General features: G+C 32.7%; 3 protein-coding genes, 1 non-coding gene and 1 pseudogene across 7 annotated transcripts; 2 read left to right on the top strand and 3 right to left on the bottom strand.

The window, feature by feature from the left end:
* The first annotated feature begins 778 nt into the window (after positions 1-778).
* LOC105762417 (ethylene-responsive transcription factor 2) lies at positions 779-1,498 on the top strand. Its single transcript, XM_012580225.2, has one exon. It carries the CDS (start codon positions 825-827, stop codon positions 1,440-1,442), a length of 618 nt encoding a protein of 205 aa, XP_012435679.1. The 5' UTR covers positions 779-824; the 3' UTR covers positions 1,443-1,498.
* Positions 1,499-16,612: 15,114 nt separating this feature from the next.
* LOC105763742 (COP9 signalosome complex subunit 7) lies at positions 16,613-21,097 on the bottom strand. 4 transcript variants are annotated; one of them, XM_012582077.2, is made up of 9 exons: positions 20,637-21,097; positions 19,931-20,006; positions 19,183-19,271; positions 18,796-18,885; positions 18,537-18,581; positions 18,390-18,460; positions 18,043-18,181; positions 17,703-17,791; positions 16,613-16,922 (listed from the first exon to the last, which is right to left on the bottom strand). In XM_012582077.2, exons 1-9 carry the CDS (start codon positions 20,793-20,795, stop codon positions 16,901-16,903), a joined length of 780 nt encoding a protein of 259 aa, XP_012437531.1. In that variant the 5' UTR covers positions 20,796-21,097; the 3' UTR covers positions 16,613-16,900. The 4 variants fall into 4 exon arrangements, with proteins under 4 accessions (XP_012437531.1, XP_052481652.1, XP_012437532.1 ...); XM_052625692.1 differs by having other exon boundaries at positions 17,703-17,808; XM_012582078.2 differs by having other exon boundaries at positions 17,703-17,811.
* A 9,284-nt stretch (positions 21,098-30,381) lies between these two features.
* On the top strand, positions 30,382-38,005 carry LOC105763743 (protein VASCULAR ASSOCIATED DEATH 1, chloroplastic-like; annotated as a pseudogene).
* Positions 38,006-57,177: 19,172 nt separating this feature from the next.
* Positions 57,178-58,573, bottom strand: LOC105762133 (phospholipase A(1) DAD1, chloroplastic). The gene has a single exon (XM_012580040.2). The coding sequence runs from the start codon at positions 58,541-58,543 to the stop codon at positions 57,254-57,256; it is 1,290 nt and encodes a 429-aa protein (XP_012435494.1). The 5' UTR covers positions 58,544-58,573; the 3' UTR covers positions 57,178-57,253.
* Positions 58,574-71,397: 12,824 nt separating this feature from the next.
* On the bottom strand, positions 71,398-71,505 carry LOC128035768 (small nucleolar RNA R71). The gene has a single exon (XR_008192317.1). It is a non-coding gene; the product is annotated as a small nucleolar RNA R71 (small nucleolar RNA).
* Positions 71,506-72,089: the final 584 nt, after the last annotated feature.

Raw genomic sequence — 72,089 nt, forward strand, 5'->3', positions numbered from 1 at the left:
GTTCAAAGACCAAATGTTGCTTTAGCCCAAAATCCTAACATGAAAGTAATTTAAAATAATAGGTGAACTGTCATTAAACTATTAGCAAAGCTTACATTTTGATTAATCAACTTTAAAAAATTAAAAAAAATAGTCATTGAGTTATTTAAAAGTTTTCATTTAAGTCACAGGATTGTTAAAAGTATTGTTGCATGACTTTCTCTGTTCGCACTACCTGCACTAATAAAAAACTCTCATTTCCCTTCTCTTCTACAATTCAGTTTCTTTTTCATGAAACAACTTTAAATGTTATAAGTTTACAAACCAAAATCCAAACAAAATTTTTTTTAAAATTTCGACACTGATCATCAAATCAACTTGGATATAATATATGTTCTTCTACTTGCCGATGGGTATTAATCCACTGTACTGATCGCCAAATCAACTCTTGGACCTCACAATCTAGGGACTTAAATAAAAAATCTCAAATAATGTAATGACATTTAAAAATAATTTAGTGTGGGAATTATTTAGTAGAGTAAGTGGGGGATTTTTGGTTGAGAAATATTTGGAAGAAGTGGATAATAATTCAAAAACGTGATCAAATTACATATTAATTGTTTAGTACAAAAGCAAAGGTTTAAACAAACATTAAAGAGGCAAATCAAAAACGTGATCAAATTACATATAATTTTCAAAGCCTCAACCCCCTGAGAGTGAAACTTCCCAGAAATAGGATCATCATTGAAATAAAAGGAAAATCCAGTTATATATATGATCAAAGTGGACTCAAAAAAATTCAAACCTACGCGTCCCAGTCTCAGGTGTCAACGTCAAACAGGAAAATGTATGGAGAAAGTGTCGATATCGGCCTTCTGGAGTCTATTGGTCGGTATCTTTTGGAAGATGATTTTGAAACTCAATGTCCGGCGACTGATGATACTATTAATGTTGATCAATGGATAACCTTTGATCAGTTTTTGGATGATTTCGCCGTCGCTGGAGAATTAAATGTCTCCTTTCCGACCAGAGAAGTGAATGCTGATTCCGAAGTGGTGGAAACTAAACCCCACGCGCTGCCGAAGAAGGCGCATTATAAGGGTGTGAGGAGGAGGCCGTGGGGGACATACGCGGCGGAGATAAGGGATCCGAAGAGGAAAGGTGCGAGGATCTGGTTGGGTACTTACGAGACGCCCGAGGATGCAGCGTTGGCTTATGATAGAGCGGCTTTCGAAATGCGCGGCGCGAAAGCCAAGCTGAATTTCCCTCACCTTGTTGGGTCGGATCAGGTGGAGCCGGTAAGAGTGAGCAATAACAAGCGGCGGTCTCCGGAGCCTGCTTCGTCTTCGGCTTGGTTATCATCGGCTTCGTCCACGTCGGATAACGGAACTCCCACGTCGAAACGGAGGATGAATGAGATTAACTCAGTTGTTAAATCTGAGTTTGAACTAAACATGTATTAAATCAGTTGATCCTGACAGTTATCTGATAAATGGAAAAATTAGTGATTTACTACTAATTTTATTCTATTTTTAGCAAAACAATAGTTTTGGGCTTTTTTAATTAAAAATTCGACATTCAATTTTTTTTCGCTTTTTTTATTTAATTTCTCGTTATTGAATATAACAATAACGTGAAATTTCATAATTTTTAAAACCTTTGCAAGATACATTTTATACATAAATTATAATCATTCTTAAAATTTTAATTAATTTTTTTTATAGAATCAAAATAGATTTTGTATTGAACCCCACGTGATGATTTGATAGTCAAAAGTGTTCACCGCCTTAGAAGTAACCTGAGTTTGAGTCGTACTAATCTCGTTTATTATTCAGATTTTATCTTAATATTGTAATTCACAAAAATAAATAAATTTTATATTCATTTTAAAGATTATTCTTTTGAGATTTGTGATTATCCTTTTTAATAAAACATGCCTTTGAATATTCCTTTCCAACTAACGAAAGCAAAGAAATTAAAATATATTAATTAATTATTTGTGTAAATAATTCTCACGTGAGATGTTATCATTTTGTCGTATAAAGAAAATTACTTGAAAGTTGGTAGCCTGCCTACATTAGTACGGTGTAAAGGACTAAGCTAAGATCAATGGTGAACATCTTCAACAATCAAAGCATTTCATAAAAAAAGGATTTCTATTTCATGCACGTCCGAATTAAATCAATTTGAAAAATTATCAAATTAAATCATAATCAATTTTTCTTTAGGGTATTGTATCAACTTAATAATATTTGATATTTTTTTTATTAAAGTTAAATAAAGTATTATATTTTTATTATTAAATTAAAGTTCAGTTCAAATCTTTTCAAAGATTAAATTATTTGTGTTACGGGGTTAGAATTTTAGTCTCACAATCCGTGTGACCTTAGATAATTTCTTGTGCTCAAATTCGTCTAAGTCAACCTAACTCTTGCAAAGTGAGAATTCTTTATAGAAATTCCCCAATGCACCAAAAATAAAGCGAAAGCAGCTCAAGCCAAAATAGCAACGAAAGAACAAAAAATGCCACAAGAAAGCAAAGCACGCCAAGTGTTTGACTAAATGTTCTCAAAGTATTCTATTACTCCAGAAGGAGTACAAAGAATGAGATGATTACAAATGAAGGGGAAGACCTCTATTTATAGTTGAACTCCCTCAAAATCAATGGTACAGATTGGGTTACATCAACAATCGAGATTAAAGACTATCCACAATTGAAACTCTTAAGGGATTGACTCGGTCCTTTAAGATTACAAAATCAAATCTTACCAGATTACATATCTTCAAATATTACTTTCCATATTTACCAAGGTAGTCCTAACTTTCCATAAGTGTTTCACTGGGCCAGTTCAAATGGGTTAAATGAGCCCCACTTAATAAATTGACCTCCATGATACGTTTTTTGTGTAATGGTTACGGGTTTTGAATCGTGGTTCGTGACATTCTCCCTTACCCTTCTCGCAATGCCCTCGTTACGTCTTCGGAATGGAACTGGACTCACTATCGAACTTTCTCGATGCTTTGGCTATTTCTCAACTAGTCTCACTATCAAGTAGTCTCGCCCCTCGAAACCTTTGCCTCAGTTTCCATCATCTCCTAGCTCGAACCTTTCCACTCATTGGTACATTTAGTTCATAAGAGCCCACCACTCTTACTTGCCTTGATCGAGATCCCCTTGATCCTCACAAATAGGCTTCGATACACCCACATTGAACACGAGGTTAATCGTGAGTATTCCCACCAATTTTGATTTGTCAGCCCCTCGACTTACCCGCTTCAGAACTCTGAAAGGGCTATTGTGTCATTACCAAGCTAATGGTAAGCTAAAATGAAAAACACTAAGAATGTGTTTGAGATGTACCTCGCTCACATCATTTATTCATCTCAACTATCCAGTCTGCATCACCACTTTACCTCCAAAGTCCAATGCACAACCCACCTCTCTCATAGGTCGTAGCCCCACTAATGACTTAATAAGCTTCATGTTTGTTTCTTGCTCCTCTAGTACTTTTGAGGAGGTCTTCGTGGTGCTTTATTCTACCAAGTCAATGTTCCTCCAATATGAAACATCCTTTACTAGCTAGATTGCCGAAAATACCTTAGTCCTAACGCTCATGTCTCGATTTACCAACACAACACATCGTGGTTGCGAATCATCAAATATAAGAATGCAATTAGCAAAATGACAAAGACACGCCTTAATCCGGTCAAGGAAGTTCAAGCCAAAAACAAGGTCGTAATCATCTAAGTGGATTACCTCAAAATCTTCCTTGCCTTTCCACTTGTCAATTTGTAACTCCACTCATCGTGCTACTCCCATAGTTAGGACATGATCTGGCACAATTCGTTGTGGCAAATGAGGTTCTTTCCAGCACTTAATAAGCTTATTTTCAAGCAGTTTACTTAGCTTTTTAGTAATTTTTCAATTTAATAAATTTATGTCCGATATCAATAGAATAATCATTTTTACGCACTTTTAGGTGCTTTGATGCCCCGTTAGGCCAATACAGGCTTAAGGAACTACTAATGGGTTAATTGAGTGTGCAGGATACCATTTCGGGCCAAGGAATTTAAAAAATGGCTCCAATGTCGTTGTAATATCTCGAAAATTACTACTGTAATACCCCGAAAATTACTACAGTAAGAAAGTAGGTATCCTTGATAGTAAAATAAGAAAATAAAGTGACAAAGAAGGAAATTTTGAGTTATGGCAACATTGGGAATTATATTATGACATATTAATTCAAGAAAGGATTAAATCGTAAAAGTGAGAAAAGTTTTGTTGCCCAAGAGTAAATAATCAAAATTTGAGGGGTTAAAGTGTAAATACAAAAAAGTTTAAGGACCAATAGTGTAAATATTTTAAGGGTGGAATAATCTAAAAACTAAGGAAAATGGATGAATTAGGACCAAATTGAAAAGGTAAAGAATTTTGAGGGACTAAATCACAATTTTACCAAATTAAGTGATGACTCAAGGATGAAATTTTTAAAGATTATAAAGGGCAAAATGGTCAATTAGAAGAGAGAGAAATCTAGAAGGTAATGATGATGTTGGTGATATTTTAAATTAATTAATTAAATAAATATTAGTTTATTAATATTTTAATTTAATTTTTAAATGATATTTTATTATTTTATTATTATTCTATTTAGTATATATATGGAAGGAAAGATGACGAATCTTCATCTTCTTCCCATGCATCCAATATATGAAGAGAAAAGAAAGAAAGAAACTTTCTTTTCTTTATAATTTGGTCCTTTCACAAAAAATTCACCATTTTCACTTAGAAATCAAAAGAATTTTCATATCCATCAAGAGAGAAAGATAACAAGGAGACAATGGGGAGCTAGAATATCAAGTTAGATTCAAGAAATAGAAGTTGGTGGAGAGAGAAAATCAAGTTAAAGATTGAAATCAATAGGACAAGGTAAGAACATCAAGATTTCAATATATTTTTAAGTTTGTTATTATTAAAAAGCATGGAAATGATGTTATAGTAGAGTTTTCTTAAATAAAGTCTTATGTTCTTGATATATTAGTGAATGGAAATAAGAGAAAGTGATGGAAAATATTATAGAGAAAACGAATAAGGAAGTTATAAACTTAGTAATCAACATTTTGCACTAAATCGTTTTGGATAGCAGCAGTAGGCTAACTTTGAAAAATCACCATAAATTATGGAAATCGAATTAGAGGATGAAAAAAAATATGGAATTAAATATTATTAAGTCTAGTTTCTCATAGAAGAAACGATGTAAGTAATGGAATTGTAAATCATGAAATATAATAAATTATGTGAGATAAGGTCAGAATGAATTTGGGTTCCCCTGTTCTGACTTTGGAAAATTACCAAAAATTTTAGAAAAATAATTATGGGCTTAAATTTATATGCTTAGAATCCTGAATGAGTATATTTTCAATAGAAACAAACGGAAACATCATCTAAATCCTGTACAAGGAGATAATTAATTTTTAGTGAAGAAGGGTCGGAACTGTCAGACAACAGAACATGGATGACTTTAAAGAATAAAATATACTTATCGGCTAAACAAAAAATTCTGAAAATTTTATAGTAATAATATATGTGAGTCTAGTTTCAAAAAAATTAATGGATCTTAATTCAGATTTACATAGCTCAAGATATAAATAATTTTGTGACAATGACTCAAGTGGACAGCTTTGAATGAACAAATAAATAAATAGTGAAATTATAGATAATGTTACATATAAGCATGTTATATACATTAAGGATGTGGAATGGAGAGGAGGAGGAGTAAAATATATGATTATTCAACTAGCATGAGTTTTCATTAAAAATGGCTAAGTTGCATGTTTTAGGTCCAAAGACTAAATTGAATAAAAGTAATATTTTAAGGGTAAATTTGTAAAAATGTCAAAAAGTAACCAAATTGTATGAAATGAATTTTTTATTATTTAAATTAATAAATTGAATGAAATATTAATTTATATCAAGATTGAGTGGAAATTGAGAAAATAGAAAATTATCAAAATGTCTCTAAATTTTGATATTTTTGTAATTTAGCCTGGTAAGTTCGTGTAACTTGAATTATATTCTTAGATGATTGAAATATATATATTGGATTGAGAAATTGATTTGAATTGTGAACATGAGAAATTGTGAATTGAATGAAATGGAAATGAAGCTTTGAATTACATGGGTAAATATCGGGTCTCGTAGGCCATATTTGTTATGAATATAATATTTTGAGGATATGTTGTAAAGAATTATAAAAGCACGTTAATAATTTAAAAGTTTTAATTCAGATGAAATTTTGTAACTCGGTTTAATACGTATGCAAATGTATGTCTTCTAGTAATGCCTCGTACCCTATTCCGGCGTCGAATACGGGTAAGGGGTGTTACAATGTGACATCGCCAGATTCAGTCATAACGTTTAGACCGGGTTTGGGGTGTTACAATCGTGACATCCACTGGTAGTGTCGGGACAAACCAACTTCGAAGGTCAAAATGGGGATTCAAAGACGGCAATGTTGCGACACCAATTCTCAGTGTAGCGACAATGGACTTTGAATGCAAGCTAGGAGAGCAAAGTCGGTGATGTCGTGACACCAACTCTTCCACGTTGCGACATCCAACTTCAAAGGTATGTAAAGGAATACGAAGGCCTTGATGTCATGACACTAGCACTCAATGTCGCGACATGTAACTTTGAAACTTCCAGGAGAGATAATTCATTTTCGATGTCGCGACACCGACTATAGGGTGTTGCGACACTGATTCGACGAAGGCCAAATTACAGCTGAGGATGTTTTCGTCTGCACAACTCATTTTAACTCTGTTTATTCACTTGTAATAGACCTAATATGGTCATAAAACACGATAACTATAAATAACAATGCTTAATGCTTGATTAGGTAGCTTATTCCTTTAGTTAATTTTTAGTTTTCTAAATTAGGGTTTGTTTTCATTGGGAATTTGCTGTCAACTTTTATTTTGGATTCAATTTCAATTTTTATTTTGTTTTCTTTAATAATTTTTAGTTTTTCTCTTGTGTTGGCTTTCAATTGTTGTTCACTTGACGACTGTTAATGGGTTTCTAGATTTCGAGCTCAATCGACATCCAAATGATCAAAATTTCTTTTCCCTTTACTTTTATTTTGATATTTGTTTTAATATCTGAATTGAATTTAGGGAAAATTGCATCTAAATTCATGATGAACTAAAACATTAGGGAGATTAACAATTCGATGCAACACTAATTAACTGAAGAATTAAGGTTTGCCTTAGAATTAGTTGGATTAAATTATGTGTACTTAAACCCTAGGATCGACAACCTTAGGAAGTTATCTAAGTAAATGAGGTCGAAAGAATAGTTTATCAAGTACATCTTAATTTAACCCAGTTTAAATTATGAGGTCAATGTTGGAAAAAATTGGTTTGAAAAATGCAGCGAAAAATAAATTTAGGGAAAAACCAGAGTTTTAAAAAGTTTTCCAAAACAAGATCTTGGTTGTACCTTTTTGATTTGTCTAGGATGAGTGCTTCGACCGAGTAGTCTTCTCCGCTATCCTCAAGCTCACGTTTGCCGAGTGTGGGCTCGTTTCGAATCAGAAAATTTTTCACAAAAAGTACCAGTGGGGTAATTTCACAATTTCTCTTAACTTTTGGGTTAAGCTGTAAATTAGAAAAATATCTCTAGAAATTTTTTGAAATAATCTATTCAGAGAATTTTCTCTCTACAACTTTCTCTTGAGTTCAAGTGTGTGTACAATAATGACCCAAGGCTTTCTTTATATAGGGAGAGTTTAAAGAGTTCAACTATGATTAAACTTAATCACTTTAATAATAAATTAATATAATATTAATATTAGATTAAATTTAATATTAAGATAATCACTTTAATATTAAATTAATAAAATAGATAAGTATTAAATTTAATTTAATATTAAACTATTAAAATAATATTATTTTTGAAATATTTAATTTCAAAAATCAAATTCTCTGGTAGAGTCCCAGTTGGAGTGTAACTCTTCCACTATTCAACAACCGAAGACCAACTATTGCCGACCATCGAGACGCCGCCGTCGCAGCTGCTGGCACCGCCGTGTTTGGTGATATAGGTGCAACACCTTTACAGCACCCCGAGCCAGTTCAGTTGTTGTCAGTTCGGTCCAGGTCAATGACGACCCGATTGGTCCGGTCAAGAAAAATCACTTAGGTTTTCTAAATTAATTTTTCAAGAAAATTCCTTAATCAAATTCCTTAATTAAATTCTTTAATCAAATTATTTAGTTGAGTAATTCTCACGACCACCTAATTTAATTCCACATTGAATAAATCGACTCAATTAAATTATTTCAAAAGTCGTAGAATCTTCTTCTAATTCAAATGCAGTCAGATCGAGCTTTTGTTGAGCTAGTGGAGGGACCAATAGGACATATACAATTAGGCTCTAGTAACTACAATTATGTTCAGAAGCATTGTTCCGATAATTCGCAATTACTTAATCATAGAGTCAATCCACAATAAGTACCATGATTGAAAATTCTTTATAGTATACTATTTACGAAAGCAATTCATCCAACTGTTTTGTTCAATGACCTCGTCATGTGTGTGTTACTCTCATATGATATCCTTAATTCCTTTGAGTTAAATCTGTTCACTCAATACAATTTTATTTTATCTCATTGTCACCATTGTGTCTTCTTAATAATTAATATGATCACTATCAACAAATGGCTGTGATAATTGCTCATTCGAGAACTAGAAACCGATGGCCACATTCTATATTTATCAATCCACGCAATGCCAATGAGATGATATCATTAACTCTTTAATTGAGCTATGAATTTCATTGTTGCTAGTAAAGCAATGTCATACAGAAGTTATGTAGGCAAAATACTGGTTATGGGCTCGATCAACTTTAGAGCATAAGCCTCCACTTATATCAAAGCACATGAGTTGCATACGCATGGTCAATGGCTAACTCAGAATTTAGGTAAATCACACTATGAATGTCACAAGTGAATTAATTCACAAATGGATTCAAAATTAATTCATCTTGGGTCTAGTCCAATATATCATTCTACCAATGAGTACATCTATGTCTCTACCCGTGGAGTCAACTGCTCCGATAGCCAAGACTAGTCATCTTCCCAATTGAAATTATAGATGACATAATAACTCTTCTCAGTATTTGAATCAAATGCTTACTTCGATTCTTTTACGGGATTACGGACTTATTTAGATGATCTACTGAAGTAAGTTATGTGATAGCCCGAAATAGGGCCTAATCGGAATAGTAGTTTCGTAACCACAAATATGAAGTGAAATAGTTTAATTTTATAAATTTTTATTAATTACTGATTGAATGAAATATTGTGTGAAATTATGGATAGGAAATTTTAATGATTTAGTGCCTAATTGTATTTTTAGGACTAAATTGAGAAAAATGCAAAGTGTGTCTAATTAGTGATTAAATGACTTAATTGAATTATTGCATGAAATTGGAAGTGTTTATGTGGCAATTATACCATAAATAGTGTTATGGACACAAAAGGGTAAATCTAGAAAAATAAGTGTCCATCTTCTTCAAAATTGAAGAGTTGCTGCCGAAACTTTCATGTTCTATAGGCTAGGGTTCTTGATTTTTCTAAGCTCAATTGTAAGTGATTTCTTTCCCCGTTTTTAATTATTTTCGTATTTTTATGCTTATTGAAACTTGAATTTCATGTTTCTACCATTTAATTTAAATGAAATTAAAGTTTAAAAATTGACCCATTCATGATATAATTGTAAATTGATTAGTGATGTTAGATAATGAATGTTTGAAGTGTTAATTACAAGTTTTACTAGATGAATTTCGATGAAAATGTTGAAAAAGGACAAAATTGTGAAAGATGGTAAAGTGTGCATAAAGTTGTGATTTTGTGAAATTGAGGGCTGTTATGAGCATGAAATATGATTTAGTGAAGTTTGAAATTTAAGAATTTAGTGAATATTATTTTTACGAGCTTTGGGACAAAAGTGGAATTTTTGAAAAGTTATGGGAAAAAATGTAAGTTTGCCAAAATATTGTGTATGAATTGTATTTGAATGGAATATTGATAAAATGCATTAAATTGTGTTAATATATATGAAGAAAGAAGAAATAGTGGAAGTGATTAGGGAAAAGAGAAGGTTATCGACTAAATTACAAAAATAGTCGTTTTGCATCCGAGGTAAGTTATGTGTAAATAATAACAATATATTTTTATAAATTGTGAATTTTATTTGATATGTGAATCTATATTGAATGTGGAAGGAAAATTGTTCATGAATTATTCAAGTGATAAAGTGTTGAAAATAAAGTGTTAAGTGTAAATTCCCAGTTGAACTTAGGAATGGAAGTGGATACAAGTGACATGTCACTAGAGATCAGTGTTACAGTGTTACAGTGAGTCCCGGGTTCCGGGTGATCTAGCATGTGTTGCAGACACCTGACAGCTTGTGCGAACAGGCCCGTGGACATTTCCAGTGTTATTGATCAGTGGTAGCTTCGGCTACATTTCAGTGGTAGCTTCGGCTACATATCAGTGTGGCACTTATGTGCTAAATCTCTACGTATCTGTGTATATTACGAGTGTTCAATGAGATTAATAATGAGTTAAAGTGAATATGAAATGAAGTGTGTATGCAGGTACGTTTAAAAGAATGAGCATATGTGATAAATGTTAAGTGTATAAGTGCATGTGCAAGTGAAATAGGTAAGATTATGCATGTGTAAGTGATTAAAATTGCTAAGAAATGTTTGATTAGTTATATGAGAGAAATGTCAATTATTAAATGAGTATTTATTGTTTACATGTAACTTACTAAGCTATTTGTAGCTTACACATTTTCTCCTTTCCTTTGTTTTATAGTGATTTGAGCTTGTTCGAATTAGGGATCGTCGGAGCTCGTATCACACTATCATAACCATCTTGGTATTATGTGTTTTCAAAATGTTTAAAACTATGGCATGTATAGAGTCTTAATCATTTTGAGTATGTTCATATGATATGGCTAAGATTAGCTATTGAAATGGTTAGTAAAGATTATGTTTTGGTGTTATGTATGTTTAAATGGTAGCTAATACAAAGAAGCAGTTTCTTTGACAGCAGCAGTGACATGAATGTGAAAAATCACCATAAATAGTAGAAATGGAATTAGAGAGTGAATAATATATATAATTAAAGTTTATCAAGTCTATTTTTACATGAAATAAATAGTGTACGAAAAGAAATTTTATATTTTGAGATATTTGAATTTTAGTGAGACAGGGTCAGAATGGTTTTTGAAGTCTCCTGTTCTGATTTTACAAAATCATTATAAATTGTACAGAAAGAATTATGGGTCATAACTTATACGTCTAGATTCCTTAGTGAGTCTATTTTCAAAAGAAAGAAATGATAACATTATATGAATTATGTACAATGAGATAATTTATTTTTAGTTCCAAGAGGTCAGAACTGTTGAGTACTGAAATAAGGGCTACTTGAATGAATAAACTATACTAATTGGCTAAACCAAAAATTCTAAAAATTTTATGTAAGAAGGTATATGAGTCTAATTTTAGGGAAAATTTACGGATTTAAATTTTGAGTTTCATAACTCGAGATATAATTAAATTAGTGACAGTCGCGCAAGTGGACAGTTTTGTTGTGAACAGTGAATTTAATTTTAAAAGTAAATTTTTATGCTCTGAATTGGTAAGTTAAGTTGGATGACATCTCGTACTCGATTCCGACGATGGTCTCGAGTAAGGGGTGTTACAAGTTAACTTTATCGTAATGTAAACATTCTTACAATGTCACTTATTTTCAGTTTGAACTTAGACAATCAATGAGCTAATATTTGCTTGTCACAATTTCTCTATGCATGCAAAATATAAAAGACAAAAATACAAAAGACATAATAGTGAAATGTGAAATTAAATTTATTTATTTATAATTCAAATAAATAGAAAGCAATTATATTGTTACTACAATATGGACACATTTCCCAACATTTTGACCGCCTCTCGTCGTCCTCGTGGACTACAAGAAAAATCAACACTAAAAACAACAATTAATCAATAACCATGTGTTATGTCTGCAAGTGTGACAAGCCAGTTGTAATACAATTGTAGAACGAGGTACGGAGTACTCCGAGGATCGAACCTACAGAAGACGATAATTGAACTGATTTTAGCTACAAGTATGCACAATAAAGAGTCTAACCAACTAATTGCTAAACACTATAGAACAACAAACCATAAAGTCAAGAGTAATTATACTGATTAACGAGCTAGCTACAAAGGGCTAAGTTGTAAAGTGTGCAAAGTTACAAAATTAAAAACTAAATAAAAAACGATGGTTGATTAATTTTGATGTGGTTCACTAATCCTCGAATTAGGGATCTAAATTACTTAAACTCCAAAAAATGGTTCCATTTTACCTCTCGATATCAAATTTACCAAATGAGACAAGTTAATCTAGTTTATCTCTCGATCTCACAGGCTAACCTGGGAGTAACGAATAGATGCTCAACAAGATTACCTATTGGTCTCACTTTCCTAGATTTTCCCTTAAGGGCGTCAATCCTAAGTTTTTAGGTTTGTTCAATTTAGTCCAATTTATTACGATTTAGTCCCTTACTAAAAAACCATATCTCCATCAATCAACCCCCTTAAGGTTTAGTTACTCATGATAAAAACTAATCGAACAAACAATAAATAAGGAAACATGGTAGCCATTAACATCAAGGTCAACAAGAAAATGAAAGTTTGGATTTTTAACCTAGAAAACTTAAAAGAAAAGTAAAGACAAGTTTCTAACAATCAAATAATAAACAAAGAACACTAAAGATGATGTTTTTAACAGATGAAAATAAAAGAAACTGAAATAGCATTAGCATAAAGAGTTTAATGTCATTACAACTAAAGGAGAGGTACTAAAGGTGCAAATAAACCCTAACTACAATAATAACTAACTTAACAAACTTAGGAAATGGAAATAACAAGAAGAACATGCAGAGAAAATGAAGCTACAGCTATGGAAAAAGATAGAAAATGATAAAACCTAGAAAAGATGAAGAGAAACCTAAGAGAAAAACTAAAGAAAACTATCTAAAACTATGCCTAATGCTCTTATTCTCTCTCCTCAGCCAAAATTGGTTGTTTTAGTAGCAAATTCTGACCTACAATTGTTGACCAAAAAGCCCTTAAACATGTCTTTCTGATTGGTGCTTCAATTGGAAAAGGCTACCCATGATGTCATTTTTTTTTGTCTCCTCACGATATCGATATCGCGATACCTAGGTATAGATGTCGTGATATCATCGACAATTTTAAAATGGGGGATCCTTAAGGTGTTAGGTATCGCAATACCACTGTAGGTGGTCTCCGTTCTCTTTATTTCAACACTATTTAGGTTATCGTGATTTTTAGGCTTTGATATTCTGATACCCCTTCCTTTAATGATGTTCTCGCTCGAATTTGACCACCAACACGTTCCTACAACACTCAATCAATTGTTAGGGTCCCCAATGGCACAATTGGCCAATTTGGGTCTTAAAATGAGTAAAAGGAGGCATTCACACTTATTTAATTGCAAAAACTAAAATTAAGCTAAACAACTAAAAAGACATTTTAATTGCTTAAAAAAGCTCGTTAAGTGACACGATGAGCCTAATTTGAAATATCAAATTATAGCAGATGAAACTCCCCCACACTTAAGTCTTTGTTTGTCCTCAGGCAAACATTCAAAACATGCAAAAAGAGATGACCCTTGAATAATGAATTTATTTGACAGTTGATGAATGGGCATGCACTATGTACCAAGTCTTGTTATTGTACAACTCAAAATTGATGCATTGCAAACTCAGAGTTTTGAGAGTAAATTGTTTTAGTTTAAGAAATTACAGAGCAAACAGAAGTAGAGGTAGTTTAAGAAAACCAAATTTTACACATTATTCTATCACAATAAGACAATAAAACATGATGTATCTATGTATGAAAGAAATCAACTTATTCATTTTCAATAAGTTTCTACAAGTTTCGGTTTGTAAATGAAGACGCTACGGTCACATAGGGCTTAGTGGCTTGTAATGTTCTGAGGTTTAGGTTGGTATGGATTCAAAGAAAGGTAAGCTCAAAACGGTTCAAGCACTATGAACATTATAGCACATCAGTCCTTCAACGTTGCAACGAAGAGCTCCTGTAGTCGCGACGTTGACCTGGCATTTTGCAAACTTTATAATTTGGTCCTAATCCAACTTTGGGTTAGCAAAAGAGCTTTTGTAAGCTTAATTGAGACTCGAAAATGATTCTTTATCCTACTATACAAATTTTATACTTGTATTTAAATGTTTTAATGTTCTCAAATTGAATATAAACGGTCATAGTTGCTCCGACAACGAATGTGACATTCTATAGCTCGGACCTCTATAGCTCGGACCCGATGATCGGGTCGAGTATGAGATGTTACATGCTAAGTGTTTGAGTAAATGCTCTCAAAATATTCTATTACTCTAGAAAGAGTACAAATATGGGTGAGCATTCGATCGAGTCGAGTCAAATTGAGTAAACAAATTTTGAGTTAGTCGAGTTTACGAATCTTATTTTAAAAATCAAACTCAATTTGAATTTTTTTCGAATCAAATCGAATCGAGTCAAAAAATTTTGAGTCAACTCGACTCAAGTTAATGAACCCTGTTATTTATACTCAATGTCATGTTTACATGGACCGATTATTTAATTAATAGAAGAAGTACAAGATTATTTAACTACATACATGGACCGATTATTTAATTAGTAGAAGAAGTACAAGAATATTTAACTACATAAACAATATAATGGTTTTGCCTTTTAACTTAATGGGTAAACATTTATCAAAACGGCGTAGTTTTGCCTTTTCTTATTCGAATTTTTAGATAACTCGAATTATGTAATTCATATTCGAGTTAAACCAAAAATTTTAATTTTTTATTCGAGTTGATATGAATAACTTGATTAACTCGAATAACTTGAACTGTTTAATTCAAAATTTGAATTTTTTATCGAATTTTTCAAATCGAGTCGAATTTTGCTCACCCCTAATTACAAATGAAGGGGAAGTCCTCTATTTATAGTTGAGCTCCCCCCAAACTAATGATACAGATTGGGTTACATCAACCGTTGAGATTAAAACCTATCTATAATTGAGATTCTTAAGGGATTGACTCAATCCTTTAAGATTACAAAATCAAATCTTTTCAGATTACATATCTTCAAAGATTACTTCCATATTTACCAAGGTAGTCCTAACTTTCCATAAGTGCTTCGCCGGACCACCAAGGCTTCAAGTAGATAGGATTTGTCACTTGTTCTTTGAATAGGACCAGTTCAAGTGGGTCAAACAAGCCTCATTTAATAGATTGACCTCCATGGGATGCTATTTGTGCAATGGTCACGGGCTTTGAACCGCAGCACTTGTTCAAGCTTGAAAGACATCTTGATATTCAAGAGAGTTTAAACAAAATATTAAATACGAAAAATAAGTTTAAACAAAACAAATTATACCTCTATAAAATACAAACCAAGCTTAGACTCTCATGTTTAAACTTGATACTGGATTCAACTTGTTTTTAAGTTTATAATATCTTTTTCTTTTCTTTTGTAACACCTCGATTCTCGACCCTATCGTTGAGTCCAAGTCACAAGGTGCCACTTTCATTGTCTGAGCAACTACAACCAATCATACTCAATCCAACGCCATTATACATTTAATATAAGTAAATTATGCATATAATACAATACGTTATCAATTTCGGGTATTATACAAGCTTACGAAAGCTCTTTTTCTAACTTGGATTTGAAATGGGACCAAATTGTAAAAATTTCTAAATATCGGATTGACGTCATAACATCAGGGAGTTCCTTGTCGCTATGCAACATACTGAGTAGGCCTTGTCGTAGCGTTCAATACTCGGCGTCGTGCCATGGCATGACAACTTTGTCATGTCACAATGTCGAACGTATGTCGTCGCAACAAAACCAAGTTGCGATGCCACAACGCGACGCCGAGTATTGAACGTTGTGACGAGACCTACTGAGCATGTTGTGTCGCAACATCAACCTAATGTTTTGACATTTTTACAATTTGATCTCATTTCATACCCAAGTTAAAAAAGGAGCTTCCGTAAGCTGATATAAAACCCGAAATTGATAACGTATTTTACGCATAATTCACTTATATTAAATGCATGATGACGTTAAATCGATTATAATAGCTCCGGCAATGAATATGACACCTTGTGACTCGAACCCGACAATAGGGTTGAGAATCAAGGTTTACATCTTTTATGTATTGCATAATTTATACCATATATATAAAAAATAAATTATACTATAATTGTAATTATTAAAAATATATATTAAATGTTTTTTTTTTTTGTTTTTTTTAGGATAGGCATTAAGTTTATATATCTAAAGTGGTAAATAAAAATATAAAAATTACTAAATATTAAATAAAAATAATACAATTTTCAAAATAAAGAAAAAAACAACATTAACGTTAGCTAATTCAAGATATTAATACCAACCCAACACCGATCCAAAAAAATTCAGCCCATGTTTTGCCAAATAAAAATAGATTCATATAAGACGATCTGAAATTTAATTTAAAATTGTATATCTTTGGGTATCTAAATGTTTAAAAGGTTTCTAGCCACACCACCAGATTTGATCCCTTTCTTCTTTCCCAACTCAATAGGAATTAACAATGAGTTCAACACAAGCTTAACACAATCCTCAAATTCTTAAGCAACAATGACACATTCACTAAAAAACCAAAGCAGCTGTCCCAAATGCAGAGAATCATCTGTTGCTGGAATGTCCTGAACAAAAATCTGGTTTGGTCACTTTAAACACCCATCCAATCAGTTTCATGCTCTATCTTCAGACTAATGGATGCCGTCTCCTGTAAAATTGCCCACATCAATAAGATGCAAGTCAGTTTGTAGTCATATTTTACAGGGTTAATGTACCATTCAATGTTCAGTTTAGTACTTGAGTTTTTTCAATTTGATATTTCGAGTTTTTCTTTATCCCATTTAAGTACTTGAATTTGGCTTCGATGTTCAATTTGGCACCTGATTTTTTTCTATCCCAATTAAGCACCTATAATTTTTTACTTGAGAACACGTGTTAGATATTCATTGTACCATATGATATCATTTGGTTTGGGTACCAAATTGAAAATTGAAGACAAACTCAAGTCTCAAATTGGGAACCCAAAATACTTGGTATCAAATTGAACCTTGAAGCCGAACTCAAGTACCAAATCGTATAAGGTTAAATCACTATTTGGGGCCTGAACTTAGCAACTTTTCCCACATTGGGGCCTGGATTTTTTTTTTTGGTTCAAGTTAGGCCCTGAATTTGACAACTGTTCCCACATTGGGGCTTGAACCTTTTATTTGTCCAAGTTTGTTCCCACATTTCAAGGACTAACTTGGACCAAAGAAAAAGTTCCAGCCCCCATATGAAAACAATTGCCTAGTTTAGGGCCTCACTTGGACAAAAAAAATTTCAGGCCCAAATGTGGGGAAAATTGCCAAGTTCATGCCTCAAAAAGTGATTTAACCCAATGGTATATTAACCCTATTTTACAAGTCATCCTAACCAAATTATCTACAACATTAAAGACCAGTAAAGATCGGATTTGAGAATATAGAAAGAGAGTAAAAAAAGAAATCACCTCTTGGGTCGGATTCGGTCTTCTTCATAGTCCATCACTCCACCAGGTTCAGAGTAGATCTCCTCAATCCCTCGAAAGTCAAGGTCGGCCTGCTTACAGTGTGTAACTTCTGCCACAACGTAAGTAAGCCACATCGACCAACATATCTTGATATTGAATGAGTGAAGTTTATGGCATGCTATGTAATTATATATGCATATTTGCAAGAATTAAAAGGACTCGCTTTCCTAGCATCACCCCCTCCTCATATATATATCAATATTTAAGGGGACCATGCTTTTTAATAGTCCAACACTGAATTACAGCAAAAACGCAAACAGGAAAACTAGATTCAACCGACCTTGACGGCAACTGACTTCTTTACTTCTTCCACCTTATCTTCAACATCCTTCCGATGCTTCTTGTCCAACTCGCTCATTGTATCAGCCCATTTTATCTTCTCTTGAATTGAGATGAGTAAGTTGTCTGATGTGCCCAACCTAGGTTCTCATCCATGGACAGATGTTAGATATATAACATGATATTGATCAAATTTAACATTGCATTACCATCAAGCCTACTTAAACTAGCTAGCTTTATTTGACAAAGCCAAAAGCAAATATAACATAAGACAGTAAAAAGTATCAATAAAGACTTCAGCATGAACAGAGACCTTAATGGCATGCCTTACTAGAACCAGAGATTTACCAGTTTGATAGTGTTTGTATCATGCTCCCAAGTTGTCCTGGCCTCAAATCCCTCCCAGCAGCAAATTGGACCTTCCATAACAAATATTAGGAACTTGAATAAGCAACAAATGAAAAGAGAAAAGCCTTGAAGGGTGAGGACTCATACCTCAAAACATCTTCGCAGCTGATCCAGCTTTCCTCTGACTATACCCTAACAAGAAGTAGAGAAAGAATGAACAATCAGCACGCTTTCAGTTTAACAGTGGTACAATTTGCTTCCCTTAAAAGTCAACCCTCCTTCTTAAAAAAGCACATGGCATGTATTGAATGAAATCAAAGCATCAAATCCACAAGGCTGATCCAGACTTCCAGAGTAAGTCTCTGGATTTAAAAGGAATAAAGAATCATGCTAGGGAACTACCTACCGCATATATGCATTCATTGATGATAAAATCTTCAAGTTCACGGACATTTGTGACATCTAACTCCAGCATTAGTTGATCATACGGTAGGACCTGGAGGAGGTATGTTATAAAAGTGAATATACTTGATGCAATCAACATGAAAAACAAATGCAAAGATTTCTCATGAACATACAAATACATGTCATTCAATTAGGGAGAATAACAGAATTCAGATAAAAAAAGTGTTAAACATTTTGCAGGCAATTCTAGAGAACTTGTTCCATCGTGTCATTAAGTCAATTATATGAAAGTGGCATGATTGAAGAATATCAAAACATACTATAACCACTAACAGGACCAGAAAATAGCATATTTAGATCTGCCAATGCCTCATATCTCAGAGAATACCTTGTTTGTCTCTGCAAGTGTAAGGACAGTCAATTGCTTTAGCTTGAGAACTTGATCGGGGAGCAGTTGAGGAAGACTACCACTATTACCTAGTTATACAGTTTAAACAGCTAAAGTTAATCACATTATGCTGAGTAAAAGAAAAATAAGAACAATCAAAACTGAGAAATATATCAAGTAGCTTAGTTAGGTAAAAGGAATCCTAATGCTTACTGTGCCTGGAACAATAAACATCAGAGACAAACACTGTTAGACTCAAGATACTAGCAACAATGAAGAGAGAGAATATGGAAAGGGTTAAAAATGGCCAAATCACTAAGCTGGACAATTGATATTTAAATGTAATGCCTTGTAAATTAGCGGTCCTTGAAATTTCCATTTGGATAATCACATGAGTGTAAATAATTACCTTAACAATATTAGCCGAACAACAGTTTACATATTATGATTATTCTCAGTAGCTCTATATTCACAATTATCATGAATTTCACAGAAAGTTGCCACAAGAAAAAACAAAAGTTAAATCCTTAACATTTACAAGAGGCAAAACATCTCTAACTGACCACTTTTCATGTTTAAATTCAACCACCAAGGAAAATAACACATTCAGACTCCTTATTGTTCAATAAAAGTCTTCACACACACAGAAGCAACAAATATTTACTACTAATAATCTTCAAATTTTCTCAAAAGAACAACTTATGGTACGAAAAGGAAATAAGTGTATTAAATTCAGGTTCCAGCTTACTCTTGTAATCACTCCATGTGCCATGTGCAAACAACCGAAGCAACTCAAGGTAAACTGAGTTTTCAGTTCCTTCAAGCTGCAAAGGGTACATTGATTTCAAATAATTATAAGTAAACTAATAAATGACACCAAAAAAAGAAAATAAGAACTGATCATCAAGAAAACTAAAACAACATATATAGAAAAAAGCAACAAGCTAATAGAAGACTAATCATTTAATTGCTAGGACAGTGCAACCCGCTTTTATGATTTATATACATAAATTCCCCATAAATCTGGTAAAGCTAAGCCAAATTTGAACATCATAGACTAATGAACAACCCCAACAATCATCATTAATGAAAATAATAGGAAAACAGTAAACCACTTTGCCAGAATTCCTTCTTCTTCTTCTTTTTTTTTTTATTAAACAAAAGAATCCCTCAAATGTCAAACCTAATTTACTTGAAGGTATTCCTCTGCTATGTATAAAAATTCAAACAGCTAAAACAAAATAAAAGTCAGGAAAACAGTGTACAAATATATCAATCTCAAAATTCAGTTTCCTTGGTTTTCACTCAATTTCTTCATCAGCCAAACAGGGTGCTACTATGGCCGGTATCTATTGAACAGTAAGCAAACTATTTATACAACAAGGATAAACTAATTACGGCCTTGTTTCTTAGATTTAAGGGAAAAATAAATAGAGAATGGAACAGGTTCTAACCTCAGCGACTGTAGGCACGGCAAGGATCTCGGAGAAGGCGAAGAGTGAAGCATGCGACGTCGCTTCGACAATTACGGCGCCAATAGCTGAACCAACTTGAGCTGACGCTTTCTTCACAAAGTGATCGATTAACTCTGCTTGTTTTTGCTCGATATCCATCCTCAAAATATTAAACCCCTCAAATCACACACGGGAGGGGGGCAAAAGCAAAAAAAAAAAAAACCCTTCAAATAAGATGATTGAAGAATGTTCTTGGAAAAAATTACAGAGAAAAGAAAAGAAGAAAACTAGGGTTTGGTACTGGGAATGGTGAATCCAACGAGGGGAAATTAAATTATAGAGTTTAAATAAAACAAAAAGACTGCAAATTTTGTGGAATTTGAGAGATTTTCATTTGTTTTAGAATTAGAGAATTTAGTTTAGGGACATAAAGATGCCCCCGCTTTAGCTTCTTTTTCTGGGTTTTGGTCTCTTTATTGACTGTGTTTTTATATGATAAAAAATTAATTTAACAATTACTATTTTTAATTAAAAAATTATAAAATGATTATTTAAAATTTTTATTTAAATTATTAAATTATCCAAAAGTTTTATTTAAGTGAATGTTAAGTTTGTTTTATTAAAAAGTTCAATTAATAAGTTTAAATGATAATTCGTATCATAGATTAATACAAATTGATGAGTAAAAATTATATATTAAATTCAAGTAGATTTAATTTTAATATCAAATATCAAAAATTTATTTAAATTTTGATAAAATATTTAAAATTTCTTTATAAAAAAACAATACTATAAAAGGGGATGAGAATAATAATAATTTTTTAATTTTTTAAAACTAAATCATCCTAACATAAATTTATTAATAATTTATTTTTCTTCTTAGAGAAAAAAGAGAGTGAAAATTGCTGACGTTTTCTGTATTGGCAACTTTCGGCAGAAAAAATCACAGGTGTCATGAGGCTTTGACATTTAAGGGTTGAGATAATTCATTGGATGCATTTATATTTTTTAATTTATATATAAATAAAAAGAATAGTATTGTTTTTCTATAACTTCAGTGGATTCTAATTTGTATGTATTTTCGGTTACGGATAAATTTGAGATACTCCAAATATATTGATTTAAGAGAATGTAATTAAAAAAAGTTAAATTGTGCTATTAGTATTTGTATTATGTATCAGCCATAGATTTAGAGTGGACCTGCATGGTTATTAGTGATGGTGAGAGACAAAAGAGTAAGGCAATACATTTCACCGTATCGCCCATCTAAATTTAATTATTTTTAATTTTATAATTTTCAAATTTTAAATTTCAATAATAACTCAAACAACAAGTATTAAATTTATTAACTTATCGTTTTGTCGAAACTAGAATTTCAAAGGTTGAAAAATAAAAGACTAAAATTACTAAATTAAAATACAAGAATAAATAAGTAACTTAGGCATGGTATAAGACCTAATAACATATTTTAACATAAAAGCTACGCATAGAAAAACTTAAAAATAAGTCAAATTGATATTTTCTTTAAATATATGACGGATATTATTAAACTACAGTGATGAGGTGTTGACTATCAATATCACAATGACACGTGAAAATCTCATATTTTAACATAATTTTCGAATTTCGATAAAATTTTTAAATTTAAATATTTATGTATATATTAAACCAGATTAAGCCCGCTCTCTGTTAATGAAATTTGCTTGGACCCAACAACCCACCGACCGAACCATCAAATGATTACTGGTTAATAAGCCCAACTAAAACTTTTAGTACTAGCCTGGCACAAATTTAAAATAGAGGTTAAATTCTAATTTTGGTGTTCCTAGTATACTATAATTTGAAAAGAAAAACAATTATCTTTAATTAACATAAATTTTTTGGGTGAATTAAAATAACGAGGCAAAACCCAAACAACCAATGTAACTAGCGCAACTTGAATTCTGGCCACATCTGGAACGATAAATACCCTTAATCATCAAGCCATCACATAGGGTTCAATTAACATAATTTTATCTTCTTATTTTTAGTAGGTAATTCGAATTATTAATGCTTTAGCAACTAACGGTTTTTACAATTTAGATTAATTACTAACCTTATAAAATTATAAACACTAAATGATAACAAATTAAAGTATGGGAACTAAATTCAAAAAATTAATATAATATAAGAACCAAAATCAGAATTTGGGGCATTTTACCAAAAAAAGCTCATTTTTTTCATTAATTACCGAAATGGGCCAACTACTTAATTATTTACCGGATTGGTTCATTTTCTCGAATAAGATACACGTCGTTAGCGATGTCTTGACTTCAGCAGAAATCGCGTCCTAGAGAAGCGATTTCACGAAGTCAAGACATCGCTACCGACGTATAAATATGTCGCCCGTAGCGTGAACAAAGGCCCCCACAACGGTAAAAAAAACAATAAATACCCCCACCCCTTTTTATTTTTTCACAAACAAATCCTCTCTCATATTTCCTCTCAATTTCCTTCCAAAATTCTCATAAATCCATATTCAATTTCAATTTCCTCTCAATTTCATTCCAAAAATCTCTCAAAGCCATATTTAATTTCAATTTGCTCTCAATTTCCTTTTTTAAAATAGTTTTAAAATTTTTTTATGTTTTTATAAATCGTAAAAATTTCTACGATTTCATCAATAGCCGGATCATTGACTCGTCTTGATAGGCATCACATATCGGTGAAACAAATGGAAATGGTAAGTGTTAAATTTAATTTTTAATTATTATTTAAGAATTTTTTATTTATGTTTTTTTAGATAATTATTAATTTATTATTTGTTATAAAAGTCTGTAGATCGGGTATTGGAATGCAATATGCATGGTCCTCCATCACCATTGGTAGAGAACTACCTGCGGGAAGCGGGTTTTTGGCACGTGGCGACGGTAGGCCGGGGATGCAAGTTGTACCCGAAACTAATCAGTGCGTTGGTCGAGAGGTGGAGACCCGAGATGCACACATTCCATCTTCCATGTGGAGAGTGCATTATCACTCTAGAATATGTGAGTCTGCAATTGGGATTGCCGGTCGACGGGAAGCCAGTCACCAGGACTGCTCAATCTAGCAATTGGGAGGCGGTGTGCTACGAGCTTTTGGGCGTTATTCTGGATAAAATGGATGGAGGTAAGATTGAGATGGGCTGGTTACGTGACACATTCCCTGATTCGGATGAAGATTCAACCGAAATTGAAAGAATCCGATATGCTCGGGCATACATTCTTCAAATAATTGGAGGTTATCTGATGCTCGACACGTCACGGAGCCGCGTACATCTAAGATGGCTCCTGGAAATCGTAGATTTTAGAGAAGCCGGTGAATTTAGTTGGGGGTCTCCCGTCTTGGCAACGTTGTATCGGAAGATGTGCGGGGCGGCGCGACCAAGGAGAGCGAAAATTGGAGGTTGCCTGTCACTACTGCAGTCATGGGCACAGTTTCGCTTTCCATTTCTACGTCCTCGAGTGGACCACCCATATACTTTCCCACTCATGGCGAAGTAAATTTTATATTAGATTTTACAATTATTATGTATATTTTTAAAAATAAAAGTATGCTAAAAATTTATTTAATTAGGTGGAACCATCCGGCAAGTCATGCTCAATTTCCTACTGAACTTGAAGATATACGGCTTCTATTGGACCAACGGTCGGAAGCACAAGTAAGTATTATTGCAAATAGATATTTTGTATTTAGTATTTAGTATTTAGTATTATATATATAACTAATATTTCTATCATGTTCATATAGTTTCAATGAACACCATATGAGGATCCGGCAATTCGGGCAGTAATTCCGGAAGAGTTCTTACAAAATCCGAACGCTTGCCAGGTCAAAGTCGTGCTGATCAACTTCGCAACCGTGGAGCCGCACCAGACAGACAGAGTGCTACGACAGTTTGGATGTAGACAACCGATTCCCGTGGACCTTGAAGAGTTTGACGATCACCACAAAATCGACCTTCGGCTATTAGGTACGGAATGGCCTTTGTACTGGTCCGGGTACATAGAAATGTGGGAAAATCGGTATGAATATTAACCTACTCGGGAACCAATCATCGTTCTGGAGTTAGCGTGCGTTCCAGAATACATGCCATAGTTTAGGATCCATGGCAAGCCGTATTTACTAACGCCAGAGGAGAGGCAGCGGCAAATACGTGTCGGAAGGGAAAGACGTGGGCCTTTAAATCCAAGACAACAAAGACGAACAATGTAGCCCCTCAACGAGGCCCAGACATTCACCCGGCTCATCATCAGCGGCCATGCAATCACCGGGCCCAACGAGAGCACCGAGACATTCACCCAACATGGCAATTCAACCGATGATACCTACTCAACCGCCTTTTTAGACGATGCCAGGTGCGTTTCCTATCCCTTATATGTATCCTAACCCTTATATGTATCCTTTTCCGAGTCCTATGGCAGGTTGGAGCCAAATGCCCGGTTCAGCTCCATTTCCTGTTACGCCAAGTGGGCCGCCGATGTATAGGCCAGCGGGGCACGAGGGATCGCAAGAGGGGCCGTCGGAGAGCTCTCCTTTTTACCAATCTCCAGCAACGTATGGGTTTCAAACACCATCGTCCTTCGTGATGCAAACACCTCCACATACACTATTCTTCGAATGTGGATCATCGTCCCAAGTCCGACAACCGGATGTTTGATCGAAGAACTGAATCCTCACGGAGAACAACAACCGCCACGGAAGCTAGAGAAAGGAGGAATCCAATACAGAATCATTTACGGCCGCCATGTGGCAATCGAATCCCCGCATAGACATTGATTGCCGTATTTAAAATTATTTGTACAAATATTTTGAATATTTTGAAGTTTGTTTGATGTAATAAAATATAAGCTTTATTGATGTAAAAAAATTTAAATTTTTTGAGTTATTTTGATATTATTTGATGTAATAAAATAGAAGTTTTATTGATGTAATAAAATTGAAATTTTTTGAGTTATTTTGATATTATTTGATGTAATAAAATAGAAGTTTTATTGATGTAATAAAATTTAAAATTTTTGAGTTATTTTGATATTATTTGATGTAATAAAATAGAAGTTTATATGATGTAATAAAATAGAAGTTTTATTGATGTAATAAAAATTTAAATTTTTTGAGTTATTTTAATATTATCGATGTAATAAAATAGAAGTTTATTTGATGTAATAAAATAGAAGTTTATATAATGTAATAAAATAGAAGTTTATTTGATGTGATAAAATTGAAAACTTTAACCTAATTAAGTTGAAAACCCTAACCTAATTAAGTTGAAAACCCTAACCTAATTAAATTAAAAACCCTAACCTAATTAAGTTGAAAACCCTAACCTAATTAAATTGAAAAACCTAACCTATTTAAGTTGAAAACCCTAACATAATTAAGTTGAAAACCCTAACCTAATTAAGTTGAAAATCCTAACCTAATTAAGTTGAAAACCCTAACCTAAGTAAGTTGAAAACCCCAACCTAATTAAGTTGAAAACCCCAACCTAATTAAGTTGAAAACCCTAACCTAATTAAGTTGAAAACCCTAACTTAATTAAATTAAAAACCCTAACCTATTTAAGTTGAAAACCCTAACCTATTTAAGTTGAAAACCCTAACCTAATTAAGTTAAAAACCCTAACCTAATTAAGTTGAAAACCCTAACCTATTTAAGTTGAAAACCCTAACCTAATTAAGTTGAAAACCCTAACCTAATTAAGTTGAAAACCCTAACCTAATTAAGTTGAAAACCCTAACCCTAAACTTAAAAACCCTAATAGTTTGTCATTCACGTAATGTTAGATTTGGAAAAATGTTTTCACTGGTACTAAAAATTAATAATTTTATATAATTTGACAATTAATACAATTTTTCGGATAATAATTTGTCATTCACATAATGTTAGATTTGGAAAAAAAATTTCACTCGTACTATCCTCTAACCTAATTTTTTATAATTTGAAATATTTACCAACCATTAATACAATTTATCAATTAATAATTTCACAAACTTAATTTTTTTACAATTACATTCAACTATTGCGATTAGGGCATGATCGACTTGTATGGCTTGGATTCCTACACCATTCGCACAACTTCGTTTGACTGGCTTTTTCTCGGATATCCATATTGTTACGTATTCTAGTCGAGCAAGGTCGACCCTTTGGTTTGCGACGTAATTCTCTATCCGGTAACAGCTTAAAAGGAGCAAGAGATACGGGCGGCCACCTACGTTCATCTAGGACCGGTGGGAAAACATGTCTCCAGGCATTGTACATGTTTTCTAATTTGTTCACTTCGTCCACATAACTCATCGGATCCAGACGGAGATTCTGACAAGCTGCAATAACATGAGCGCATGGATAACGAAGTGCATCAAACATCCCACAGTCACAAGTCCTATTTTGCAAGTGTACACAATATTACCCGCCTACAACACCTTGGTGCGGTCTGTCAAACTCTGTCATGCGAAACCATAAATTGTCTCGATCGTGACACTGTGTACATGGTGTTTACCATCGCCTTGGCCTTGTTAATTTCTCGAACTACCTTACTGCACCATACATGGCCTCCCTGCATCTGGCCTGCATAACTTGCTGCTCGCTTTAGAAATAGCGTCGCCAAAAGAAAATATGTCTCTCGCAGAACCGATGTTATTGGTAGATGACGCGTTCCTTTGAAAATAGAATTTATGCATTCAGCCAGGTTCGATGTCATATGGCCATATCGTAGGCCGTTGTCGTATGCTTGTGCCCACTATTCGAAACATATGTTGCAAAGGTAGTCTGCCCCTTCTGCGTTATTTGAACGTAAAATGGCCAACATCTCGTGAAAACGATTTTTATTTATTTCATACCCTGCCAATATAAGATCATAGCAAATAACTTACACCACTTCTACCAATAAAACTAATTCAGATTGACAAACATAATAACACATATATAGACTAAATACCCATGTTGGTCACTTGTCGTCGTTCGCTCTTAGATGGATATTGCGTGTAGTAGTTCGAAACAATGTGTCTTAGGCAATATCTATGGTGTGTGCGCTGCCATAAGCTTCCCTGTCGATGAAATGCAGCTAGTATACCGGTGCCCCGATCTGAAATAACACAGATATCAGGTTGGGGGCACACATGCCTCCTTAACTAGAGAGAAAGAAATTTCAGTCATCAGACGACTCCCCCGGTGTTATTGCAAATGCAATTGGAAGAATTCTCCCACTTCCATCTTGTGCCACTGCAAGCAATAGCCGATGAGTATACCTACCGAACATAAAGGTACCGTCAATTTGTACCAACGGTTTGCAGTACGAAAATGCGTCTCGGCATTGCTTAAAGGTCCAAAAAAGGTATTTCAACACTTTACATCCACGTAGCAATCGGCCGTTGTAGTACGTATCTTCCGTTTCAAGGTCTGTGATGGCACTTGGGACGTATCTCTCTAGCACGTGACATCACTGCCATATTTCATTATACGAGGCGTCCCACCCACTATGCATATTCTCCAACGCCTTTTGCTTAGCTATCCAAGCCTTGCGGTAAGAGGGAGTGTACCCTATTTGGCTACGGATACTGGCAATTAACACCAGCATTGAAGTCCTGGGATCTGTTCTTACCGTGGGTAGTATCAAGCTAGCTAACATAGCTGAATCCATCTTGGGATGATCTTGTGAAACACCTATTAACAGAGTACATTAAATAATGCAACATTACATAATAAAAGTATTATTCATATACCGTCAATATTGTACCAGCAGCACATGTATGTGGACCTTTGTACTTTTTTTATCTCCCACAACCCTGTCATTTTCTTTAACGAGGCGTAGATTTTCCATGAACATGTGCCGTCTTGCACCGCACACTTCGCCTCAAACTTATCAGATTTGGATTTAACGACATGGTAGTTAACGCCGTTTTTGATGCTATGTTGTTTCAAAGCACCAATAAAACTATCCTTGTTGGTAAACTGATTACCAACTTCAAATTCAGCAGAATCTACCCCCAAAATTGTACGATCACGCAACCGGTGTGGTAGATCTGGAAACTCTAACGCATCATCTGCAGAGAGATCGACATTATGCATGTGGGCGGAGGTATGCTCTGAATCGTAGATTTTCTTCTTCGTTTGAACTCCTTTCAGCATCTTTAGGTTCTGTTGGAATAGGCTCCAGTTCAGAAAATAAGCCAACTTCTGCACCATCTGGCCCAGACTCTCGACGTGGATCCACATCGGACTCATTTTCTAACCCACAATCATTTGCAGCGTACGAGGTCCCCTCACCGGTTGACGTCGTAGGGAGTATGTCATCCCTTCTTCGGGGCATTTGATAACGTCCCCAATTGGGTGTAGATTGCCACCCACTAGAACTTGATGCCGTTCCCCAGTACGTATTTCCAACATCAGACGTCGAGCTACCAACATACATGTCCCATCCACCGACAGAGTGTCTTGCGGAGGATGTGCATTCGACACCACTATCGAACATGGACTGTTCCATATTTTGTAACCCGCTAACCGAGTGTCGGCCAGGGGTCGTGTATACATCTCGAACACTGGTCGTAAGTACATCAGCTGGCGATGTAAATTGTACATATAACTCAATATAAGCTGCTCTACTAGCAAGATGAGTCTGCACCATTGCCTCCAAGCTACGAGCACCTTTTATGTCGAACGAGTCATATGTCACCGGATCAACAGAAGAACAAAATTGATACGTGATAGACAGAACTTTCATTGGCGTCGTTCCGAAAATTTTACGCCTAATTCTTTTACGAAGTTCTGTCAAATCTATGTTCTGGTTAAAAACCAGTCGCACCGTATTCTCCGACAAAAAAACAACACCATTCTCGGTGTGGCAAACCTCACCATCGTAGTAAATAACAGCACTAATACGTTCACTCATATTTGAAACTCTAACCTTCTTAGCCTCTCTAAATTGTTTCTGCTTTGACTTATGCATTCTGAGAACATTTTCTGCCTAATTTATAACCTCAGCCCAAACAGGCCACTGTAGCAAAAGCGCGTCCCCAAGGGAGCGCTCAAATAGCATCCTGCTAGAAGCGAATTTTATACTATTTGCTCAGAAACGTCAAAAAAAATATATTTCATCTATGACCTACTATAGCAAGAGCGCGTCCACGAGGGCGCGATTTCAAAATTTCTTCTCAAATAGCATCCTGCTAGAAGCGATTTTATACTATTTGCTCAGAAATGTCAAAAAAATTATTTCTTCCCGGACCTAAAAACCCTAAAAAGCCTAAACCCTAAGCCCTAAAAGCCGAAAAAACCTAACGTGAAAAAAAACGTCAAAATCGCGTCCCCCGGAACGCGCTACGTGTCGGCCGACATCATCGCCACGTCGGTCACGATGTCTTGATCAAATAGAAATCGCTTCTCTAGGACGTGATTTCGCCGAAGTCAAGACATCGCTACCGACGTGGCGCGCGATGTCTCGACGCTGCATTCTCGACATCGCGCTAACGTGGTAGCGATTTCGGGAAAAGTGGACCAATCTGGTAAATAATTAAATAGTTAGCCCATTTCGGTAATTAATGAAAATGCTTTTTTTAGTAAAATGCCCCAGAATTTGACCTAAAATTAAAATAAAATATTAAAAGTTGACGGATTTCTTTGAACCCGACACGTGGTAGAGTTCACGTCTTATGCTCACGCCACGTGTATAAAATAGTCAACGTCTCTCATTGACCGTGAGACTTGGCGCGGACTGCTAAACTGCACCGTTCGTTCACTTCCAGTCCCTGTGCTGTCAAGACGGATGATGAGAATCTCTCAACGAACTCCTCTCGCTTTACGCTTCCATTGTTTTGGACAAAAAATTAAGCACGTAAACTCAGATCTCCGCCATCTCTATTGGCTTATATCCATTCCCCAATGCTATGGCAGTGGCCTCTGCCGCCGCAGACGATCGATCCGCAGAGGCGGCCGCCGCCTCCGCCGCCCATGGATCCTTCTCTTTCTAAATGTGCTTCCGATGTCGTTTCTGAATCTTTAGTTTTGCGGAACGTTTCGTCTCCTAACGGCGCGACCGGTTGCAACGATCCTTCCATTTCATGGCAAACACTAGTCACAGAGATGTTGAAATTCAGGTTCCTTATCTTTTTATCACTCTCGTAAGAACTTAAGTCATTTCTCTGTTCCGTTTATAAAAGGGAAATAGGCGAGAAAGTAGATTAGAATTTTTTTTTACGTTAGTTTTCTCAATTATTGATGATTATGCGTGAGCTCGAAACAAATTTCCATTATTTAGGCGTATTTACTTTCATTAATCTTTATATTATTGAAAATCTGTTGAAGATTTCTGTTGAAGATTTCTTCTTCTCGTGGTTAAATTCGTAATTTAAACTCTGGAAGTTTAAATGCATTCGGTGTTCTAAGTGGCTAAGGACCATCTTGATGAAGACTATAGATAGAAGTGCCAACCTTTTTGGTAAAAGTGCCGTAATAGTACTATGAAGTTAAATGATATGGGCATTTTAGAATCATCATTTAGTTCGTTAAAAGCGGTGCCAAATTTCTTAGGCTGAATGCTTGTGAGAGACCAATAAGGGAGTGAACTCATGGTTACTAGCGAACAAGTAGCTGTTTGGCAACAAGCTCGATTGAAGATAAATGTCGAATTTTGTCTGGTTGGTGTTCTGGAAAAGAGAAATATGATTTTTAAATATTTTTATCTAATAATATTTTGAAAAGAGGTGGTTTATTAGAGGTTTTAATCAATGAATAAAGGGTAATGTACTTAAACTTGGAATTATTACATAAGTTAGGCATGGAGACTTACTATGCTAATAAGCCTTTCCAAAAAGGAGGAACCAAATGCATTTAAAAAGAATAGTTAAATCCTCGATAATTTTTAGCGTAATGGCTAAATCTTATACTTCTGAATTTCAGTCTCCAACAACTTTGAAGAGTGAAGAATACCGCCAACTGTTTAGGCTTCCTCCTGAAGAGGTGAGTGTCTTTAGGCTGTTGTGATCTCTTGCTGTTAGCAATTCTCTGCTTGTCTCTCTCTTTTTGGGCATTCTTTGGTTTGTAAACATGAAAATCTTTTCTGTGATGAATGAGAAAGAGGTACTTTAAGTTTGTAGTTAAGAAGTTTTGGACACCTAAACATTCATGTAGTACATGCACCAACCAAAGAATATGTTATTTTGTTTTCGGTCAATGTTTTGAAAATGCTTGTTCATTCTTTCTCTCCTACTTTATATTCTAAACAATAATTCTAGTCATCTTTAAACATTTTAAAACAATCTCTGAATTTCAAAAGAAGTGAGTGTTTCTAGTCTGTAGTCTACTCATTATCCCCAGGGGTCAACAATCCTTTGATTTTCTCCTTTTTGTTTGACAGTCTTTGCCCTTAAATGAACTTGTCCTTTCTCCTAATTAACATGATAGAGATAATGAAACATTGCATTAAGGAAGATGCCAGAAATCAAATCTTTTTATTTTTACTTTTGGTCATATATTTTTAACTCGTAGTTTGAAATTTCTCACTACTTTGCATTTTAGACATCTAATGATATTGTAGGAACATTTTCTTTTGACCTCCAATGCAGTTCCTTGTTCAAGATTTCAACTGTGCATTCCAAGACAGTATTCTTTTTCAGGTACTCTACATCTTTATTTGTCCTTAACTAGTCTTGGAGTTGCATGCTATACTTAGATGATTTCTTTACTCTGCTGCATCCAGTAACTTTTTGCTAGGCAGATCACCTCACCTTACTTTTGTCAATCTGTGGAGTTTCTGGAGACGATAATGTTGTATTCATTCAATATTTTATGGCTCTAAGTCTAATTATGTCCATTCTCTAATTATCAGGTTTTATGGTTTTTGCAGGGCCACATGTACTTATTTGCTCATTTTATTTGCTTTTATTCCAATATATTTGGATTTGAAACAAAGGTAAACCTTGAACATTGATTTTACTCTTAATTTGTTTCCCTGTGTCCTTTTCTTGGCAGTTCTTTTAAGTTTTAGCTGAAAATGAAACAACTTTGGAAATTTTTATGGGTTTATTCTGCAGAAGATAATCGCTTTCAATGAAATTAAAAGTGTTACAAAAGCAAAGACTGCTGGAATCTTTTCTAATGCAATAGAAATCTTTGCTGGAGGGAGGAAGGTAGTAGGGCTTGGCATTTATTGTCTGTTCTATGTGAATATGCATGCATTAGTTCTTCTATCTCACTTTGCTTGTTGACTTCACTTGGCAGTACTTCTTTACGTCATTCATTTCTCGTGATGAAGCTTTCAAACTCATTAATGATGGATGGGTGCAGTATGGTAATGGAGGCAATGAAATTACAGAACAGCAGGTATCTAATATTCAAGGCTTATACATTGAAAAAGAAATATTCAAAGCTTAGTATCATTGAAAGAGGATGTACATTTTAACTTAGATAATTGATTGCAGTCAATGTTGATTAGATCTTTCGATACCCCTTCTTGTGCATACCATTCATGCATATCTTGAGTGCAAACTAATGTATTTTCACCACGTGTTTTATTTTGAGCATTTTCTTTTGTATAACATACTGTTTTTGCAATTTTGTATTACTTTATCCGTTTGTAAGAATTTTTAGGAGATTTTCCATTTCATTTGATAAATTTAAGACATTTAAAGGTTTTGCGGTGTGCTTGGTATCTCATATTATGCTTGGTGCATCACGCTTGATCTAATTACTGCAATTGAATAAAGTTGGAAGTTAAACATTTGCACATTACAGTCCTTTTTCTATTATTTTTTCCCAGTTGAAATTCATCAAAACATTGAGCTTCATAGCTAAATTAGAGCAAATCACATATCTCTCCATTGGTTGTTTTCTTGTACCGATATTTTTTTTTTGTTGTGTCTGTGCAGGAACTGATGTTGGAGTCCTGCAGCAAAGAGAATGGATTTGTTGCAATTGAAAAGGTCAATAGCTTCAAAACCCTCATAAATGACATGGAATCTAGAGACGGGTATCATCTATGAACAGAATGGTTTTTAGAATTTTATTGTGAATTCATCAGACTTTTTTTTTTCTTTGATGTGAAATTGTGACTCATTTCATTTAACTGCATTTTTATACAGGGGTGAGGATGTTTCCACCACTAATAATTTTAAGGTTCCATCCACTTCTGAAAAAGATACAGAAGTAGGTCCTGAATCAATTATAAATACCAATTCTTCAACACCAACAGATAGTTGTTTCCTGGTGCCTGAGAATTGTGATGCACCGAAGGGTTAGTTTATCCCGCTTGAATCATGACTCTCTTATGTTCTACATATTATCTCATTTTGAGCTCAACATTTCTAGTTGTAGTTGTTTAATGTATTTGTTGTCTACACTTTGCTGCATTGTTGCTTCCTTGATCATGCGTAAAATAGGCAGAAAATACGGTGAAAACAAAGAATCTGAAGGGTAAAGGAGAATAGTAAAGGATTTCTAGCCTTGGTCGTAGAGAAATTCAAGTTTGGGGGAAACTAAACTGTCATTCTTATTCAGATAGACATGACGTCATATATTCTCTATCGTCTTCCTCTATATTGGTGGTGATGTATTGCATCCTGTTTTAATCTCATAGTTATGCATGACACTACGCCTTCATTTTCCTCAAAGTCGTGATAATCTGAATGGGTTGTTTCTTGAATGCAGTTCCTGATTATTTTATCAAGGTTGCAGAAACAAAGTTCCCGGTAGTAAATTGTGAACTCATTTCCTATAAGTTCTTCCATATGGTAGAACATTGATAAAATTGATATTTTCTTGATTTGTTCTTATGTCAGTCATGTTTCTTGGGCTGCAGATTAAGGTAGAGGAGTTTTTCAATTTGTATTTTTCAGATAATGCAATTAATTTCATCAAATCTTTCCATACAAGACGTGGAGATAAAGGTAATCTCTTTGAACTTTTGAGGAATTATATATTTCTATTATGCATTTTTAGTTTACGCCATGGTTTAATATTTTGATTATATTCATATCATACAAGTGCGCATTTTTTTTACGTATGCCTTTATGTTTAGTAAATGGGTATGTTTTACAGAATTCAAGTGCTCTTCATGGTTCCTTCATGACAAATTTGGACTTGTCCGTGATATGTCATATCAACATCCAATAAAAGTATACCTTGGTATGATTTTATTATTATTTGTAAACATTTTGGCCCAGCATTATTATCCTTGATATTAGTATTATTTCATATAATTGTTACAATTATTTTATGGATTTCTAATGCAAGGACAAGGATAATCATAATGGCACAAAAGTTTTATCTTTTTTCCTTTGCAGATGTAGTATTGGTTTATTTGTCAAGTCAGTTTAATGCACTTGGGGTTTCATTTAGCATTAACCAATTTTTGTTTTTACAAGGTGCAAAATTTTGTAGCTGCAAGGAGTCTCAGAAATTTCAAATTTACAGAAACAGGTTGTTTTGTAATTCCTTACGGTGCTTTACTGCTTCATATGCTATTCTACGGTTAAAGACACTGTTGATTTATTAATACTTCTCATTTTGAATGGATGCATCATTGAATAGAACCTATTTTCTCTTGCATTTTAATCACTCGTATTATTAATATGTCAAAGTACTATGTTTTTTTGTTATTCAAAACTTGAGTTCTGCTGTGCATGATATTTTTTTAACATGAGTAGGTCTTAGTATGGTGTAAAACTATAGCCATTGATGGGATTACTGTTATATTGAAGTTCTAGTAGTTGATGCCTTGAACTATTACATATTGGTGGTTCTGATTCATATGACAAAACTCAATTTATCAGTGTACTTTCTACTCTTAACATTTCATCAAGTAGTTCATTTTTTTATGCATTTCACAATCCTTGAACTGGGAATAGATATTAAATTAGAATTCTTGGATTGGGTCACCCTGCCTTCTTTTTTTGTGATCTCCTTTAGATCTTTCATATTCTTTTTTTTTTCCTTATTTCTTGTATTTATCCCAAGGATATCATTTTCACTTTTGACAGTCACTGGGTTTTGGAGACATCACAAGAGGTCAATGATGTACCATATGGAGATTATTTTCATGTAGAGGTATATGCTAGACCTGAGCCTGTTGACATGCTTTTATGTGTAGAAGTGTTGTCCCTTCCCCAGTTTGTTGTTTTTTAGGCCAAAATTTATCCTGCTATTGTTGAGAAGATTATGGACCAGAATTTTTTAGATATAGTCACGAAAACTGTTGTCCAGCCCTTCAAATTGAGAACCAAAGATAAAACCATATTGTAATGTCTTCATCTACTGGAAATTTTCTTTCTTGTATTACTGGACATTGCTGTGCATTCTATCAGGGGTTTTGGGATGTAGAAAGAGACAGTGATGGCCCAGTAGAAGGCTGCATTTCGAGGGTTTATGTGAATGTGGCTTTCAACAAGAAAACTGTTTGGAAAGGTTTGTCTGCTGAATGCTAATGGATCTCTTGTTTATAGTGTGTTTTATACTCTCTTCTTGTTGGTGCTAAGCTTATCTTGGTGTGGCTCCTGTTAAAAATTATTATATATTCATGTCAATTTTTTCTTAAGTTTCTTTTTAATTAATTTGCCAAAGTGCCAAAAGGGTATTTCCTTCAAGAATGAAATAGATTTTTTATTGTTGATAGAGGAAGAAATTATATGACATGAAATTTAGAATTTTTGTTAGTGTAGACCTTAAGGACAAGATCCTTTTTTGTGTTACATCCAAATTGTTTTGAACTTGTAAATTTGGTTGTTCTTTAAATTTTCCGATGAGCTTCAAAGTGTTTGTGGTGTTCTTTCTCTTGAATATCTCCCTAAGTTTACCTGTTGCTGTTATGTTAATGATTATATTTCTTGTACCTCTTCCTTCATCTGATGCCAAGCCCCATGGTACAGGGAAAATAGTGAAGTCTACTCTGGAAGAATGTCAAGAAGCTTATGCAACTTGGCTGGACATGGCATTGTCTTTCTCCTCTATTTTTATGATCATATTGTAAAGTTTATTTGAATATTGATCTTACAAATTTCATGATTGATCGTTTCAGGCACGTGAATTGTTGAAGCAGAATATTGATAAACAAGGAGGTTCTACCATCTGAAGACTTTCCTCTAATAATGATTCTCTGGGCAGTGATGCAGATACTGGAATCACTAATCTAAGCTCCTTTGTTGCAAGCAGGGGTAGATCCTTCTGGAAGCTCAACTGAAAACGGTGGACACCAAATTGAAAACAAAGTGGCTACTATCGAGGAACCTTTAGAAAGATCACAGAACTTGAGTGATACAGTAAGGACATTGCAGATGTCTACTTTTATGGATGTTAACCAACGAATTGCCGATCTTTTGCAAGGAACTTTGAGTAATGCTTCATCGATTGCATCTTTTTTAAGCAAGTTTTTAAGGAAGTCCTTCTCGTACTCGAAAAGACAAGGCCATATTTCACTACTCTTAGCTGTTGCTTTTGCTGTGATCTTCCTCATGCAGGTTTGCAATTTCCTGTTTATCTTATTTACCTCTACTCTTTTTTAATTGGTAAACCATACGGTTGGTCATCCAACTTTCATAAAATTTCTTATTGGGCATTGAAAATAAAAAGTTTGCAATATGGGCACTGTTATATATTTTTTTATCATTTTAGTCGTCCACAATTAATTTGTCATTACCTACACTCGATCTAGTCACCCAAGTTTAGTAAGGCTTCATTTTGGTGACTCATTTTATTTTTTTACAATGATAAAAGTAATGGCAATGCCCATATTCAAACTTCTTTATTTCGGTGCTTAAAATGAAAATTTCTGAAAGTTGGGTGACCAACTGTGTAGTTTACTCTTTTAAATCATTGGTTTTACTCAAAATGTAATCACCTTCTACAGTTTAATAACAAGTCACGCCAGATTGGACTTGCTGGAGCTTTCCTCTCAAGCTAAATAATCAAAACCTACAATTTAGTATATATTTATCGTATTGTTGAATATCCTTACAGCTTGCTTTCCTCTTCTTGGTTGGTCTTTAACTGCAGGCAAGCATTGTTGTGCTATTAAAAAAACCGCAACAGGTTCTTGTGCGTTATCCGGTAACCTATATGGGTAGCGCGGGTGGCGGAGCTGGCGAGAGGCAAGCTGAAGCTGTGGCATGGTTGGAGAAGCGGATGCATGAGCTTAAAGAACAGATGGCCATGGTTGAATCTCTGTTAGAGAGGATGCGGGATGAGCATGCTGCTCTGAAAGCACAATTAGAACAACTGGGGTAACCAAAAAGAACATCTTAAATTTATTACTTTTCCACAGTAAAAACATCTTCATTGTAAATCAGGAATTCATACTTTCTTTTCTGACCGGAAGATATGAAAAATTTAGTTTTAATATTTATATATTTTATCAATTCGGTTCTCAATTTTTAAAAGGAGTCAAATTTTACTATTAATTTTTCAAAAGAGTTGAACTACTACTTTTTAAATAAAAATACTTACTAAAGTGCTAAATTTTTAAACATTGCAACCTGCATGATAATTTACATGTATTACGTTTTTAATATTTATGAATTTTATAAAATTTAAATTATTTATTGATGTGGCCCATGAGACAAATAGTGTTATGTTAACCAAGTAAACATGAATTGTAACATGTTGCCATGCAAACATTGTTAAAAAAGGTTTTTTGTTTAAAAACAGTATTTGAAATGTTAAATGACGAATTTAGCTAAAAAAAGGTTAAATTGATGAAAGATGTAAGAAGGTTAAATTTATCATTATACTTACGTACATATAAAAAATAAGGGTATAATTAAGTTGAGTCGAGTTTGAAAGCTCGATACTTTGTCCAAGTTCGATCCAACATTAATCTTTTAAATTTTGGGATCAATTTCAAATATAATTGAGCTATTTGAGTGTAAATTTGATGAAGCTTATTTGTCAATTTTTGTACTCAAAATCAAATTCGAATGAACACTAGTTTTTTCAGTCAAAGAGAGCAGTAGATCTTTTAAATCAAGTGTGTGATTGAAATCATAGTATTATACATACTTGTCGTATATACTCGTTCATTCTTTTTTTGTTATATACATGAATTGACATTTTTGTCAGTTATTACATAAAGTATCGCATTTCATTGTTGTTTTCTTAATGCAATAGTTGAGATTTGAGCATTCATGATTTGATTCAAGGATTGTGACTATAGTTCGTGCATGGTTTGTGTGCATAGTTGAGGGTTGAATCTGATTGGTGGGGAGGTGCCTATTATCCACCGACTGTGAGAGCTCTAACACACAGTCAGTCCTATAAAAACACGGCTGTTCTTCCAGACCCTCGTCCTTTTGATAATGATTGTTGGAGAAGAATGAATGACTTTAAGGAAAAGCAATTCCCCACATTTCTCTTTTTATGCATGCTAAAATTCATCACAGATAAAGATAGACCTGTCCATGGGCCGGGCGGCCCGGCCCGGCCCGACGGCCCGCCCGAAATATGGGAGGGTTCGGGTAAAAATATAGGCCCAAAATATGGGCTTGGGCAAAAAAATGAGGCCCGTTTTAAAAATGGGTCGGGCTCGGGCTCAACTTTTTTAGCCCGAGCCCGGCCCGGCCTGGCCCGAATATAATAAATATATATTTTTTATTTTTATTTTTTAATTTTAAAATACTTTAAAAGTATTATTTTTTATTTTTTATTTTTAAAATATTTTGTGTTTATTAAAAATCAGGCCGGGCCGGGCTCGGGCTTATTACTTTTTTCCCGGGCCGGGCCTGGGCAAAATTTTAGGCCCATATTTCGGGCCGGGCCGGGTCTAAGAGGCGGGCCAAAATTTTTTCCGGGCCCAGCACGAACCCGGCCCGGCCCGGCCCATGGACAGGTCTAGATAAAGAAAACATTTTAAAGTAACAATATTTATTGAAAAAAGTAATTTTTTAAGTGAATGGTTAACTTTTAGTGGTAGTTATAATATTTAAAATAGAAAAATTAACCTAGTGAGTGGTTTTGTTAAGCAAAATAGTATCTATACTCTTATTTGAATTTTTGGTCATTTTATTACTGATTTTAAAATAGCATTAGATTATATCATTATTTATAATGTTGTGAGTGAGAAAATAATTTTAAGTAAAATTATATTTATGCAAAATAATTCATTGAATAAGGGCAAAAAGTTTGTACACAAATTTCGTTTTTTTTTTCACTCATTTTATTTTAATTAGTTTACAAAAGTATCAAGAGATAAAATAATATTATAACAACAGTGATGAGTATTTATTTATTTTTAAATGTTTTAAAGTATATAGATTAGTTTATGTTACACCATAAAAATATATGAATCTTTAAAATAATACACTAAAATGATAAATTTGTAATTGAATGAGATCAACTCTATTATTATTATTTTATAAATATATATGTAAAAGGTGGATAATAATAATATATTGTGCAATGCGGAGGTATCATATAGTAATAAAGTGGTCAATCTATATGGTGAAGAAAAATGTAGCAAAAATGAGTTTTGAAGTACAAAATGTTGTAAACCAACCCCTCTCTGATTCTACTCGTTGGAACCGTCCATTTTTGCAGGTCGTCCACGTTTTCACAAATCCTACTTGCCTGGAGCCAGAGGTCTTTAAATTGTGAAACATGCTTTACTTAAGTGAAAGTTTGGGTTATGTCTGATATGGATGGCCCATCACCCTTCCTAGTTTTCAACAATGCTACGACTATTCCTTCATGGGGGAAAAGAAAAATCTGGTGCAAATGCATGAAGAGGGGATCCATATACACTGAATATCTGTGATTGAACGATGTATGTGTTTTTCATGTAGGTTTTTTACTTAAGAGGTATTCCATAGTAGACAAATACTCATATTTTTTATTCAATTAACCTGTCTTTTCTTGTTCCCTGGTCAAGTAATGTAACATATGTGAAGTCAAAATGGAACTCATGTCATGTTACCATCTGTACACGATAAGAGACTTGTCCATGATTTTAGAATTGACCCTTTTTTGTGGTTAAGAATTTGTAATGGTATGCCAAGAATTATTTAGTCCACACACAAAATAAGCCTTTTTATTACAATTTTACAATCAAAATGTCATAAACTTTTTTTAATAAAGTCTTGTGAACATTAACTTCATTTATTATAAAACATTTTACTTTCTTTTATTAGTTTTATCTATGCAAACAAATTAATGTGAATACTAGAGTATGTAATTAAAAAAGAAGCAAATGACATGATTTTGCTTAGGAAAATAGTAAGTAGAAATGTAAACAAATATTAATTTTATTTTATTTTATTTCTTGTAACACTATATTTTAAATATTTTAATTTTAAAGTTCTAAAGATTACATTTATCAAATACACTAATTATATTCCATATTCAATTGTAATTCATATATATATAAAAATTATAACTTAAATTCAATACTTAATTGTTCATCACTTAATTCTTTTTCAGTTTATCAAATAACACCTAATTATGCATTTTCATTTTTTAAAAGTTTTTCGATTTTTCTCTCACTTTTGTGTTTGAAGTACTGTGAATATATGCTTTTAATAAATAAATTTGAATTTAAAACATGTATAACTATGTCTTCTAAAGATTATATACAATAAGATTCTGGTTTAATTACAAGGTTTGAAATTATATATAGAAAATTTAATATTTTAACTTCAAGTCTCATTTTATATAAAATTATTCAATTTAATATTTATAATATTATTTTGATAAAATAATACTTTAATATTTAATTTTATTGAAACTATTATAACAAAAACCACAGTCTATACTCTTATAGCATATATATCCAATTAAGAATATTTTTAAATTTAACATATTGATACTTACAAATCCCAACACTTACTGCATGTATGCTCTGATTTGCTACTATTAACGTGCAAAATGGACAACCATGCATTAAATATAGGATATTTAACACACGAAACACGACGTCCCTAGTTTATTTCTCCACGTATAGATTATGAAAGGCACTTCTATATCCACTTTTATTTATATGTTGTTATACCCTAAAATGGGATCCTCCTCCTCAAAAAGTCACAAGAAGAACCCTTGAATATTACTTTTCAATATCTTAAATAAATAAACCATTCACTGAAACCCTTTATCCTAACTCTTTGAGAGAGAACCTCAGATTAGATTCATCCGAACGTAAATCATGTAAATGTTACACCTAACCGCTATTTATGATACCTGTCATTCAATACCAATCCCATTTGACATAATTGACAGCTAGTCCAGTCACCACCCTAATGACTTCACCTAGGTCTGCCATCATAAGTCGATTGACCTAATCACCTTCGATCACCTATAATCAGATTACATGTTCCGAGATTTTAATCCATCATATATATATAAACCTACACCAGACCCCATGAAGGGGGACATCTCTCTCTCCCTCTATCTCTTCCTCTACTCTTACATTAATCTATCATTATACTTATCTGCAAACCCTGCTCGAAGAACACCTTTCAACTACCACTTACATCGACCCCCCACCTTGCCTGAAGCTATGTGAATTACTAGTCACTGTCGCATCACAACTCTTGTTTGATCCTCGCATCAACATATGTACATATTTTATATATTAAAGACACTTTTTTCAGAGCTAGTTGCTTCTTTAATTCATCAAATTCAAAAGTTTTAGATAACACTACAGCAAAACAGGTTTTTACAGCGTTTTTTTAGCACTATAAGCGCCGCTAAAACAGTTTGCGGCCCTTATCAAAGTGCCGCAAAAAACGCCGCTAAATTTTGCGACATTTATGTGGGAAAACGCCGCTATAAAACATGATCTTTAGTGGTGCTTTTATTACAAATGCCGCTAAAAAACATGATTTTTAGCGATTTTTTTTTACAAACGCTGCAAGAGAGTCAAGCATGTTGTGGCGTTTGTGGGAAAAGCGCTGCTAACATTAACAGATTTTACAAACTTATTTTTATTTCATATAGAACCCAAATTTTCAACATATTTTCCTGTAACTTCAAATCCAACCAAAAACTTCAAATCTAAATAATACTATCACAAAAGAAATATGTATATGATCTAAATTAATAAATGAAATAACAAAATATATTCAAAAATTATATTGTTAAGATATTCTTATAATAAGAAAACAAAAGTCTAAGATGGCGGATTCTGCGATTGGTTCTGTTGAAACATCTTCATTATATTTTGAAGCTGTAGCTAGAGTTCGTCATATTTTCTTGTTGCCTCTGTTGACCTTGCTGCTAGCTCTACTTACCTCACTACTACCTCCGCTTTAAGTTGTAGCTAAGTTCATCATATTTTCTTTAAGCCTCGCTTCTCTCGATGTTGCCTCCGCTTTAAGTTGACCAATTTTCTCAACTATGCTTGCTTGCATCTGAGCCATCTGGTCTCTTAACCTCTGAACTTCAACTTGAGCCTGATTCGCCGAAGGCATGTATTGTTGCGAGCTGGATCCAAAATATTGGGTTGGTTTAACAAAAGATCATTGAAATCGAACCCGACCATACCTTTCAGGACCCAAAATTTCAGTAATAATTCGGTTATCAATGTCTTCCAGATTAACAGAACTATCACTTAAAGCCATTGCTTCATACTCCGCCCTTTTATCCTTTAGTTTCTCCTAATAAATCAATCAATGAGTTAGAAATGAAATATATAATCAAACAAATGCAACATAACTTGGCATTATTTCAATTACAAACGACGAATTAAACCATTATAATTAAACATGATAAATATTTAAAATAATTCATAATTTTATTAAGTAAATATACCATAATTTCTGTAGCTTCAGTAGTCATAGAAGATCCATCTTTCTTTTTATGTGTAATGTAAAAAAGTTGAAGGCGTCTAACTTTTTGACTAGACGACAGTTCCTACAATATGGTAGAAAAAATATTATTTAGTAGAAAGTAATTAATATTTGACACAATTAATAAATTCAAAGTACCTCCTCATCAGCTACACAAGCAAAGCTTTTCGACCCAACTGTGTGCATGAATTTTTGTTTTTGCCTACTTGTAGTTCCAACTCGCTCACAATCCTACATTATGAAATTATTATTACGTATATAGTAAATACTATAAACTGAAATAATTATAAGAGTTTGGAAGTACGTAATACATCTCCTTTCTTTGAATTCCAAAATCTAACTGCATCTTCCCATTCGCACCTTAGCATTTTCGGCGGGACATTTCGCAATTTCTTTTCGAGGCTTATATTTTCTTAAAATATTCCTTCTTTAAAGTACTTTTATGGTCTCTCCATTTCTTTGCTAATGCTTTCTTCACATAATTATCCGAGTCCTCTAAAGCAAATGTCTCCTGCAAATAACACAAGTTTAGAAAGTAAATATAAATGAAAATTAAACCAAAGTATTATAAATTGCATTCACGTTATTACCTTAATATTATCGAGAGCTTGATTTTTGTTACTATCAGGCATATGATGCCATGACTTGTAGTTGATTGACAATAGATTGACATTTCGTGCTATAATGCCCAAGTATCCTGCTAAAAGTCAAGCTTCTGATCCAATAGGCTGACCATGACTGTTTCTAGATACTTTGACATGCTCCACAGAATTTAGATTGTATAAATCCTTTAATAGCGTACATCCTCGAGTTTTGCGCCTCTCACCATTTTCTGCTAAAAAAATTGTATATGATAATATAAGAATTTGAGACAAAAATCAATAATAAAAGTCAACATGCATGTAAATTAAAGTTAACATTACTTTGAATTTCTCTGAGTAAATCAACTATATTGAACATTCGAAGATCCAATAGCAGTCTATTGATCACTATTTGTTTCTTTCGAATTTGGAGGATTTTGAATAATACTTAGATCTCACGATCTTCTTGTAGGCATATTATCTGCAATACACATAAAATAGTTGAAACATTAGTAACTAATTACAACAATAATAGTAATGGATATATTTAACAAGATCAAGATTTAAATTATAATACTACATATAATTAAAAAAAACTTAAAATATTACTACATCATGATTCGTAAATATCTTCATCTACATCCTGACGAACCTATTGAAATTGTGTATTAGTACTAGGGATAGTTTCATTTAAGTTTTGTTCTGGAAAAGGCAAAGTTTTTTTTATCTTTTATCGATGTGATCTCTACTTCCATTGCTCATGTCAAACAAGTCTCTACTTCCATTGCTCATGTTACGGAGTATAACATACCAACCCTCATCAATTGGATCTTTCGAGTAAAAAACTTGTTTGAGTTGAGAAAAAAATACATACAACTCGTCTATCAATTGTTGTCCAGTGTGAATTAATCAAGAGAAGTTCACTACTGTAAAACCAAATTGATCTTTTTTAATTCCGTGAGCAGTATTAACATCAGCCCAATCACATCGAAATAAAGACAACCTTTTGTTTGCCATAGTAATCCAACTCAATAATGTTCGTAAGAAGTCCGTAATACTCCATTTTGCCTCAACAGGATTGCTGTCCCTAGCACTAGCATAACTTGTAATTGAAGAATTAATAACTATTCCACAATTTTGAACCCTCATCAATCTTTCGCGAGATTTTGTATGAAACTTGAATCTATTAATGAGGAAGGCATTATATATTTTTACTACTCTATTCAGACATTGGGAAATCCATTTAACTTCTTCATTGACGTCATTTCCACTCCAAACCTATTGAATTGAAAGTAAATTGATTAATTATAATGTTATACGAAAACATTATTATTTGTCATTGAAAACTTCAGTTGCATACCGTTTGCCCTAACCATTCATGAAAAGATTCTACCATAACTTATGAATCTCTTGATGTTGTAAGCTTCAGGAGCGTGAACAAGATCTCAAGACTTGTTTAAACTCACTATGTTAAAAAGTGGATTACTTGGTTAGAAAATAAACAAATGAAAAAGATGAATATTTATCAAATTCTAAAACTTGCGTAATGGTTCAGTTGAATTGTGGTGAAAAAGAACATATCGATGTGCTTGTACCCAAGATCTATCATTTAAGTGTGCAATTTTAACTTTACCAATTGGTTGTCCATAACTGCGAAATAGATAAGTTTCAGCTAAGTTATGATTAGTGAGCCCAGCATTTCTACTTGGTCTATTTAGTCTTGTTTCGACATCTTCTAAATATCTAGAGCAGAAAGTCATACATTCATCTGTTAAGTAAGCTTTAGCAATTGATCCTTCTGGATAAAGCTTATTACGACAATAAGACTTCAATTTGCATAGGAACCTAAACACGATATACAACATTATCAAAAGTTGTAATTAAAGGTATATTCATGAATGAATGAAAAATTTTCAAATAAATTACCACTCCTCTATAGGATACATCCACCGATAGAAAATCGGTCCACCAAGTTTTGCTTCATAAGGGAGATGGATTAGCAAGTGCACCATAATAGTGAAGAACGAAGGTGGAAAGATCTTCTCCAAGTTGCATAAAGTCAAGACGGCTCGATCTTGTACTTTCTCAAGTTCTTCAACAATCAAAACTTTGCCACAAATAGCTGTCATTATATTAGATAGTTCAATTATACAAGACGTCACCTTTTTTGACATACAACAACATAAATCAACTAGCAGTAAATCTTGCATCAAGATGTGATAATCATGTGATTTTAGGGAATATAGTCTTCGATCTTTAAGACTCACACATCGAGATATATTTGATGAATACGCATCTGGAACCTTTATATCCTTCAATACCATGCAGAACACTTCTTTTTCTTTCTTCAACATTGCAAAAATAGAAGGCGGCAACCGAGATTTTCCATTCGGAAGTAATTAGGGATGAAAATCACGTCGAATTCCCATGTCAACTAGATCAAGTCGACTCTTAAGATTGTCTTTCTATTTTCTATCAACATTGAGAATTGTCTCGATGATGTTCTCGCAAACATTCTTTTCAATATGCATGACATCAAGATTGTGTCGTAAAATGTGATGCTCCCAATAAGGCAACTAAAAAAATACTTCTTTTTTTCCACAAGTCCGCCTCATTAGGATTATCCTCTTCATCAGATTCATCGTCACTCTGCCGGTCAACATCGCCAACATACGCCTCCCTCGGTCTTTTCTTTGTTTGCGTGTTGGGTGGTTGATTTATCTTCTTATAACTGAAATTGATATCTTTTAACATGAACAAGATTTTAGATCCAATACTCTGCTCAGGAGCTTCTTTGAACTCTTCAATACCATCAAATAGAGTCCTTTGAAACCAAACTCTATGATTTCCATCTAACCACCGACGATTCCCCATATAAGAGAACTTCTTCCCATTATATAACCAGTTCAAACATGTTTGCGTAGCACAACAAGGACAAGCATAATGTCTTTTGGTGCTCCAACCAGATAAATTGACATAAGCCGGGAAATCATTAATAGTCCACAATAAAGCTACACGTAAATAAAAGTTCTCATTTATCAAGACATCATATGTTTCAACACCTGCCCATAATTGTTTCAACTCTTCAATAAGTGGCTACATATAAATGTCAAAATCATTCCCTGGACTTTTCTCTCCGGGGATAATCATAGATAAGATAAAAGAAGATTGCTTCATGCAAATCCACAGAGGCAAACTGTAAGGAACAAGCACTACAGGCCAAGTACTATACGAAGTACTCATGATTTTAAAAGGATTAAATCCATCAGATGCTAACCCGAACCTTACATTTTGAGGATCGCGTGCAAAGCTTGGAAATATACTGTCAAATGATTTCCAAGCTAAAAAATTCATAGGATGCCTTAATAATCTATCATCGGTTCGTTGATCATGATGCCACCTTATAGACTTGGCTGTTTTTGATGACATGAAAAGCCTTTGAAGTCTTGGTATTAATGGAAAATATCGCAAAAGCTTTACTGGCTTATTTCTTGACTGTGCCTCACCTTCATCCTCATTCATATCTTCTGCATTCCTATTCATCCAACGAGATTTACCGCAAACATGACAAGACTGTTGGTTTTCCCGATCACTGAAATACAACATGCAGTAATTTGGGCAACTATGAATTTTGTCGTACCCAAGGCCTAAATCCTTTATCAGTTTCATCATATCTTTGCATGAATGAGGGATTTTTGCAAACGGAAACATATCTCTCAAAAACTCTAACAGTAGCATAAAAGAGTTTCCAATCCACCCTCCCAAACATTTTAAGTGAAAAAGATGAATGCAAAAGGACAGTTTTAAAAATTTCGATCCCTCATAAAGTTCATTCATTTCTTTAAGTAACTTGTAGAACTTCGCTGCTTCTCCATTTGGCTCTTCATCATGTACACTTCTTCCCGTTTCGGTAAAAGCATTTCCACTAATATCACAATCATCGAATGCAATAATTTTAGGTGGAAATGATTGCAAACCATGACTGTGCATATTAAATGCATCTCGCAACATACCTTCCATGTCATCTTCTCTAACAGACTGATGGTGAGCATTATGAGGACAAGCCAGATTAATCGTTGAAGAGGTTCTACGAGGTGTACACTATCCATGAAAAATCCTTTTTTTATACCCCCGAATAAAACTATCAACAATTAGATGTTCGTAGACAGCTTCACGAATATGCCAATTGATGTTGCCACACTTCTTACACGAGTAAAGAATCATATATTCTCTTGGCTTGCATTTTGAAATGCAAAATTTAGAAAAGTTTGTACTCCATTTCGATAGTCATTGCTTACCCTTGACAAATCCATCCAACTTTTATCCATTTCGTAGTTCTTGAAGTCTAAAGTTGACAATAAATTACTGTTACTTAAGTGTTCTAAAAAGATTTAAATTATGTTGTGGCGCTAAAATAGATAATATATATAAAGTATCAAGTATCTAATTATTTAAAATATATATATTAATGACAACATTTTACGTTTGGATACTCCAAATTCGCTATAAAAATTTTACCTTGAAGATTTAATGCATTGTATTTTAATGGGTGTAAACTAATTCGTAAGTTGTTTATTTATAAAAATAATTAAGAGTAGGGAAAAACAATAGTGTTGCCTTAATTTACGTGATTTTTATATATTTTGATTCAAAGTTTTAAGTAAGTTATGATATGATATATATTTTTATATTCTTTAAATGTTTATGTAAGTGATGATTATCATTTTTAAATATTAACTTTAAATATTGACTCTTTTAATTGTACTCTTTTAATTTTTAAATTTGTGTTTTTATCACCTTTATGTTTACTATACTTAAAAGGACAAAATTAACAAATTAATAGTTACACGTTAATAAAGTTAATATTTGTTAAATTTTTTATCTATTTTGAGTTAATTTGATAAAAAACACAAATTTAAAAATTAAAAGAGTCAAAATAATTAAATGAATGATTAAAATTTTTTAAGTTAGATGATCAAATGAGTTATTATGCCTTCGTTTTTTTATTTTACTTTTTTTTATTTTTTTAAGAATGGTCATAGAATGGGTCAGTATATAACTACCTACTTGAATTTGATAAATTACCCTTACTTGATACCTAAATCGACTTACGACTTCTATGTTTAAATATCAATTAAATTAAAAATTTAGATATGTCAAATTCAAGTATCTTGAATATATTAACTCTTTTAGAATTCAACAAATGATATTTTCGACCTAATTAATTAAATCATTATTTCAACACCCAAAATTTTATAAAAGATTTAAAGAAATATAAAAGGATTATAAATACAAATAAATTACAATAATGATATTAATATTAATTAAACATTCTAAATTAAATTGAAGTGTTACAAAATTGAAATTAAACCACCAAAACAAGACATTAACAATGCCATATGGTGCTGACTATGGAATTGAAATCAAAGATGCTTACAAAATGTCACTCAATAAAAATGATCTAATCTTTACATAGAGATTATTCAAGCTACCTCAGATAAAATTTTCCTTTTTAAACCTATCTATTATAAAGTCAAATAGAGTAGAAGATAAAAGTTCTAATTGCTTTAAAACAACATATAAAAGAACAAAAGGAAGAAGGTTATACTAAAAAGAACATATATTTGGATATATATGCATTTAAAACCCAAAATATGCACTCTCAAGCAATAAAATGCTTTGAAACCCATCTAACTGACAATATAGATGCAGTTATATTAAAAAAGAACAAAATGGAAGAAGGTTCAGGTGGTTAACAAGAATCTAACACAACTACTCAAGAGGCTGGCAACATTTTATCAAAGGAGAAAAGAAATAATAAGTCAAAAAACAAACAGCAGAGTGATTGTTACACGCATACCACAAGAGGGAAAATCAAGTATTGGTAATGACCTATAAACGCCCTATGCCTACCGGGACATTACCTGTCGATAGAGTGGTTACTAGAACTTAAATTCCATAAGGAAGTAAAGACTGCAAGTTCTTGGGACTGGTCCAAAGAAACAAATAAAAACCCGCTATAAGTTTACTTGAAATGGTACCCAAAACATTCAGGCAAACAATTTGCAAACATAGGACAATGAAGGCTATAAGTTTATTTGAAATGGTACCCAAAACCCGTAAATATAGGACAATGAAGGCTTTAACAGTTTGCAAGTAGCATATCTAGAGAAAGACAATAGCATGCTCAATGTAAATGTTGTCACTCATCTTTAATTTCATGAAATGGCAAAGCATGCAAAAAGGTTTTCAACTAAACAACCTATTGAAATTCAACTCCATTCTCAAAGTATCTACCAGATAAAATGTGTTGTATTTAGCATACCACAATATTTTCAAGCATCAAATATCAAGCGAAGAGAAAGCAACAGTTTTAAATATAAAGGTAAAATTCATTGCTATTACCTTTACAAACTTTGGCCTGCTTAATTCGGTCTAACCAAAAAAGAGAAAGAAATAGAAAATTTGGAGCTCAGTAACTGCCTTGCAAAACCATGCTCTATATCAAGAACTTGCTGATGTATAAACTCAATTATGCTAGCCTTAGTCAATAAGGGAAAATGATTGTCTACACTGATATGGACTAAACACCATTGTAAAGCACATATTTATACATGGAAAGCCCCTAATAACTTAAAAGCATGAATCGTATTCCCACAAGGACGAACCAAAAATTAATTTTTTAAAAAAGTTGTTCAAATTATAAAATACTAAACAAATATTCGGTTACATCATATCTCAGGCATAATTAGGAATTTGTAGGAAAAGGGAAAAAAGAAAAAGAAATAGTGCTACTAAAAAATTTAGTAAATCAAACACTTATGTTCCTATTACCCCAATTTTCTAAGCACCCAACCAGCATAATAACACAATATACTTAATTGAAACATCAATGAAAACCCAGAATTCAGAAGAAAAGAGAAAATAAATTACAACAGATAACGAGATTGAAGAAAAATACAAAAATAAAAGCCCAATAAGAAAATTAAAAACAAAGAAAGGAAGCAGAACTGTCTTACTTGAGACAATATGGATTGAAGTTAACCAAACACACCAAAAAGCTATCTTCTCAATGTTAAGAGCAACTAAAATAGAAGAACAAGGTCTGCGAAAAACTGAGAAAGAAAAGGGACATGATTTTGTTAAATGAAATAAGAAAAATTGAACTAATAGAGACAAAATCAGAAAATAAAGGACTTCTAAATGCAAGAACAAACGAGATGAGAAATGAATCTGGTTTCCCAAGTATTGTTAAATGAAATAATTGTACAACATAATGAAACAAAATGTTCATTACAACACTTAAAAAGTGCATAGAAAAATGAAGAGTATAACACACATAATGTAACACCCCTAACCCGTATCCGTCACCAAAATAGGGTTTCGAGACATTACCAAGTAATCATAATCAAATCATTTATTTCAATCATTTCAAAAGTCATAAAACGATTTTACATTAACATGCATAAAGTCCCTTAATAAGCCTTTGAGAGTTTGAAAACAGTTTAGAAACAATTTGAGATTAAATCAGGAACATTTGAAAAATTTTAGAAAAAGTTATTTTTAGCTACAAGGTTCACACAGCCGTGTGGTCAGGCCGTGTGACTCACACAGCCAAGTCACACGCCCGTGTGTTTGGCTGTATGGGCATTCGAAGTAGGGACATACGGCCGTGTCCTAGCCCGTGTCTGTGTCCGTGTAACTCTCTGACTTGGGTCACATGGCCAAGCCATACGCTCGTGTGCTAGGCCGTGTACCCTTTCAAAATGACCCCGCACCCCCGTATGCTAGCCGTGTGTCTCACACGGCCAAGTCACACGCCCGTGTGTTTAGCCGTGTGGACCGAAAAGGTGCCTTAAACAACCAATTTACCATTTCCTACATGCTCGGACATTAAATAACTTAAAAACATTCGTTTAACCTATTCAAAACACAATCAAACACATTCAAATCATGATAAAACAATCATCCTAAGGGCCTAACAAATTTACCCTCATTGGTACCTCATTTATATCATCAAATCATATTATCAAAGCATCATTTTAATCCAAATTATAAACATACCAAATTCAATCCATTTTGCCTAGTTCATAAACACTTAAGCATCAACTAAATTCACATGCCATAATATGGCTTCAAACACAAACACATATTTCTATGTATATACTAAACTAACATTACTCTTATAACCTTATTTACAATCCATCCACAAAATAATTATCATTTAGACATCCTAGGTATATGCCAACACAAGAGATAAACATCACCACATTTGAGTTCGGGATCATTGTTGGATGTTGAATCGACGATAAAAAGTGAAGTACATAATCTGCGCACGAAAAAAAAACAAAACCGTATGCTGAGTAAAACTTAGTGGTATTTCTATAATTCGAATATTTAAAGACAAGAGAGTACAATTGTATAATTGAAATATAAACACATATTAATATTTAAAAATCACAACTACCATATACCAACTCTTTGAATTCATACATAATAGCATATCATTTCACACTATATTCAACTTACACATGCTATCATATTTCATTTGTTTCACAAATACCCCAATTCTCATACTTGCTATATAAATAGCTTTTTCACTATTTGATTCACATTTCATTTAAACAACTACATTATCCATTTCATATCCACTTCATGAGTACATAACTCATGTATCTCATTTTCATGTTCCAAATCACTATCCCATTTTCAATTCTCATACAATATCATCCAATATCAACCATAGTACTGTTTTATTTAATTACCCCTATTAACACGACTCGAACACGGACGGATACACGGATCCAACCAACACACCAGTTTGGCACCCAATGTCTCATCGGATAAATCCGAAGTAATATGCGCCCACTGCTATATACATTGACACCCAGTGTCTTATCGGTTAAACCGAAGTAAATTGGCACCTAGTGCCTCATCGACTCGAAGTACAAGAAATTCCTAAACTCTTCGTATCCTATGACATGCCATCTATATCCGACTTAGCCCGATACAATTAATAGGGTTTAATTTCACATTTCAGATATATCCAATATCCAATACTAATTTTTCATATAATCACATATATACACATGAATTAAATTCAATCTATAATAATCAATATCCAACTTTCACATTAACACATATATTCATTTCAATTCAATAATCAATACATTCAATATGTATCTACCAATTCAATCCATTTCAATCAATTATCAAAATGTCAATTACTCACCTCAACACTTACCATATGCATTAAATTGAATTATAACAATTAACAACTAAGTTCGAATTATAGAAATACAAACCGTGAATTCCGAGCTATTCCATGTCGATTTTATCTTTCCCCTTTTTAGTCGAAGATTGCAGTACGACGTTAACTACGGAATTAAAACAATTAAAATTCATCAATATAACACAATTCAATTTCATATTGAATATTTAAATTTTACTCAATATTTTCCTAAATTCCAATTTAGTCCCTAAATCGAGACTAATTTTTATTCTTCACATTTAATTCTATATTTTCATACAAATTTCACTTTAAACTAAATTTAACTCCTATTTTCAATTAAATCTCTAAATTTCAAAAATTTTACAATTTAGTCCCTATTACTCAAAATTTATAATTTATTCTACAATTTAATCCTTTTCCATTTCTAGCTTAAAATCTATCAATTTAATTCCTAATACTAAAATTATTCAATATTAACAACTTTTAAAAACTTAATAATTGCTAAAATCTAGACATGAGTAGGGTAACCCTAAGTACCGGGATTCCAAAAACATCAAATTTACAAGAAAAAAGACTAAATTAACTAACTAATTGAACTTTAAAATTTTGAAGACCTTAGGCCATGCGCTCTCTCCTTTCTCCCTTTCTTTCTTTTTCTTTCTTTTCTTTTTACTTTAATTTGCATGCCCTTCTTTTAATTTGTTTTTGTTTTATTATACTTTATTTTATTATAATATTATAATATATATACTTACTTAATAATTAAGATAACATATTTTATCTTTAATTATCATAATATATAAAATAAATTTATAACCGTCCCACCTAAAGAAACAATGGTAAAATTACTTCTTTAGTCCCTTTAATTATTCTTTAATCTATAATTCAACTTTCACCCTATATACAATTTAGTCCTTATACCTAATTACTTTTAATTCAAGTAAATCCACTTAACCGAAACTTAATTAACTACACAACTAGCTTCGTAAATATTTATTAAAAATATTTATGAGTCCGATTTATGGGAATGAAGTATCGGGAATGCACTTTTCGACACCCCTGATTGTAGGGTCATTACACATAAAACTTGCTTATCATTCTTTTTTCCGATCAAAATCAGGTAATGAAGATAACTAAAATTCATTACTAGCTTGTTACTGGATCATATGGAAATGAAATAAATTAAGATAAAACAAGTGAGAAACTAAGCAAGAAAGCCTTCTTAAAGGGAGTAAAAATAGTGATCGAAACCCTAAAATGTAAATTCACAAAACTACTTAGTTCATAACATAAAATTTGAGGATAAAAATAAATTAAATAATCATTCAAATTCTCACCTGTAACACTCCCTGGTTTTGTAAACAAAATTTGATATTGCACAGTAGGGGTGAGCGTTCGATCGAATCGAATCGAATAAAAAAATTTCAAGTTAATCAAGTTGACGAATCATATTTTATCATCCTAATTTGATTTGAAATTTTCTCGAATCGAGTCGAGTGAGATGAAATTCGAATCGAATATACTTGTTCGAGTTAAATTTTAAAAAATAATTTTGGGTCCTTGTAACCACTGTCGCCCATCGTAATAAAATTTGTCCACCTTAATCAAATTTTTATTAACTTTCATCACTTCATAATTTATTTATTAATTTTTTATATACTGGTTAGCTTCTTTGCTTGCTTAGTTGTTTCAAATTATCTTGATTCTTGTCACATGTATTTTGGAATTAAAAATATATTAAATGTAAAAATATAATTTTTAATAAAAGTTATTTTAAAAATAAAATGTGAAATTGATACCAATATAAAATTTTAACACGAATATTTTATGGCATAATTAATAATTCAATTTTAATATAAATATTCAAGATGACTAAACAATTCAATAATATAAATAATATAAAATGTGAAATTTAATTTAATAAATAGTAGATATAAATAAAATTATTACTATATATGTTTAGTGAATTTTTTTGGATAATTTTAATTTTTTTTATTTGAGAGTAAAGGGTGAGAAGTAAAAGTTTAGGGGGAAAATAAAAAGTTTTGGGGAATAAAAGTTTGAGGGAAAGTAAATAGGGGGAGTAAAATTTTGGAGGGAAAAAATAAAAAAAAATTGGAGAGGGAGGGTTTGGGGTAGATGGGAGGTGAGATGGGAAGGGAATAAAAGTTTTAGGGGAAATGTGAGAGGGAGTAAAATTTTTGAGGGAAAATAAAAGGTTTTGAGGGTTTTTGGGAGTAAAATTTTGAGAAAAAGTAAATGGGAGAGTAAAATTTTGGTGGGAAATGGATTTTGGGTAGATTGGGGGGTTGGGAGGGGAGGGGAGTAAAAGTTTTGGGGGGGGGGGGAGTGGGAAGGAGTAAAAGTTTTGAGGGAAAAGTAAAAAAGTTTGGGAGTTTGGTGTAAAAATGTAAAATATTATAGTTTGATATTCGAATTATTCGAGTTATTCGAATTCGAAAACTCAACTCGATTTGAACTCGAAATTTGAAAAAAAAATTTGAGTTGATTCGAATAACTCGATTAACTCGAATAACTCGATTCGTTTAACTTGAAATTCGATTTTTTTTTCGATTTTTTCGAGTCGAATCGAGATTTGCTAACCCCTATTGCACAGTCGATTTTCATCAAAAACCTGAAACAAAACAAGAATCCGAATATTTATCCACTTGATTTTCTAGTTAATTTCAATTCTATCAGTCAAGTAAATAAATATGCAGTCTTATATATACAATAAAAAAGCAAAGAACAGACGAAAACGCTAGACTTTTATTTTTAATTTTTCTCGAGAAACAAACGGAAATAACAAAAACGTAGAATGGAAAAAAAAAGATAAATTTTCCCAAGACTCACGGAGGCTGGCGAGTAAGTTGGATGCTGGGTAAAGTGGTTAGGCGTCGGTTGCTCGGTTATAGCCTCTGAGGAAAGGGGGCACACTGGATGTTTAGGGTTTCGGGAAATCAAATAATATGGATGGGAGATGATATCGAGCAAAGCAAAAAGATATCGAAGAAAGAAAGCAGACTAAGAAAGAAAAAACATGAGAAAGAAAGAAAAGGGATCAACAGACTGAGAAAGAAAGCAGGTAACTCGTGGGAGATGATATCGAAGAAGAAAAAGGATATTTGATTTCTTTGTGAAAACAGCGCTGTTTCGACAAAAAGTAAATAAATTCGCGGCGTTTATGGAAAAAACGCCGCTATTGCTTTACCTTTTGCGGTGTTTATAGGAAAAATGCCACTAATGGTATATATTTGCGGCGTTTTCGGTCCAAACGCCGCTAAAAGCTTAATTTGCTATATTGTAATTAGTATCGTATGGTATAGACATGTTGAAAATGATATTTATTTGATAAAAATTTATATTTATTATTTAAATTTTTTTATATAATATATAAAAATTATATTTAATGCACAGTTAGTACATGAAGAAGCGAAAGATCAAACCTGGCTGACTCAAATAGATTGTCTAAATGTCATTAACCAAGCAATAATGTTTTGCATTGACCTGGTTTCAATTTTCTTTTTCATTTTGATATATGTATTTTGAAGATTTTATTTATAAATTGAGTTTGTTTGATTAATCATTTTTACTTGCAGAAGATAGAGATGAAGCAAATGAACAAGAGAGGATTACATTTTTGTCTAATCGGGGAAAGCATAAGTGATTAAATAAGTTTTGGGATATTTAGTTATAAGCCCTTCAATAACTTTTATTTTACTTATAATTCATCGATGGCGTTTGAGATTTATAACCTGATTATGCATACTAATATATAAACATCATTATATAAAATACTTTTATGAGATTATATTTAATGCACTATTTATAAATCACAATTGTGGACTAATTAATTAACAAAATAAACGAAAATTAAATAACTTATAAAATAAAAATAAAAACAAAAACTCTATTCTTATCTACAAAGGTTAATTTTCCTCTTTTGCATGTAAAATAATAATACACAATTACCCTGTTTTTTCTTTTTGGCTTATCCAAAAATCTTTTCCAAAAAGAAAAAAGAAAATCAATTTAATAACTTCCCAGTTTTTGCCGGTGATGCTTATATAATACTCTCATGGCGGTGGCCCTGAAAGGACAGTTTGAACTAACGAAACCATTTACTAAATGGAGATAAGTACTGAGTTCATGGCAACTCACTACGCCTTCCTTACACAAGTACGGGCATTCTTTACTGCTTAATCTCAGTTCTTGTCCCACATCAGCATAAACCAGCGGCGCGTCTTCCACGCGTTTCCGTACCCATCTCGGCAACCCCACCACGTTCAGAGCTTGGTTGCTTGTCATTTCCGTGTCGTCGCTGTCGATTACGAAGCCCGGTACTTTGGTGATAAGGTCGTCGGAGTTTACTATACGTAGAATCTTTGTCCCGCTTTTCTCTAGTTGGCATCGGAAGTTTTGGTTCCCGACGCGCGGTCCGCCGAACGAGATGACGGTGACCATTGGCGCGTCGGAAAAAGTGGAGTTTATGTCGTACGCCGCGAGGGTGGCGAGTGCAGCTCCGAGGCTGTGGCCGGTGATGGTAAAGCTAAGAGGTTCGTCGCCGTAGGTTTGGAGTACCGTCCCGATTTCTTCCCTTACCATGTGTTGTAAACTGGGACACGTGTCGCTATCCGAAGTGTAGAGGCTTAAGAACCCACTCTCCACCATGGCCCCACCGTTTTCGGGGCCCACAACGTTAACCACGTCATCAGGGAGACACGTCAGCGTGGCGCGTAAATTCTCTAGCCATTCTAAACAAGTAGCGGTGCCTCTGAAGGCAATCACGACATCCCGCCGGCCGAGCCTGGCGATTTCTTCCTTATCCTGACAAACCGCCACGTACCCGATCCAGCTAGACCGAGTCGAAACCCAACTCGGTCCCCTGTCTACCCAACCCGGCAACTGAATCCCACACGTAGCTCGTAAGTGTTTGGTGGGTTTATAACCGGTCTCCCCAATGCACGACCGAGTCAGTATCGAGTTCTTGTGGAACTTAGACGTAGCGTAAGTAGGTGACGACGGATCAAAATCGAAAGATTGGTAAGCCGCTTCCACGAACCGGCCGTATTTTAAAATCTCACTTCGTAAAACATCATCGAGTGGATCAAGCAAGCCTTCCCAGTTGTTTATCCCTTGATACTCCATCCAATGCTTTGCGAGTTTCCCTGAGTTAGAGTGAGTCAAAACTGAGTCATGCTTCAAAGGTGTCCATGAAAACTCAGAGTTTTCATTAAGCTTTAGAGGATTGATAATGGTGGAAGAAGGGATAGTGTAATGAGTGAGCTTTGGAATAGTGACTGCAATAGCAGCAATTCTCATATTCTAAGATGACAAAAAAAAGAAGCTTTAAATGTTTATTGTCTGAATATAGTTATTGCTATTTTGGGTGGTTACATAATTCAGCTTAAATGGAGGAACCAAGAAAAAAAAAAACAATGGGGTTTTTATAGAGGGAGGAGACAGAGTGTGAGCATGGCGATGGACGGCGGTGCATGCATGTAGGCACCTACACGTACTGCTAAATTTATGGATATTTCAAAATCTAAAAGAAATAAAGAAAAAAGAGTGAAAGTGAAGTGTGTGATGAGATTTTATTTGTTCAACTAAGTGAAAATTAGTAACAGGAAAAACGGCCGTGGGACCAAACGGTGGTATGTAGGTGAGGTTCTGATGGTGATGGAATATAAACGGTAAAAATAATTAGAAAGTAGATGTATTAAAAATTAGATTGTATTTAAGTATGAAATAATTAAAATTAGATGAAATTTTCAATTAAAAAATTTATTTATTTTATTTAATATATAAAAATTAAATTTTTAAATAAAAAAAATAATTTGGTTCAACAAGATTTTGACAGGGACCCACAACTTGGATGTTGGAAAAATGACCAAACTTTTGTCTTTCCGACCATTGGGACCTTTCACTTTTGTGTTGGCACGTGATTTTTTGGTTGATAATCGAAGCTGGTTACACTAGTATTTTTGCACCATTTCAATCCACTATCACAGTTAAATCTATTCTAATGTTATTACAGCATGTTTGAATAGCCATTCCATTCCTTGCCTATTCCCGTGCTACAGTAATTACAGTCCTATTCCACCGTTTGGTTTACCGTTTATTGATTCGGGGGTTTTACTATTACACCTTTATTCCCTCAACAGCTGTAATAGATATTCATGGGTTTTAGCTTGGAATAGCTATTCACCGTTTTCTTCTTCACATTTTGAGACCAAAATAGCCTGCCTTCTTCTCCCCAAAAATTTCCCATCGATTTCATATCCCCAAATCAAGCCAAATTAATTCGCCTTCATCTTCTTCCAGCCAAAGGTACGTTTTCACATTTTCTTGCAGTTCTTGGGTAAGAACTCATTTTGTTTAGGGCTTCACCATTCTTCCGCTTCTTGCAGCGACTGAGAAATAGTAGCTGGAAGGGAGGTAATCTTTTTCTGCCCTCATCAAGCTTCATCCTCTCCGACGTTTCCCTTCCATTGATTGCAGAGGTAATCTTTTTACTTCTTTTCTTCATTGATTTTTCCTTCTTACGTGTAAACAAAGTCTCTTTTATTTTCCTTTATTTTTTGCTCTTTCGATGTGGCTTACTTCTTTTGACATGAAATTTTTAGATATTTTCATTTTATCGTTTGAGTTTTGGGGAATTTCGTTGTTAGCTTCTTTTTCTTTTTTAACTTGTTTGTTTAGATTCTTTAGTTGGAGCTAAGTATTTAGCATTTGTATGAACTTAGAGCTGAAATGAGTTTTTCTTTATATAAGAAATAAGCAAGTAAACTGCTACAATGACAATATATTTTACTATCATTTAGCAAAAATTGAACTATTTAGGTTCCAAATTGTACAAAGAGCTAAGTTAACACAACAGAAACCGATTCCTTAATCTGCATAAGCAAAAAATTGAACTGATTCCTTTGTTTACATATAAAATAGATGTTGGCACTAAGCAGTCCAAGCAATTAGCAACATGAAAGTAATAAGAACTTTGGTTTTCAAGTGGTTAAATTGCCATTGTCGGTTCCTCCTCTCAATTGAAAGCCATTCTTTGAATTTGGCAAAGCTCCTACACTGCTTGCCAAACTTGGTTGGTTACCCCGCTAGTGAAGAAAAGATGGCTTCTGGTTTCATTTTCTTGCTTACAAAAAGAGCAAACTTCATCATTACGGTATTCCCCAGAAATGATCGTTTGTTGACAGTCTGTCCTTAATCGCCATCCAAGAGATAATAGTACCTAGGAACATTGTACTGAAACCAAATTAACCTATTCCAAGCTACCTTATTTGCTCTATAGGTCTAAGAGCACTCCAAATAGCAACAGTAGAGTAGGCTCTAGCAAAAAAAAAAATTGAACTTTGCAAATGTTGAAAAGGCATTTGGAGTGGACTGTTGCTTGAAATTCAGCTTAAATGTCTTCAGTTTGAATTTCTGGGAAAGAGGTTTACGAGCTAGGGATTGGGGTTAACTTTCTTTTTATAAACCACCTTTGTATAAACCAATCACAATGAGCTTTTACATGTAGTATAATGCTAACATTTAATTTCTTAAGCATGGGCAAATTTGTTGAACATTTAGACCCCTTATTTTGAATTGGTGTAGTAGTAGGAATCTATGCTAATTGTTACCCGAGCATATTTAAAGTGCTTATGTTCAATATTCTATTCCCAATACATATTTGGAGAAACAAAAGAAAAATGCTAATCTTCTTGCATTAGAGACAGTAGAAAAATCTAAGACCCCAACACACACTTTGTGAACTGGGTAGAGAAAATCAGTCGATGAAATGTAAAACAGATGTCAAATTGTAGAAATGTTTTAAGTTTCAGTTTCTGTTTCAACTAGTTTAGTAGTCTACAGTGTACCCTTCATTGAGGCCGGTAATGCCAGCACAAATAAACGTGCCAACATTTTTCTTTATCATGAGCTTTAGGATGATTATTGCTGCCAAAAGCTCAGCATCAAGTTAAGCTTTAGGGTGATTCTGTAGTCTTAGTAAGAGAGGGGGAGGGTTAAGGATTTACCCGGTGTGAGATATCACATTGTTTGAGGAACCCTAGATGCTATCACCTGTCTGTATGAAAGATCGCCAATAGGATGAGATGTTTTAGTTCTAGTGGAGCAGGCTAGCATACACTAGAAAAGGGATCTGGATCTTCATTGAATCTTTCGTGTGTGGGTTCTTATTTAGTTTGTCAGTAGGATTTTGCTTGAGAAGTGTAATATAGTTTTTTGACAGAAGGGTCTGTGTGGTTGGCATATTACTAGTTTTATGTTCGTGATACTATGATTTGAGGTTGGATGCTTGTATCAAGGGGGAGGCTATTAATATATTGTTGATTTATCTATATATTGGTCTCATACTTCCAACTTGATTGTTTTAGACTTTCTAGCTTCAAATTTATTCTACATCTTGTGACAAAGAAGGTTCCCGCTAAGTGGGCATCTTCAATTTTATATTTTGTTTCCTGTTGTTACTTTCAAAAGAAGCTACCTCTTGATGTTATGGTATCATGATCAAGTGTTTGTGTTTTTGAATAATCATTCTTTAAGTGGGATACATCCCTGAATCGTACCAACCCAAAAGAATTTTGAAATGCTTTATCATTGTTCAAATGTTTCTGATATTTGTAAACTAAATCTCATATTAGTACAATGATGGGATGAGGAATGTTTCCATGCTATACAATTCTCTTTTGAAAGTTAGATGATATCTTCCTCTATTTCAGAAGTGCTCTCTAAAAGCACCCAAAAAAGCTCTGGTGTTTCGTTTGAATGTTGCACTAAAGTTTAGCTTCTTGAACTATGGTGGTTACAAATTTGGATAGGATTTTTAGAAGCTTATCAATAGAATTAACGTTCTACATTGTCATTTTGATGCCTATATGTTTATATGTTGAAGCTTTTCTGAAGGGAGACGTGAGCAGAATATGTCAATGGGACCATAACTACATCATGCTGACTTCTATAGCTTAGCATATAGATTTGATGCAGTGCATTTGAGGAAATTCAGTTTACTTCTTAATTTATGTAATATGATGAAAATATCATGCGTCTTAGATGAGACTCAATTTCTACTTGCTTCATAACTATCTTGGTAGTATCGATGAGACTCAAATTCATGCTTCCTTGAGGAATCATGTTGATGTGGCGAGACGCATTTTTTATAAATTTGGTCACTGTTGTCATCAAAATAGTGTGGAGCTCTGGAAAAGCCTTTTGGTGAACTAGAGTTTGGCTTTGGTTTTGGACCAAAATGAAATTGTTGGCTTGATACTTGAAAGCTTTAAATGACTCTACTTTATATTTTGGTACTGTTGATGATATTTTGGTAATGAAATCATGTAACCTTTTGTTAATATATGAATATTATGTTTATGCAAAATATAATTCTCAAGTTATTTATTACTTCTAATCCAAAATGTTTATTCTAACAGTCATTCGTCTTTGGGAAATCTCTCGCAAGTTACAATGAACAAAAAATAGAAAAGAAATTATAATCCAAATGTTGCACACCAAATTAATATATGAATATATGAATATTATGTTTGGATATTATGACATATAAACTAATGAAATTATGTAACTTTTTGTTAATATATGAATATTATGTTTGAATGTAAAATATAATTCTCAAGTTATTTATTACTTCTAATATTTTTTATTGTAGAATAATTAAATTATTTGTTTCACTAATGATATTTTAGCACATTAAATATGTATTATGGTTTAAAAATAATAAAATAGATTATATATTATTTTATACTATTATATATTATGATTTTAGTAAATTCATATAAGAATAATTATATTAAGAATTATATTAAATTATATATTTTTATTAAATTATATTTAATAATAATTATTAAAAAATTAAATTATTTATTATTTATATAAAAATTTAAATTATTTATTATTTATATCAATAATCTTATTAAAATTTAATAACAATAACAATAACAATAATCATCTACCTAAAAAAAATTCTGCTAAGGGTATTCTAGTCATTTTAGTTTTTTTCCTTATGCTATTACAACATCATTCCATTCAACCAAACACAAGAATACCATTACAGTTCTATTCCATTCCATTCCATTCAATCAAACAATTGAATTACTATTACAGTTCTATTCCATTACACTTCTATTACATTATAGCTCTATACAATTACAGCTCTATTCCATTACAGCGAACCAAACGTGCCCTTAATATTTTAATAAGTTTAGAGCTGTAGATTTAATCCATGTTTAATCTTGAAGTAAATGATAGCCCTTAAATTCATTAATTATTCTTTTCTTTTATGAGTAATAGCAAGTTCATATAACATTACACATGCGATAATATGTTTATCGAATATGATTTTGGAAATAACAAACTATTGGGGATCGACCCGTATAAACAACGAAATAGAAAAGGTAGAGAAGATCGAACACACAAATTTTACGTGGAAAACCCTTAGTTAAGAGGATAAAATACTACGGGCAAAGGAGGCTTCAACTTTTCACTAGATAGGTAAAAAAACGAGAGTACAATATGGAGAAATTAAACCTAAATGTACTAACTATACAAAACCCAAACTTCGAATAAAAAGCCCTAACTCGGGAACAAAATTCTCTCCAAAACTCATATACGACCACATCTTATCGCCCTTTGAAAAGCCTACAACTACATCTTGATTGACATCCCAAAACAGGGATACAATGACTCATTTAAATAGGGTAAGATTAGAGTTCTAATAATACTAAAATATCCCTAGAGTAATCAGAGTTCAACTAGGAGACAGAACCCTGCTTGGAGTCTAAAACGTGACTGCTTAATTGAGGAATACGTCGCATCGTCGCGACGTCCCATGCTTCCTTGTCGTGACATCCCGCGTGCGTTGAGTGAGGAAATTCTCTGCAACGTCGTGACGACTTGAGCTTCCTAGTCACAATGTCGCCTTTGCTTTGGCTCCTCTTTGGTACATCATCGCTCATCTTCTTAAGTGCCTGCAAAGTGTTCGATAAATGCAAGACACACTCCACACAAACCTTATTAATAGCTGCCTTTTTAATCAGGATTGAAATTATAAAATTCAAAAAAAATAAATAAATTAAAGTAGAATAATTAAATTCAGTATAACAACTAATAACAAAATTTAATTATATATAAACTCATAAAAATTATTAACCCTATATACCATGTGTAGATGGCATAGAATATAATAACAAATAATCCTACTTGTAAATATATGCATGAACTGTATTTTCATTAAAAACCCATTTTGACAATGTTAAGCATATATCTCAATATAAAGAGCTAGGTAGCTAATGTTCCCCAAATCTATAACAACAAAATTTTACAATTTGACTATCTTTTCTAGGTAATTTGGTTTCAATGTTGAGTTTAGTAGTTTCCAATTTGGTATTTGATTTTGGCTTAAATGTTCAGTTTGATATCTGAATTTTTTCAAATTGATACCAACATTTTTCTTTGTCCCATTTAAGTATCGGAGTTTAGTTTTCTTGTCCCAATTAGGTATCTATATTCTTTTACTAAGCACACGTGGTCACATGATTTAGGTATCAAATTGGAGAGAAACCAAAATGGTATATTAAAGAAATGTTTTAGCAAGTGTGTTGGACGGTGGCTCAATGATTACAATGAAAAAAGAATGAGACTTCTGAAAGCTTATTTGGATATATGGTAAGAGGGATTCAAGATCCAATCATAAGATATAAGAAATGATGCATCGGAAATCTTTTTAATTGGTTTTATCCTAAGATCGAACATACATTTATTTGTCTATTTCTACGTACCTTTTTCTTCTCCAGTTCCACAATCATTGCTATCTCACCAAAATTAATCATTCCATGAATTTCCTAACGTGGGGTTTTAACCTTTTCTTTGCTTTGATTCATAGGAAATAACGATCAATGATGATCCAATCCAATCTTGTTGAATTGATTTTGATTGGTGGGTTCCTCTACCACAAACATACCTTATCCACATTAATTAATTAAATATCAATTAAGCTTTTAAAGTTTTTAAAATTTCCATATTCGAATCCAACCAGATATCAATCACGAGTACATGATTCATGGAAAAATTTCATGAAAGAGCTTAATTTATGAAATATAAAAGATTAAGCACTCAATTAATGCTATAAAATGATAAAAAAACCCTATTTGATTTTCAAATTATTCTTTAGGAGAATTTTGCACTATTTAGCTTTAAAAATACAAGATTTATTTGATATTTTGTGTATTATTTCCTCTTAATTAATACGTTAAACCATTTGGGATGGATAATTCTCCTCTCATTGGTCTTAGATGTTTCGTAGTTTTACCTACATACGCACATACATGCGCATACATACACTTATATATATACAAACAGTTAAAAACTGAATGTCGATAATGGCAACGTAAAAATATCGTAAAGAAAAAGAAAGAAAAATAGAATACACAAATTTTACATGAAAACCCTCTCGGGAAAAAACCACTGGCAGATGAAACGAAAATTCACTAATGTCGAATTCGAATGATACAAAAGATGTTTCGACTACATCTATTTATAGGTTGAAAAAAACCTAATTCTAATCAATGTTAAATATATTATGCTAATAAATGCTAAATATATTATACCAATAAATACTAAATCTTCTAGAAAGAAAATATATTTTATTTAACTTAACTTGCAAGCAATCTCTTAGAATTTAATAATTAGTTTTACAATTAATTTAATAATTACTAAATTAATTTATAATTAAATTTTATTCTAATATAAATATATGTTAAATATAATTTATTTTCAAGTTCATATATGCTAGTTTATTTTAATAAATTTTCATGAATGATAATTAATTATATTTTTCCTTTTGTATTTTTATTTTTTTTTATTTTTTAATCAATTTTTTACAAATACATATTAATTTTTTAAAACTTAATTTTAACTTAATTATATATTAAGTTTGAGATGAGGTATGTTCTTCTACTTGCCTATGGGTACTAATCTATTGAACCAATTGTCGAATCATTGCTTGGAGCTTACTAGCCAGACATAAGAAAAAAAACTCAACAGCTCGGTGACTTAAATAAAAACTTTCAAATAGTCTAATGAATTAAATGAAAACTTTTGAGTAATTACCATTTTGTAATTTTTTTAAAGTTAATCGACTAAAACATAGATTTACTAATAATTTAATGACCTTGAGAATAATTTATCTTATATTCTTTTTATCAGAATCGGTGACAGTGTTACGACCCTAGCTATTCCATAGTTTAAAATACATCTCACCATAGAAAAGCCATATCCACTTTGAATTTCAAATTTCAGCTCTCACAAATAAAGTTTGCCCATCAAGTATAAAAACTCAAAATAAGTACTTAATTGAATAATTGAGTTCGTTATATTTATATTTAGCAAGTTCACTTTACGTTTTGTTGATTTCATCGATCAACATCATGAATTAAATTTGTCTTGTGAGTTAATGGCACTCATGAGCTCAATATTGTATAAGCTCATACACTGTGGGTACTACATTTGATATTGAAAGAATACCGATTACTTGTACATTATATTTATTTGTTGTCTTGACATGGCAACCCATACCCACAGAGACAAAATATTAATAGGTCAATTAGATTCTGAGAAGTGCAACACTAATACAAGAATGAGACATGGTGTCTCTGGAATGATCAAAAGCATCCCTTTTAAGATCCACAAACACCGAGGGGTAAGGATTCTCTCTCTCCCCTCCCCCCTCCCCCCTCAGTTATCTTTCTTCCTCTTCTAGTACTCCAATCTTCTAAGGAAGCTGGATTTCAATCACCCATAACTGCTTACAGTTCTCCACTCATCGAATGAACCATCACAAACCACCATAATCTTAATTAATCTTGTATCAACGAACTCAAAAACTAGCTATAGTCTAGAGCTAGAATATATTTAGAGGAAAATTCACACATTTGTATAAAGTGAAACTCAAAAATTGAGACCTTAATGTTACTAGAACCTTAATCTTATTTTTTAACCAACACATGTTTAAAAATACATGGTTGAGATTCAATATCATCCATTACAGGAAAAGAAAAAGGAAGAAGTGGGGATAGTACAAATATTAGTGTATTGTGTTACATACCAATCCCTATTACCTATAGGATTTGCTATTGGCTAAATAGCACACATCTTAGAACACTTCAAACGAGGCCTAAGAATTTTATAATCATATTATCCAAACCAAAACAGATTTTTATAATAAATATTTTAAAATTTACCTAACATAAATAGAATATTTGATTTGAAATAATAAAAAACTTATGTAATATAAATCAAAGAATAAATATTTCTAAATAATTTCAAAATAAATTTATATGATAAAAATTAAATAATTCAGTTTTTCTTTTCTTTTTGCGTTTTAGTCAACATTAAAAATTAAATAGCACGGAAAATATGTAATTCAGTATTATCCTTCAATCATTTCCAATACAATTCAGTACGATAATTTTTATATTATTAAAAAAGTAAATAGCAAGGAAAATATGTGGAGTTGACTGAGGAATGTACAGCATTGGTGGATCTTTTATTTAATTAATATTTCTTTAGAGGAATAAAGTTTATTTATTAAATATGTGAATCCGAGATCTAATATGAATAAAAAAATTGAGGACGTGGGTTTTAGTGCGCTAAAGCGTATTATTCTTCTATTTATGGGCTGTGAGGTTATGAGTAGTTCTAGGTATTATGTCAAAAATAGCATATATGATCAAAACATATAATGAGATTTTGTTCAAAATAAAGAATAAATTAATCCTTATACATTAGATCAAAGAATAAATTGGTCATTTCTATTAAAAATTTTATCCATTTTTACAATTAAAAAATGGCATGGCTGACAGAATAACCAGACAATTATATGTGGCGTGTCACGTACACCTCTTTCTGACATATAGGGATTGGTTTTTAACAGTAGAAATGAATAAAATTTTTAACAAAGGGAACACTTTGCTCCTTAATCTAACATATAAGGATTAATTTACTCATTTTTTGAGTAGAAAATGTAAAATACAATCTGACTCTTAATATAAGAACTTTCATAATACATTTATCGCTATTTGACATAACCATAATTAAAGTGACAAAATATCGATAATTAGTGCCGAAAATCAAGTTTTTGTCTAAAAAACATGGACAAACATATGTTATTATATTGATAATATTTTTAAATTTTAATTTATTAACATTTAAAATGTAAAAATATTAATAAAATATTATAAATTTCAATAGTATTAAAGATTCATATTCATATTAAATAATATAATAATATATTATTAACATAGTTATTATATCATAATTAATATAATTTATTATAAAACTATTTAGTATCTAATAATTAAAATTTTATTTTGAACTGACAATACTTTTATAATAATAAATTATATTACTAAATTCACATTAAAAATAATTTAGTAGATAATAACAAAAGTAATATTATTTATAAAAATAATTGTTGAGTATAAATATTTGAATATAAAATTTTAAATAGATAATATTGAATTAGACTTTGTATTTTACATTTATTATTTTAGATTAATCATGATAATTAAAACTCTTGATTTTTGAAGAGAAACTTCAAATCATATTCAGATAATAACGTCATCCGAAAGAGGTGAAAGATCATTTTAATCAATGATGAGGTAAAATTATGATATTCTTTCACAACACATATATATATAGTTAATTATACTAAATTTATTTTAAACTTACTCTTATTCACTTGTCCAACATGAAAATTTCACTTTATAATTGCACCTTCTTATTATTTTAATTTTACTTTGTGCTATTTTTCTAATTACTATCATAATTATAATTTAATAAAATCTATAATTTACAATAACAAATTTTTATTATTTATTATTATAATTTTATAAATGTTTATGTAATTTGCAACTCCAAAGTAACTAATTACATTATAAGTCCAATGTTGATTGAAGATGATGACAAAGATTATAGATTGAAGAAAAAGATCAAGATAGAAGATGACAAAGAGATGTGATTTTTTTATAGTTCGAGAGTGAAGTTGTGAGAGCGTTTCTTCACATGATGTGGTGATGTTGCAGATTCAAGATTTCGGATTTTTCTTGAGTGGAGTTTTGATCGGGTTGTTGCTTGATGTAATGGCCAAATCTTGAAACTACCTTTTCTTAAGGTTAAATTCTTCTATTAGCCCTTGTATTTTACAAAAATTATGGATTTAGTCTCTATACTTTAATTTCATCACATTTAGTCCTTATGTTTTTTGAAATGGTCAATTTTAGTCCTAGCCCAAACAATAGCAATTATATTCATTTGGTTAAATTCAATCACTAGTCATTTATTGTGCATACAATTGTAGATTTAGCCCATATTATTCAATTGGATTATTTTAAATTCGAATACTTTTTGAACTTTGAAAATTTCAATCTCGGCGCAAATGACAATCATTAATCCATTAATTGGATTTTTAGTGAGTAACATGTGGAAATAACAAGCTAACATGGCATTACACATATGATAATATGTTTGCCACATCAAATTTTGGAAATAACAGAGCTTAACTTAATGAATTTAATAGTTACCGTTTGGTGATGACTGAGCTTTTAAAATTTGAAAAGTACAGGGACAAAAATGATCAAATTAAAGTACATGGACTAAATCTACATCTCAATTATGTGTGCTTATTTCTTGTTTTAATATTTATCCCTGTACTTTAATTGAGATGTACTAAATTATTTCTTGTTTTAATATTATTTGATTTCTAATTTACATGATAAATACTTGATTCTTATTCTCAATTATGTGTGCTTATTTCTTGTTTTAATATTTTCGGGATATTAATTCATGTTTAATGTGCTTATTTCAGTAGAGCAAAAGTCTCTGTTTAAGAGTGGATCTAGCATAACTGAGTGGAGTTGCATGCAATCCTAGAAATAGGACGACATAAATCTACCGAATTAGAGTTAAATCTAATAGGGGAATCCATAGATCGAGTTAATGAGACGATAGGGGTTTTAATTAGAAACAGATTTCAATTAATCAACCTAGAGTCAGTTGTTCTTACTCTCGAAAGAGATATTAACATAATTTAGGGATTTCTACGGATCAAGACACAAGTGAATAAATCGTTTAATTCATATTCATAATAATAGGTGAAGTCTAGTTGGATTCTTTCCTGGGTATTGTCTATCTTATTGGTTATCTTCGATTATTTTCCTATTTCATTCTCTGTCTTGTTCTTAGTTAGATTAGTTTAGGAATTTTAGATTAAAAATAATCACTCTAATTTGTCGGCTAAATAATAGAAAACCGGTAATTACTAGTAATTTTAGTCCTCGTGGATATGATACTCTCTATTCACCATAACTATACTATTGTTCAATAGGTACGCTTGCCTTAGTCGTATTTATAGTCAGTTTAGTGACCTTCAAGTTTTTGATGCCGTTGTCGGGGACTAAAATATTAGGAACATTTTATTTTTATTAATTTAGCCATTTTTTATTGCATTTCTGTTTTTAGTTTAATTTTTACATTCTAATTTTTTCCTTTTATCTGCTTTTGGAAGGTTCCTTTAGTTTAGGACTAGGAGAAACCCGTCGGGACCATTGTTATTTAACAATGAAATTGAAAGTACTACTCGCAGAAATCGTAGAGAAGCAAGGCAAAGTCGACAGAATATAGTAGACGAGCAAGAGGACATTATTATTACTGAGGAGATGGGTGATAATCAAAATAATCAACTACCTCCTGCAATTGCAGCAAATTCTGAAAATCTAGATCTTGTTCCTCGTACTATGTACGATTATGCCAAGCATACTCTTACTAGGGCTGAATCGAGTATTGTGAGACCCACCATTGCTACGAATAATTTCGAACTGAAGGTGAACATTTCTCAGATGATTCAACAATTTGTTCAGTTCGATGGTTTGCAAGACGAATATCCAAATACTCATTTGGCTAATTTTCTGGAAGTTTGTGATACTTTCAAGATAAATGGCGTTTCTGACGACGCCATTCGCCTACGGTTATTCCCTTTCTCGTTGAGGAACAAAGCTAAAAAGTGGTTGAATTCTTTACCACGAGGTTCCATCACTACATGGGATCAAATGACCAAGAAATTCCTACTGAAATACTTCCCACCGGCTAAGACAACTAAGTTGAGGAATGATATTTTTTTCCTTCGTTTAGATTGATTTAGAGACTCTATATGATGCATGGAAGAGGTATAAGGACTTATTGAGGCGGTGTCCTCACCATGGGTTACCTTTATGGTTACAAGTTAACAATAAAACACCTGAAGTGGCTGTTGGAACACTTAACAATAAAACACCTAAAGTGGCTTATGAATTTATTGAAGAGATGTCACTGAATAATTAATAGTGGCAAGTCATGAGGACAAGGCCAATGAAAGCAGCCGGTGTTTACAACTTAGATGCAGTCACCATGTTATCGAATTAGGTAGAACAAATAAATAAGAAAATTGATGGATTATATGTTTCTATGCAAGTACATCCAGTGATGCAATGTGATACAAATGGAGGAGAAATGAACAATCTAGAATGTTTACCCTACGGTCCTAACTCAGAGAACTAATAAATCAACTATATGGGTAATAATTCTATGCCTCAAAATAACCTTTATAGTAACCACTATAATGTAGGTTAGAGGAACTATCCCAATTTCTCTTGGGATGGTCAAGGAAATCAGAGAGCACCACCCCCTCCGGGCTTCTAACAACAACCTTACCAGCAAGAGAAAAAGCCGAATCTCGAGGAGATGTTGACCAAGTTTATCTTTGTGTCAGAAACCCACTTTCAAAACACTAAAGCAACATTTAAAAATCAAC

This window comes from Gossypium raimondii, chromosome 12 (assembly GCF_025698545.1).
Source record: "Gossypium raimondii isolate GPD5lz chromosome 12, ASM2569854v1, whole genome shotgun sequence".
In the NCBI taxonomy this organism is placed as follows: Eukaryota; Viridiplantae; Streptophyta; class Magnoliopsida; order Malvales; family Malvaceae; genus Gossypium; species Gossypium raimondii.

Excerpts from the sequence above, each read along its gene's own strand:
- LOC105762417 (XM_012580225.2), top strand. The coding sequence starts at position 825 with ATGTATGGAGAAAGTGTCGATATCGGCCTTCTGGAGTCTATTGGTCGG.
- LOC105763742 (XM_052625693.1), bottom strand. The coding sequence starts at position 20,795 with ATGGATATCGAGCAAAAACAAGCAGAGTTAATCGATCACTTTGTGAAG. Across the intron at positions 17,849-18,042 it reads AGAAGTCAGTTGCCGTCAAG|ATATGTTGGTCGATGTGGCT; the intron begins GTCGGTTGAATC and ends TTCAATATCAAG. Across the intron at positions 16,923-17,702 it reads GACCGAATCCGACCCAAGAG|GAGACGGCATCCATTAGTCT; the intron begins GTGATTTCTTTT and ends GCAATTTTACAG.
- LOC105762133 (XM_012580040.2), bottom strand. The coding sequence starts at position 58,543 with ATGAGAATTGCTGCTATTGCAGTCACTATTCCAAAGCTCACTCATTAC.